The sequence below is a fragment of the Blennius ocellaris genome, assembly GCF_963422515.1.
Source record: "Blennius ocellaris genome assembly, chromosome: 22".
NCBI lineage: Eukaryota > Metazoa > Chordata > Actinopteri > Blenniiformes > Blenniidae > Blennius > Blennius ocellaris.
The window spans coordinates 13562643-13621028 of record NC_137671.1 but is presented as its reverse complement, the minus strand read 5'-3'; the positions used below and the strand labels follow the sequence as shown (position 1 = coordinate 13621028).

Here is a 58386-nt window from a genome sequence, read left to right as displayed (position 1 = left end):
CCCTTTCCAGCTCGTAGGGCCTCGGGGTGTGTTTACCAGCCTGCCAGGTGAGCTGGGAGAGGGGTTCAAACATCGTCCTCCTATGACAGTCACACCTCGCATTTTTCTTTTTTTACGGGGGAAGTTTTACTGCCCGAGTCCGGAGTTTATTGCTTTTCCCATCGTACCAATCAACCGATGTATCACTCAGTGACGTCAGAAAATATTTTAACACAGAGGTCATTGCCAGACCTGTCTGCCGCAGTAGAACAAGAGCCCAGAACTATTAAAAAAAAGTAATTGTTGGAGGCTATATATGAAGACGAAAGCAGAAATCCAACAGCAGGTGTGCACATTTCTGCTCATTCCTTTAAAGCCAGCTGTGTTTGTAACATCTGCCAGTATTAGATCTATAAAATATTTAAAGGCCTTTCCACCACTTCCAGATGGGAAAGGTGAGGTGTAGATGTTCCCGGCAGGCAGGATGCACGTTACCTTCATTAGGCATGAGAAATTCGATATGTTAAAAAGAAGGACGACGACTGTGAACCACTGAATGACGTGCGATCGGGGCGATGACGGATTGACGCGAAGCAGTAAGGCGACAACGGAACAGAACAGCTGGAGTCGGTCAGCTGATTGTGCTTTCACTCACCGTTTCAGCGAGAAGATGTGAGGCTTAAGGTTTCTATAAAGGACTTTATTGTCTCGGCGCCGGCAGCAGGAGCTCGGCACGGGGAATTAAATGAGTGCGACACCGCAGGAAGGGAAGGAAATTGTCCCAGATAGGGAATCAGCGCCGGCGAATGTACAAAAACATGTTTAATGTGGGAAAAGAAAAACTGCGACGCGTTTTAAGAGGTGGCCGCTAATTCCTTTACCTTCTCGCTCGTATCAGGTTTTCACCTACAATAACAGTTATATTAGACCTTTTTAGTAGCAGGGGGGAAGTGGAGTGTTTTCCGTTTCTGACGACAACGACTGACTTTCCTTTTCATAAGTGGGTCAAGTACAACTGACTTTTACAGCTGGATCTGACTGCAAACGCCTCCCGGAACTCAGCTGGACATCTGGAACAAGTTTGCATAATAACTACGAATGCCCGCGCATAATCAAGAAACCCACCGTCTTTAAATAGCGTCTGATCTCACAATCAAGTCCAATGATCTTAGAAGAAACCGGTAGTTCCCGCACACATGGTACGCATCAGAGAGGAGCAGTGGGGGCGTTACAGTCAACGTGCAGAGGTGCAAAGGTAGAATTTGTCACTTTTGCTTGAGATCATGAATCGCTAGAAATTCCGGCCTGAGGAGGGGAGCTGATTATACAAAACGTTGAAAACAGAACTGCTTGAAGTCAACATACTTTCACGTTTCAAATGAAGTTGGGCCTCTTTGTCCCACCCATCGAGAATTAACGGATTTAAGCATTACTAAAGGGATTATTGCTGTTGAAGGAGAAAAGCATAGCCGGCGCCAGTGGGGGGGGGGGGGGGGGGGGGGGGGGGGGATGCAGCAGCGCCCCTGAGGATAACCAAGGCACTCCCATAGCACACCCAAGAAATGTGTAGCCGGAACCTCGAAGATTCCTGGTTCACAAAACAATTAGTGTGTCAGTCACTCAACAGGTGCTCTGCGACTTAAATGACAATATAATTAATAATTAATAACAATTATAATGTCTGCAACTTTTGTTTTTCTTAATACACTGATGTCACATCACATTAAATATTTATTAACATAATTTTTCAAATTTCCCTCAGGATTAATAAAGTATCTATCTATCTATCTATCTATCTATCTATCTATCTATCTATCTATCTATCTATCTATCTATCTCTCTCTCTATCTATCTATCTATCTATCTATCTATCTATCTATCTATCTTCAATTCAGTTCAACTTTATTTGTATAGCACATGTCTCTATATATCTATATCTATCTGTCTCTATCCTTGCTTCTCTCCCTCCCTCCTCGTCATTCTGCTTCTCACTCTTCTTCATCTCCCTCCTCTCTCTCTCTTGAATCTCCACTCCTCCCTCTCCTGCCTCTTCTTCCTCTCTTCCTCTCTTGAATCTCCTTCTCTCTCGCCTGCATCTTCCTCCTGCAATGAAATGAAGTGATATTTTGGTGGTTTGCATTCAACAATTACATATTCCCTTCAAGAACAAGCCATATTACATAAATCCTAGCGGTTAAGTCAAGTCCTCCAGCGCTTTCTGGACATTCACTAACACTCTGGAAAAAAAAAAAAGAAAAAGAAAGAAGAAAAAAAAAAGCATGAACAGATAATGAGAAGCAGACATTCAGTGTCTGGAGTTGTTACGGTAAAGCAGACGCACAAATTGGTCGAATTAAGGGTTTATTATCAGTTTGCCGCGCCACATCGTGGGCCGTCAACTCAGCTTGTGTGTTACGTTCCTGTAAAACTACAAACATTACTGCTCAGCGTGATCGTGAAGTTATTGCTGAAGTGTGTGAAAACGACATGGATGAGGAACAGATATTATGTTCATCATCTCCTCACGTTGTTTTTAATTGAGTTGAAATGAATAAATTGAGCCTTCGACTGAGCAGCCTGGCCACATTCCTCACAAATCTGAATTCTCAAAGGTTTGTTTAAACGCGGCGGACAAAAAGAATGTGAGCTTTGATAATATAATAATAACATCTATTGGTTTTGGCTCCGACCGGCAGCCAAAACCAAACAAAAGACTTCAGCCATTGAGCCAGATTGGAGGCTTTTAGCTGTTTATTTTGAAGCCCCCTGGGGGGGGGGGGATCTTTACCGAAAGAAAAGAAAAATACTTCAGCCATTATCATGGGCTATTTGGTGGTTTCTGTCTGACAGAGATGGTGGGATCGAGTTACGCTGGAAAATATCTCCTTCTGGAGCTTTGTGGTATTGAACAAAACCCGGCAACCCCTGCATACCTCCAGGACCGCCAGGCGTCTTCTGCGGACGTGTACAGTAGTTCAGATGATGACACTTTGACGGGTCACAAGCTGCAGATGAAGACTGCCGTGCAAATTTAATTCTCTGTGCTTTCTCTCTTAAAATGCCTGAAAAACCCTTATTTCGAAATGGTATTTTTGCATGTAAAGTTCCTTATCAATTTACTGCTTCACTTTTCATCCATAAATCTTAAATATTATTTTTTTTTTTTTTCAACGTGTGTTTTCAGTCAGCAGACAGTAATCGTAGCGGGATTTTTTTTTTTAAAGAAAAAAAGGGGGGGATCTCATACAAATATGTTGGAACCATAGTTTATTCAAATTTGTTTTGTTTTCTCACAGCAAATCCAAGAAACAAGTCAAAGGCCTAAAAATTTTTTGAAAAGAAAAACAGGAATCCACCATAAAATGAGAAAACACATGGTAAAACCAACAAACAAACCAAAAAAAAATCTACTAACATACTGGAGATACACCAGAGGATCAGTAATGGTGCTCGGATGTAACGTGGAAGAGGAAAAATGTTTATGTCATGGTCGACAATGAAAAGCACCTTAGCTGCATGAAAGCTGTAGTTTATTATTCAAGAAGTGCACAACCGGGTGCGAGCAAGCCACGACGGCGTCGTATACAAATCGGTGCGAGTGCATGACAGCAGACGGCTACGATCTAACGCATAGAAACAACAGACTCGTGATTTCAAGAAAACGTTATTGTCACTTCAAGCGTCATAACAATGTCAGAGGTTTAAAAAAAAAAAAATGTTAATTGTCGCATTAAAGAGCGGAGATGTTCTTCTTTTTTTTTTTTCCCCCTTCTTCGTTTATTCAAAGGTATCAGCCACTGAGGCCACGCCCACTTTGACAATGCCAGAAAGCAAGTTGGACAACGTTTCCCCTACAAAACCTACAGTTCTGAAGGTACGACTGCTTTGTTCCATCTGGTAGTAATTTCTTCACATGACGCGGCGAAATGTGAGAATGGAGTCTTTACTTGCTGGTCCTTTGCACAGCAATGGATAGAATTGCCCCCTTGATATATATATATATATATATATATATATATATATATATATATATATATATATATATATATATATATACACATTACACATGCAAGGCTGCAGGACGTACAGGATGGACACAAAATGGACAACAAAAAAACAAAAACAACAGGAATACGACTTTGGAGGACTTTAGCGAATGCCGCCTCCACTGTGTCTGTACTCGGTGTGTTTCAAAGACAATAGTAGGAATGTGTAAAGTGTGTGTCTTCAGGAAAATTTGGCATTTTTAACATACACCTTTTGTAGATTCATACTTTTTAATATTGGGAGGGCTTGTCTTACGGATGATAAGCTTCATAAATCTAATGCACAATCTGCAAAATATGCCTGGATACGTGAACATTTTAACCGATCGATATAAAAGACATTGTTCAACACTACAAAATGTACGACATGAAGACATTTGGATCCGGGAGGCTTCGCGCTGGGCCAATGGGGGGGGTGAAGGGTCACAGGTTGGGAGGCGGCCCTTTACTCGAACATGATGTCTGAGGCCTGGCGCAGGCAGTTGGAGGACTCGGGGGGCATGCTGCGCTGCGTGATGTTGTTGGCGTCCAGACGCAGGTGCTTCACGTGCGAGTAGTTCACGGGTCCCACGTACTTGCAGAAGCTGGCCAGGTCAAACTCTACAATTTAAAACAACAAAAAACAACAGAAGGTTGGTAAACACTCAAATAGTCACCACTAGTGGCGCTATAGAGCAATATTTGGTGAGGTAGTGGTTCGGTTATTATTTAAATCAGCTGGAGAAGATGATGGAATGCGGTAAAGAATCTGAAACTTTCTAAATCCTCGTGACCTCTCTTATATTTGACATAAATTCATTTCTAATGACTCAATGGACCGAAAGCCGACAAACTACTTGATGTGAACCAGAAAGAAAAACTTTAGTAGGAGGTGTAGCTTCGGAATTAAACAGTTTTTCGTCTCATTTATTCAATTTCGTCGTATTTGAAGCGTTACTTGACTCTGGTTCTCTCTAAAACAGTCGATCTTTTACGTTTTGAGCTGCACAAACTTCCTTCTTTAATGAAAGCAACCAAGACTTTTCCTTTCCGTCACCTCAGTGACGGGAAAGACGATCGTACTTCCATGCTAACATGAATTAAAAGAGACATCGACTGAGACAAACTTCGAGGCGAGAGTCGTAGATGCTGAAAAGCGAAGTTGCCACCCACTGTTGATCTCGTTGGCCTGAAGGTAGAGCTGCTCCAGCTCCTCGTTGATCTCGGGGATGGACTGCAGCTTGTTGAAGGACAGGTCCAGCTCCAGCAGGGACGACACGTTGAACACCCCAGCGGGGATCCCCGAGTCCACCAGCTTGTTGTGGGAGATCCTCAGATACTTGAGGGCCGGCAGCTTGCTCAGGTATCCCGCCGCCACGCCGTCGATGTCGTTGTAGTCCGCGTAGAGGATCTCCACCGAGCTGGGCACGCCGGCCGGCAGCTTCTTCAGCTTGTTGTGGCTCACGTCCAGGGACAGCAGCTTCTTCGGCCCCTTGAAAGCCCCGCTGACGGCGTCGGACGTCAGCTCGTTGTGCTGGACGTTGACGGAGGTCAGGTTCTCCTTGTCGGACAAGAGTCCGGAGGGAAACTTGGACAGCTTGTTGTACGTGATCTTCAGCTCCTCCAGCGCCTTGGAGGGGGGGATGATGGGCTCCGTCAGGTTGTTGTGGCTGAAGAACAGCTTCTCCAGGGCGCCGAGCTTGTCGATGGTGCCCTTCGCCACCTTGCCGTTGGTGATCTGGTTGTTGTCGAGCACCAGCCAGCGGAGCGTGTCGGTGACGTTGTCGAACACCCCCGCCTTGATCTCGTCGATCTGGTTGTTCTGGAGGTACAGGTACTTGATGCCCGTCGGCACCATGGGGACAAACTTCAGCTTGCGGCTGTCGCAGTACATGGCGCTGGGGAAGCTGATGGGGCAATAGCACTCGCGGTCGCAGTTGGACCCCGACGGTCCCAGCATGGAGGAGGGTTGGTCTTCGTAGTCGTAGTACTGGCACAGGGCCAGGCTGACCATGACAGCCAAGAGGGGCACACGGAGAGGAAACATGGCTTCTGCAGATCAGACAGACAAAGAAAATAACTTTCACAAAACTCATAAGCCTCAAAAAGACAAAAAAAATAAAAAATCCTTGGACATCTGGAGATACTATTTGCACTTTAACAGTTTTAATTTATGTTTAAATCGGTCACACTTGGAGCAATCAATCATTCAAATGGGGGAAAATATCAGAAGTATCCACACGCCTGAAGTGATAGTGAAAACAGATGTCACACTCCCCCCCCCCCCCCCCCCCCCCCAACACATACAGTGACCTACTGCCACACCCACCCCATAACGCATTATGCAATCGGTCAAAAGTTCATGTCAAAACAGCTGGCGACCAGAAAGTGATCGGCAGATTTTCTCAGCTATTTACATTCAATCCCATCAAAGTAGCTGCGGTTCAATAATACAACAGCACAGAAAAACAAACAAACAAACCAAAAAAAATACAGACAATAGGAGCAATTAAAATGCTGAAGTTCCAATCTTTAAACGCACGTCTTTAGTGGTGAAGCATTAAATTCCTTTGCAAGTTCTGGCTCAAGTTAAAGATCATGGCTTTGCAAATCAAAAGTTCACAGACAATACAAAACAAAACAATAACAATAATAATAATAAAGACTGATTCATTCCAGACCCATGAAATATGCAGACAGGCTTTGGCTCCTCGAGTAACTTTGATTATTTTTTACCAAAAATCTGTGAAACACTCAAAAAAAACCCAAAAAACGTGCTGTGGATCCAAACAAACCCGTAAAAGCTCACTGCTGACACACTCAGCTGACAGTCTCTCTCTTTTTTTTCTTTTTTTGTTTTTGTTTCACGCTCTAGTCTCCCTGCAGCATCAGTCCATGCACGCGAATCCGGCACTGACAGGCGGTAATCTCGGCAACCGGAAAAAGCAGAAAAATAAAAGAGGGGATTGTCAGACAGGAAATCACATCTCCGTGCCTCCAAATCCCGAGCTTACCTGTGCTTCTCTGCCTTGGTGTGTGTGTATGTGTGTGTGTGTGTGTGTGTGTATGTATGTGTGGGTGTGTGTGTGGGGTTTGGAGGGCCAGTAGGTAAGAAGAGTGTGGCGTTCAAAAGCTGGAGGTCTCTGGAGAAAAACACAGGGAAAGAAAGAGAGAGGGGGAGGAGAGAGAGAGGAGGATGGAGAGACAGACAAGGGGGGAAAGGGGAGGAGAGGAGAGGAGAGGGGGGGGGGTCAGCCTGGAGGCTTCTTTAACAAACTTGACTCTGGGTGAATAAAGTAGGAAATGTCATGACATATGCTGGTATTTAGGAGACGGCATGTAGTATTTAATACAGAAACAACAGGTGCAACAGAAACATTCAATACTGTATTAACAAAAAAAAAAAACACGTTTTTGTTGATCGTCCTCACCTTTTCCAAACTCTTCTTCTGTATCTTTCAAACATTCATATTGTTAGTGTTTGCAAGGAAGAAAAAAAGAACTCTGGATTTAAATGGGTGGGGAAAAAAAAAAGATTTTAAGAGTTGGAGAATCTATGGATGGAAAAAATGTGAACACCAGTTGTGAGGAAGAATAAATTCTGCTGCACCTCTTGAGCTGTGAATCAGGCTTCTGGAAAATCTGACAAACCCCCCCCCCCCCCCCCCCTCCAAAAAAAAAAAAAAAAGCAGTCTGAGCAGACTTGTATAACACTTGACACAAACATTTCTTCTGTGTTTTTGACTATAAAAATACAGAGAGCTGCAGGTTTAAAGCAGATCCAATCGATCCCATATGTCGGCGCTGTAAATTATGATGCTTTTCAGACATTCTTCTTCCCCACACACTCGACTATATTCCTATGAACACAAGCCTCCTCCCAGAAGGAGCCCTAACGTGCCCCTTATTCATCTAATCGGTGCAACTGAAGGAGGGCTGCGAGTGGAACACAAAGAAAAAGCAGTGCAGGGGCCATGATGGACCCTCTTGTCCCGCCTGGAAAATTCTCATGAAGTCCAAAACGACTTTTCTGATTTGGTTTCTACTTCACCGGTTTCTACAATCGTGTTACAACTTTTTGTTTACCGAGTTTCACTTCGCCTGAGTTTCTGCAGAGGTTGAGATTTGGGCGGGATTTTATTGCGGCAGGTGGGCTTGACATTGTGTTTTGGGCTGAAAACGATGATTGGGATCTGGCAACCCAGTAGAATATACGTTCAACGTTTGAACCGGGATCTCGTCCAGAAGAATATCGAGGCTCCTGAAGACGTACTGTGTGTTTAAATATGTCACTTAGTTCGGCCGTATTGTCAGCTCACACTCTGCAGTGGTTATTTTCCCCGTGTGATGTCACGAGGGGAAAAAAATCTCTTCAAACACAGGCTATAAGAACACATTATCCAACAATTATAAAGTGAATTTGGCACAACATGGAGCCTTTAAACAATTAGATCTTTGACAAGCATGATGCTATACATTTGATATTTGGAAAACCTCCAGTGGATGAAAAGAGACTCTCTAAGCATTCTTGATATTTTGCAGAGTGAAACTTGAAGTGATCCAAGAAAAAAGAAAAAAGTTAAAAAATGTATGAACTCTTCATGTCGAACCACCAGAAATCAAACAAAGGGCAGTGCGGTGTGAGAATGTGAGGAAGGGAACAAACTGTCAGTCCAACAAACAAAGCGTCTGAAAACCTTCTTTCCCTTCTTCACTGGGATCTCTGACTTACTTTGCAAGGACTTAAAAGTCAGTATTCATGGTTATCCATGGTAACCAACCTTCTCTCCCTTTTGAAGAACGTGCATTTGTGGGATGAACAGCATGTTGCCAGGTCCGCTCTAGCTGAAAACAGCCAAAATAAAGAACGTGGTCCAGCTCAGCTGTGGGAGAATGAGACTGTTTTATAGTCGTTCTGCAAGCTGCTGATCTTTCCACTGATTTGTTAAATTACCAATTTTAGCATTTTATCTTCAGACCTAAATCACCCAAGCCGAGGACAGCAAACAAAGATTCACGGTTTGAAGATCTGGCAACGCGCTCATTCCACAAACGTGGCACAATTTAAAGAGGAATATAGAATGCAGAAAATATCTATCAGTCATCTATTGATGGGATGAAGGCAACTGAAGAATAGTTTATTTGCCAAAAAAACAAAGATAGCAACAAAGCAAGAAGACCCAAGCCTGAATTCTATTCTCCTACATTTCCATCTGTCCAGGGTGAAATTATCTGGGATAAAGGTGAAAGCTGTGGCAGGTCCGTTACAATAAACGAGGAACACATGGTGTCATTTATCCCAAACGCAGCGCAGGTGGCTGCTGAAGGTTCCTTTAAAAGGCCTCTTCTCTTTTCAGCAGGTTGTACCACCCCCCACCCCGAAACCCCCGGCGGACCGCAGCTCACTTCGGCGGGCCCCACAATACGGCGTTTTCACGGCACACGTTTTGACCCCATCAAAGCAGGAAACCCACAGTTGGAAGTCTGAATATTGTCGATGGCTCGACTCCAAAACTTGTAGGACACCAAAATCTGGCTCATCGAAACACATCGAGGCTTTAAGTCGTTAAGTTATTGTTTTAATTCGATTTAACGGTTAAAATCTCCATTTAAAACGACATAATGCAGCCGACAAATTACACCTCCACTCACTGTGCAGGAGAGGCCCTGAAATTCTTAAAAAAAAAACCCATAGAATTTGATCTTTGAAGGTCTTTCTATTTGGAGCTTTTTTCTAATTATTTTAAAAGTTTTTTGGTCATGAAGAAACTCGCGACGGAATCAGAGTTGATTTTATGGGCTGAACTGGTGACATAGAGCCATAAAAACCTTTAAATTAAAAAATCTTAATTTACATGAACCCGCATGGTTCAGAGCTGCCATGAGCATGCCAAACCTGTAGGGGGCAGTGTGACGAGAAGCAACGCTTTGCCAATCGGGAGTCCTGGAAAATACACGTCAGTTTGTTTGGACCGATAAAGAAGCGAAGAGAACAAAAGGAAATCGTGAAAACAACCACTGCTTTCACAGGATCCATGATCTGAGAGTTTTTCTAAACCTCCACAGTTTCAGCAAACTGCACGTTATAATACATACTATTACAGCTGATGCTGTCTTTCTCTTTCCTACGCGACTGAATTCATTTTGAAACACGAGGTCCAGTGACCGGGAAACGTCTCTTGGACCTTTTTCTACCATGTTGAATCCCCTTCCTGTCATTCCTCGGTGGGATTTGCGGGGTTGTCAACATAATACGACACAGATTTTATTGTTTATTTTGGCTCTGCCCGAACTCAGTAAGGCCCTTCACAACGTCCCACGACTGTGAATACAAAATAATGTTTCTGCTTTCAGGCAAAAATGTAGTTAGTTTTGTGTTTTGTTTTGTTTTTGTTAGTCTATTATACCCTGATTAATGCCTTTATGCATTTTTAAACACAATAATAGTTCTACGTGTGTATTTAAAAGAGAAATGAGGGGATTGTGCACTTTTAAAAAACCAAACAAATAATTAGAAACAGTTGAGACGTGAGTGACGTTTGTGCCACTTCATCAGAAAGCAGCTCACAATATTTATTCCGTGGAGGTTGCTGTGTTGTTACCTCTCTTACCATCACTACTTTGTGTAAAACAGACTCTCTTTAACTGTTCCAGACTGCTTTTTTTCCCCCTCCGTCGTTCAGTGGCAGCAGAAAAACAGACATTTTGTCATCTTGCTTAGTCACTGACTTTTTTTAAAATGTATTTTCTTCAACGTGTTGATGTCTGCTTCTGCTCTCATAACCTTTCCATTGGACCAGATGGCAGACGGCGCTGGCTCGCTGCGCTCTTTTCCTAATACTCCGTTTGTCCTTAACTGTAACTAACATAATCCCCCCAAAGTAACAATGCCAAGTCATGAATTCCACACAAACAAACACTGGTGAATAATTATAACAGCGTTTCGCTGACGCTTTCAGTTTGAGTGATGACCGACATGCATTTTTCAACAAATGGACTATTTTACACTTACATTAGAGTGCAGCATTTAAAAATCTGTGGCATTTTTAAGTATTATTCAAATGAGGGGGGGGGGGGGGGGGGCTTCAGTCACAATGACACAGAAATCCTTTAATTAAAACGATATTTATGGCGTTTTGCCGAGGAATTCGCAAGAAAACCACACATTTGTGGAAAAGAAGAAATAAAAAAGTCAAGCTCAAGAAATCCAGTTGACATACAAGGATGTAGTTAGTCTGCCGGGACACGTGAGGGCGCTGTTCCTTGTTTGTGTGATGAAACCACAGACGTGTGCAGAGAACAAGACGCTCCACTCGTGAACAGAATGGAAAGAACCTGACGTTCGTGTGGACTGACGACGCATGGGACGCTATAAGGGGTGAGTCTCAGCTATAAAACCACTGATATGGAGGATAAAACAGGAGTATGGACCGAGTCAAACCGCTACGAATCCGCCATGTTTGTTTACAGACGCATATGGAAGGAACTATTTGCAGCGGGGAGGTGCGCATGCGCAGTAACAGCACGCAGACTTGTACACGTCAAGCACCCTCAGGTTTTATTCCAGTTTTATTTTGATGATTTGTTTCTCTCAAGGGAGTTGTGTTCTGTTCTTTTACTGGAGGTTTTACACCTCTTTAATGATAAAGAGTGTTTGTTTGCTTCTACTTTGGCTTTTCGGTGCATCTGTCTATAAATCCTGGCTCATTTCTGTTAAAAAACAACAACCAAAATTTCATAAAACTGTAGTAAGTTATAGAGTAACATTACAAATGCAATGATATGACTTTAAATCCAATTCTGTCAGATTAAGACGCTCCACAAAATTACTTTCAATCGCTCTAAGAGTTTTGAAAACCCCCCCCCCCAAAAAACAGCGTAGATTTTGCAGAAAAGCAGAAAAGTTGTAATTCATCAAGATGGATGTGCCACTTTCCTCCTTTTCTCACCAGGAATTATTCACTGAGACTAACGACCGGAGCGTTCCTGTTCTCATTTCCTTGTAGCCGAGCCAAAACACACTCCTATTTTTCCTCTTCCGACAATTTGACAAAAAACGATCTCGATATTAGAGGCGCACTTTAAAATTCCCCGAGTCGACGTTTCCGAATCATACTTTTTTATGACAGTAAATTTCAGCTTGTTCCTTGCAAACGGTGAGTAACGTGCTCCACCTCCAAGCTGCAACTCTCCCGGAAAGTTTGTATATTTGATTGTTGTGTAGTGTTCAACTGTGGACCTGGCGTCGCGCGGCCCTCCTTTCTTTTCACCGTCACTTCCCTCGCAAGCGTCTTTATCGACTTTTATCATCCGACTGGTGACCTTTGTGTGATCCGAAATTCTGAAATCGCGCAACGTGCACGTTAAACGAGAGATTCGAACAAGCGTATTAGCGAACGGGGATATTTTTAGGACGCCTTGGCAGCAGACACACAAGAAAGCCTCTAATAAAAATGTCAGACGGCGCCCAGACACCACCTTCTGTTCCGACCATGTGGCCGCGCCGTAAGCATGCGGCGCTTAACGCAACAGAGGGACTCATCCCCCCCCCCGGCCAGTCGCTCACCTCGTGTCTTATGGGCTCACATGGACTGCAATGAGTGCTCCTGCAAGATAAACCTGCGAGGGTGGGGGGGGGGGGGGGGGGGGGGGTGGAGCGGCATTGTGGGAAAGCCCTGTGCAGAAATCAGCCGCTTGTATATGAAAATTTGACTGATTAAAAGTGCTTTTAAATGCATTTAGAGCTGATTGCGAGTGTTTACGTGCAAAGAACATTTGATTCATGTGGTTTGCATTTGCAGAATGAAGGGGAGAAGAAAAAAAAATCTGCTTTTGCAGCATCTTGCTGAAAGATCTCAGGTTACACTGGTTTGCATATGCAAGACAGATATAGACTCAAGTGTGTGTGTGTGTGTGTGCAAATGCAATCTGAAATAAGCAGATGCACACACACACGCACCGACTCCTTCCGCACACGTAAATGCACACAAAAGCTGGCGACGAGCCCAGAGCAACACGTCCAAAGTGCTTTTGCTGTGGGAGACAGACGCCTGTTGAGGAGATCAGGTTGCACCGTCCCGTTGCGTTGCGTTGCACGCAGTACCGCCCACCGCCACGCGGGGGCAACAGATCGAAGTGCATTCACGCTGCAGGGCTGAACTCCCGCGGAGCTGCTGGGATGAGAGCCAGAGGCTCCAAACACTGATGCTTTTCACTCTGTCCTGCTCCAAAGTAAATAAGTGTGTGTGTGTGTGTGCGCGCTACATATTCAGTCATGTATTAATACTTTTTTTTCTAACACCTTTTTTTAATGTGTGTGTTTTCTGCTTGCTTTATTTGTAAACTTGATGCCTCATGAAGTTGTCTTTCACATGAATTATTTAAATTAAACGTCATATTGGAATAGATTTTAAGGTTTGTCTAGATTCATGCTTTGCATTAGTGTAGTATTTGCACTCGTATGAAGTTTGCATGTTCCATCTGTGCACCCCCCCCAGGTACTCTGATTTCTTCCTGCACGCTGTGGAGAACTGGCAAACCCGTCATGCCTTTGCACTTTAGCCAGCTGAAGTCACTTCCAGCCTCCGGCTCTAAAGAAAACGCCCGAACTGATGGAGTTTGAACTGGATAGAAACTAAAATAAAAGAAGAAAATGGTGGTACTATATGTATATAAACTGTCTCATTAGGCCAACAAAAGTAAATATATGATAATAGTCTGAGTTTTAGTTAGATATCTTGTACATTAGATCGAATCACGCCCTATAATATAAAATAATAGACAAAAATAGCTCAATTTCTTTCCTTAAACTTCAATAGTCACATTTAAGTTACTAAAACGGCAAGAGAGCTGTAAATCTCTGGTGGCTCACGGTCCAGAAATGGTCCATATGCAAACATTTCTTCTTACCTCAGGCCGCAAAAACCCATCAATGTGAATCACGAGCTGCTTTGGCAGCAGCACCTGAATGACTCTACCGTCGGTTTGGAATAAAGCTTTAGTTCTCGACCGTCATTTAGCACGATGAATTGTTCTGACTACCAAGAGATCCACAGCAGTTTGGTGCTATCAGACCTGCCGGCAGTGCGTCGGTGCGATTCCCTCGGGGGAGCTCCAGTTTCCCTTCCGCAAAAACCGACGACACGGCGGAGCGGCGACTCCGAGCTGAATGCGTTGTCTGTGTGTTTGTATGTATATAGATGCATGCAGGTCCTGTGAAGACGCACGAGGGTGCAGACGTCGCTTCACGGCAGGACGGAAGGACAGCGTTCAGAACAAATTGTTCCTTGAAAGATCTTTTGAAGGTCCATTTACCTTCGTGCTTTGGTGACTTTTTAAGCGGAGCAGCGTCAAACATTCTCATTTAATAAACCTTCTTCCGGGCCTTTGGTCATAAGGTGGTTCTCCCCCCTAAGGTGGCTCCAAAACCATTCAGTGATTCTAGATAAGTTCAAAGGTTTTGGCCCTTTGAAGTAATTCAAAGCAAGGTACGGCAGCATAGATGCCATTTATATAGAAGCAAATCGCTCCGGAAGTGTGTGGCTCTGAAAAGTTCCACTGTCTTCTTAAGTAGAATCCAGATACTCTTTGAACCATTTTGTTCTTCATATTTTCCGCTTCAAGTTGCTTCGCCAAACGTTTGTCTTGTTAAAGTGTGAAACAGAAGCAGCGTGCGCTCTCACAAACCTTCCCCAGCTGAGTGCAGAGGGCAGCTGTTTAAAGATGGATTCTGTCTGTAGGTTAGAAGAAATGTGGAATTTAACAAACTCTGAAGGGTTAATTTCCTCTGATTTTTTTTTTTTTTTTTAAAGTAAAGCCTAAAGTATAAGCCCCGCCCACGCATCTCTGTTTGCAGCTCCCTTGAGATTAGGTCACGTTGCAACACTTGCTGTCTTTTTTTCTCTCCGTTTCTTCGACGGTAGAGAACAAATCGATCCTCGTTCATCTCCTGACCAGCGGCGGCATCTGTCACGTGACTTTCCGCCGCCGGGACGGAGGAAAACTGTGGCGGTGGAAGTGAAAATGGTGGGAGGTTGGAGCACGACTTTCATTTGCGCTTATTTCTGGAGGTTTCTCACCTGTCTCCCTTGATATTCTCGTACCCGTACCTCCTTCTTGGCCTTGCTCGCCGGGAAGCAGCTTCACTTGCGGCGCCATCCTCCGAAACCCGGAGCTCCACTTCGGTATTATAATAATAATAATAATAATATTAATAAAGCAATCTGCGGCCATGAAAAACTGCTACCGTTTCCGTTATTAGTAGTTTTATTTTGTTTCAGGACACCGTAGCTGGAGCCCTTGCTCCGGAGGGGGGGAGGGTAAAGAGAGAGAAAAAAAAAAAAGAAAATAAAGAAACACCCTTGTTGCAGATATATTAAAGTCTGAGCTATGGTAAGTGCTTGTGCTTTTAAGCAAAGATATTTGTCTTTTTTTTTCCCTTTTTTTTTATACAGCATTTATATACAGCGTCTATACATACAACATTTACGCCAACTCGGGTGTCGCGGGCATGCCGGTCTACATACACCCTCCATTTTAACTTTTTTTTTAACTTTTTTTTTTTTTTTTTTTCTTTCCCCCCAAAAAAAAAAGAAAAAAAAAAAAAAGCAGGTATAACAGAGAGACATACATACAAGCAAAATCCAGAAAGCATCAGGGTCAAGTTGAAGAAAAGAAAAAAAAAAGAATAATAGCATGCATATAAATCTTTGGAAAATGGCTTCTGTTTTAAAAAAAACAACAACAAAAAAACTAAACACGTGGTTTATTCTACATTTTTCGACTCTATGTTCACCTTGTTGTGATGGAAAATGCACAGCGGGTGGAGGAGGGGTGGGGGTGGGTGGGGGGGGGGGGGTGGAATGTGGACGAAGAGAAAGGGGTGAAAACACGCAGGACCAAAGCGACGGCGAAAAGCGAAAAGAAATCACAACGTGATCGAAGTCAAGGTTTGCTTTTTTTTTCTCTTTTATATCTCTACTTGAATCGAAGACACAATACAAATAGAAACTCTCTGGAGGGGTGCAGCTGGGTAATGTCGCACCCCCCCACCCCACTCCTTGGTACACAGGAAATATCTCGTACATTCTCTAAGTACACCGGTGGTTCGAAGGTAAGACACAAGTTAACCCTTCGGCTGCCTGCTCTACAGGCCAGCGCTCATAGAATTTTACACAGTGGCTGAAAAAAATGTATTTTTTTTTGGGGGGGGGGGTTGTGGTTCAGGTTCATTTCTGAATTTTGATCTGCACAAGTTCTACACATTCATCACTTCTTACTGTTTTTCGCTGGAAGCCGTGTGTGACGTTTAAATGTTGTGTGTTAAGGTCCATGTCCGGTAGAGTTTTATGAAAGCGTGTGTGGATTAACAACGTTGTCATATGCAGAAAAGGGGGGGGGGGGGCGGCAGTCATTTTCTTTTATGGGGTTTTTTTGGGGTGGGGTCGGGGAAAGGGAGGGATGGAGAGAGAGAGAGAGGAAAACACACACACACACTTGCATCAAAACGTTCACGCGCTCATTTACAAACGCTCGGCGGCGCCTCTACTTCTTCCGGTAGTTTCCCAGCTGGATGGCGGAGCGGTTGAAGACGCAGCGGAAGGTGACGGGCTGGACTTCCCAGTAGGACACCGGGTTGCTGAACAGGCTGATGCCGGAGTACGAGGCCTTCTTGGTGTTGAAGCCGGGGGGGCAGAAGTCCTCGGTGCCCACGACGGCGATCTTGTTGGCGTGGAGGTAGACCACCTGGAGGGAAGTGGGGGGGGGGGGGGGGGGGGGAATGTAGACCGATGAACGTCACCATGAGTCACGTCAAAAAAAACCAAGAGTTTCCTGGATGATAATGAGAAGATCAATGCTGCACAGAAACGGGGAAAAACGATCATAAAAAAGTTCAAAATCTTAAAAAAATATATATATATGAAATAAAAGAAGGGAGGAAATGCAGGTCTGGAGCCACACATGGCTCTTCAGCCCCACTGTAGTGGCTCCCTGAAGCTTTCACAAACTAAATGATACAAAATGATTTGCATACCACATTGATTTTTTTTTTTCAGTTATGGTCTAATCTTCAGGCTAAGAAAAAAAACACGAAAAGTTGATAAAAAAATATATATAAATAATAAATTATAGTTTAATTTAGTAAAAATGGTTGAAATTGTATGTGGAGGATTTTTTTGTCTCAGGAAAACAAAACAAAAATAGAAAAGGGAAAATGATGGAAAGATGAAAAAAGAAGGATAAAAGAAACAAAAATGCTGTTACTGTATAGCGAAACTGACCACAGGAAACGCACCGCAGCTATAAATGGCTAAAGCGGCTAAAATAGCCAAGATGCATAAAGTAGCTTAAATGGGTAAAATCCATGAAATAAAAGATGAAAAAAAATCACTATAAACAGCTAAAAATGTAATAAAATATTAATGCAACCTCAATCTTGGTTTATAAAAAATTGTCTTTGGTGGAAAATTGTGAAAACTGTTTTGGCCACAAAGGCTGCAGACCCCTGATGTCAGTTGCCTTGTTCGTTTACTGCCCAGTTTGATTCCCGGCTTGCTTGTAAAGGTAACGGATGACTCAGGTTTTCCCTACGATTCGTCCACTTTGGCCCCTTTATTTAATGAACAAAGCACATTTTGTTCTGCAGAAATTGCCCCAAAATGAAAGAGGTTTTGTTGAGATAAGTCAGTTGTTTATTAGACGTGAACAGGCCGTACCCTGCAGACAGAGATGGGGAAACTGCAGTACCGACAGCCCACTCGGCAAACGAGCTCTTAAACGAGTCCATGTGGTTCTTGTTATGTGAGCCTCGGTTGACTTGTAATCGGACTGCGAAAAACTAAACAAACCAATCGCCGCAGAGTAAACATTCGCAGCGTGTTTGAGGCCGAACGGACCGCGAGAGAACGAGGTCGAAACGGTTGCAAAAAACAAAACAAAAACCCAAACACTCATCCTTTGATCTTGGCCTTTGACACAAAGCAGTCGTACAGTGTTGACAGTGTGTCATACGGCTACCTGGATGTACTTGTGCTCGGACAGGCCGGGGGGGACGGCGGTCAGGGCGTTGTTGTCCAGGTGGAGCTCCCGCAGGTGAGGCACGTTGGCGAGGGTCCCGTTCTCCACCGAGCTGATCTCGTTGTAGCTCAGGCCGAGTCTGCGGGGACACGATCGGCCGGTTGGAGAAACTGAAAGGCTTCACAAAGCTTGAACTGTCGCTTCTACTTCCTACTTCAGCGCCACGCCCCCTGGGCCCCGGCGGCCAATCAGGGCAGAGTTTGAAAACTAAGAGGTCAGTTTATTCCATGCAGATCATTTAGTTCTTAATAAAATTGACAGCTTTTAAAAGTAATCAAAGGTTACAAAGGAAATGCAACAAGCCGACTGAATAATCTCATTTCCAAAGCACAATGTTATTTGATGGTTTATTCGGGTCGCATTTGGGCAACTTGTGTTGATTTGTTGCGAAATTGTTCTATTAAAGGATGAGTCAGAAGTGAAAGGTGGAGTTGAAATGTTAATATTTGAACAAATAAATCAAACTTCATTGAAAGCCGACTAAACCTAGAATTGGAATCTAGATTTCCTTTGTACTAAATCCTGACGTTGTTTTGAGCAAAACTGCAAAATCTTCTTGAACTGTAGTTGTTATTTTGCATTAAAAAAAAAAATTTTTTTTTCTATTCATCTCAAACGAGATGTCACATCTCCAGGGGTTATCCTGTAAATTAATAAAGGAATAATAAATAAGTAATAAAACAATAAATAAATAAATAAAACAATAATAAATAAATAATAAAACATAAATAACAAAATAAATAAATAGTAAAACAATAACACAATTAAATAAATAGCAAAAATAAATAAACAACTAAATAAATAAGATTGAAATGTCCATGATAAAATAAAATATTAGAAAAAATATTAGAAAATGCAAAAAAAAAAAATCATATCCTCTTGGATTTCTATTTGTTGTGGTTTTCCGGAAGCACGTATAAATATGGTGAGAGTCACTCCATTAAGTTAAACTAGCTGTAAACCACTGTTTGGGTTTAACGATGCAGAAAAGTAAACAGGAAGTAACATTGCAAGATGTTGAATTCAACACGAGGAAAACAAAGACGGGGTTTTACGTCTACTTCAGACATTTCTCTTCTTGTTTCGTTCCACTATAACGTAATAAAAAAAAAAAGTTTGGTATCAGACGTGACCTGGTAGGTTTTCATGAGCGCTTTAGACTTAAACTCAGATTTAATTACTGAGAGGCGAATAATTAGATTTTGTGTTTGTATTTCTAAATATGGATCTTAATTTTATCGTCTGAAGGTACAAGTTAAGTTCTGAGTTTTCTGAACTCGGGCTTTACACAATGAGAGGATTGAAAGGAGGTGAGCAAAGCGGTGGTTTTTACTTAGCCAGGGACTTCAGGCCTTTGAGGCCTCCAGCTGTGACTTTGGAGATCTTGTTCCCGTCCAGGTGGAGCTCAGACAGCGAGCCGGGCAGGCCTGCCGAGGCACGAGAGCCGGATTATCGTCAGACTCCTCTAAATACCACCGTCGGTTCGACGGGATACGAGGGGGCAGCTTTTTACACAGCGAACCCTTCGGAATGTGCGTCAACCCTTCGCCCCGCCCGGACTCGGGTTAAAACCAAATGTCGGCGGTACCTTTGGGGATTTCCGTGATCTCGGTGTCGGCGATGCGGATGTACGAGACGCGTTTCAGGTCGCTGAAGGCGCTGGCCTCGATTCCCGCGCTCTTCAGAGGGTTGGAGCCGAGCTCTGGAAAACGAGGGAGAGAATGGAGGAACAATTGGAGACGAACAAAGAAGGGAGCAGGGGCGAGGGAGAGGAGCAGTAATGGATCATGTTGATGGAGTGAATTCCTGTCCTGGTGTTTTTTTTGCGGGAAGAAAGCGCTGACTCGGGAATAAACTCTTGAGCAAGAGAATAGCTTGTGTTCGCGGAGGAGTTGTTTACTTCACACCCGATTTTCCCCGTTAGTCCCAGAAGGGATCAGAACTCCCTCGTTGAAGCATTTTCAGTGTCGGAATCCACTTTTGGAGCTTCAGTTGTTAAATGACAGAACGTCGTCTTCGTGGTTGGAATTGAGTGAGAGAATGTCTTCGCTTCAGAACAAAGGAAAAAAAACATGTGCTGGAGGCATGTTTGACACACAACTAACTAATAATATGATATAATGTAACGTAGTTAGTAAGATAGTTAAGTTAAGTTAGTAAGATGATACTTACATGCTCCTATATCCAATTGTTAAACAAATTCCTACAGTTAAACCGATTCTAAATAAGTTCAAAGGTTTTGGCCCTTTGAAGTAACCCAAAGCAAGGTACGGCAGCATAGATGCCAAGTCATCAAACTTATAATGGATAAATTAATAAAGCATCAGATTACAAGCTAATTACAGGCTTTGCATAATCTATCGCTGTACTTTAGATGAACACTTTTCTTTAATGGGTTTTGTAAAGGTTCTTGCACACTACGGGCCTATTTTTGGCACATTTTAGCCCAGTTAAATGTACTTCCTTAAAGTTATTTAATTATATCCCAAATTCCGTTTTCAAGTGTAACATATATGTACGACTACCACGTCCTCGAATTCAATATTTCCACAAACTGTCACGTTTCACTTTGGCGACACCCTTTGTGTGTTGTAGTGGTGGCCGTACCCATGACGATCATGTTGGACATGTCCTGGAAGGAGGCCTTCTTGATCTTGGTGATCTCGTTCTCGTGGATGCGCAGCTCCTGCAGGCTCTTGGGCATGTTGGCGGGCATTTCTTTCAGCATGTTCTTGGACAGGTAGAGGCGCTGCAGCTTGGTCAGAGGCGAGAGGGCCTTGGCGTGGATGACGGTGATTTTGTTGTTGACGAGAATCAGAGCCTGAAAAGAGAAATGAGGAAGGTGAGTCTTGTATTGTGGCCGCGTGGGGCGGCGGCGAAGGGAAGACGGGTTTTTTTGTCGCCACTTTTCTCTCTTATCAGTCGGTTCTTGTTTTGATCGCGTTCAATATTCCTCCAGCGTGGGATTTAAACTTCATCTCAAATGTTACATTTTGGGTTTTTCTCTTTTGTTTTTTCCCTTTTTTCCCTCTTTTTTGTCTTTTTTTTCCTTTTTTCCATTTTTGTCTTTTTTCTTTCCTTTTCCTTTTTTTCTTTTTTCCCTTTTCCCTCTTTTTTCTCTATTTGTCCTTTTCCTTTTCTTTTCCTTTTTCAAATTTTTGTCTTTTTTTGTCTTTTTTCATTTTTCCCTTTTTTCTTTCTTTTTCTTCTCTTTTTTCTTTCTTTTTTTCTTTTTCTCTTTTTTTCTTTTTTCCCTCTTTTTTCCTTTTCTTTTAAAATTTTTTTTCCTTTTGCCTTTTCTTTTTTCCTTCTCTTTTTTCTTCTTTTTTCACCCCTCTTTTTCTCTATTTTTTTTCTTTTTCCTTCGTTACACCATTGTGATTTTCACCTCTTTAACTACGACATTCATTTCTTGAACAAATCCTTCTGGACAAGAAAACAACAATAACAACAACAACAAAACAGAAACGAGAGCTCTCGCAGCTGTTCGACTGTTCGGCGCTCCGACGCGGCGCCTTCGCCGTCCAGATGGAAGGTCAAGTTCAAGTCCACTGCGAGCTCTTGGACAGGAATCTCACTCCCGCTGTTCCCCTCGGGAGGCAGACGTGAGTCAGTGTGAGGCATGTGGACCGTCCCCTCGGAGAGGCCGGCCTCATTACTCCGCCCGGCAGACACAAGTATTTATTGCGAGGGAGAAAAGCGACGGCGAGTTTGGAGGCGTGAGGCTTTTGAGGCTGAAAGGCCTCGGGGGTGAATACTTTTCCATGCACCTGGCAAGTCGTTGGGGGGGGGGGTTCTAGGTGGCAATGATTGATGAAGAAGAGCATTACATGTATAAGGATGAGGGAGAATTGCTCGTGAGTCACGGGGAACGGACTGTGACTGGAAATATACAAACACAGAAAAATTACATAACATTTGCACGGACTGTATAAATCATAGCTTGAGAAATGAAGCTTTATTGCACGACTTGTTTCCCCAAGGGGAGTTTAATGTTGCAGAGGGGCTGCAGTCGGTTACATAAGACCAACTATTGCATAATAAAGGGGAATAAAAAAAAAAGGAGCACACAACCCGGCACTAAGTACTTCAGAAAAAACTTGTTTTGTGTTTTTCTGGGTGTGTCGTTTCCTCCTCAGTGTCTGTCCTCTCGCCATGTCCCCTGCCTCTATTGTTCCTCCGTCAGTTCGAAGCTCCTCGTCAGCATTTGTGTTAAAGTCAACAGTTCAAAGCTTCTTACGTGCAGCCCTTTGAGGTTCTTGAAGTCGTTTTCCTTGATCTCGGTGATCTTGTTGTTCTGCAGGTCCAGCAGCGTGGTGTCATCGGGGATGTCCTCGGGAACGGACTTCAGGCCTGAAACGAGAAACTCATTGTTATCAACTGGATTCGCCTGGAAGTTTTCGCATCGTAGTTGTTTAATATTCCAAGTTGAGTAACTTTAATGTCCTTTTTCTAATATAAGAACTCTACTGCGGCTGTTACTTCAATTATATTAATCAGAGAATGTGTTTTCACTTTTGCTAGACAAAGGTGTGTACCTTCCTCCTATAGAGGCCTGAGAATAAACCAGAGTTAAATGACATGTTGAATCCAAGTGATCTTGTTTTTGTCAGCGGATATCTGAAGCCGTCACTGTGGAGCTGCAAAGAAATCCATTAGAGTTCTGGCAAAAGACGTACAGCACTGTTGTACAGGTATAAAGAATAATAATAAGCTTAATGAGAATTATTTTTGGCGAACATTCACAAATACGTCCGCTTTTGTGTGTGTGTGTGCTTCGACGCACGTCTGATGGAATCGGACCATGAAAGTACATTTTTCTTTTTCTCTTTTTTCCCTCTTTTTTGTCATTTTTCCTTTTTTCTTTCCTTTAAAAAAAAATAAAATCCTTTTTTTTCCTCTTTTTCCCTTTTTAAAATTTTTTTTTTTCCCTTTTTTCTTTCTTTTTCCCCCTTTTTGTCCTTTCCCCCCCTTTTTTCCTTTCCTTTTTAATTTTTTTCTTTTTTTCTCTTTTTCTTTTTCTGTTTTTCTTTCCTTTTTATAATTTTTTCCCTTTTTTAATTTTTTTTCCCTTTTCTTTTTCCTTTTTCACCCCTCTTTTTCTCTATTTTTTTCCCTTCATTACACCTTTGTGATTTTCACCTCTTTAACTCCGACATTCATTTCTTGAACAAATCCTTCTGGACAAGAAAACGCCAACAGCAAAAAAAACCCCCAAAAACAAGAGCTCTCGACGCGCCGACGCGGCACCTTCGCCGTCCAGACGGAAGGTCAAGTTAGATCAAGACCTGGAAAGTACATTTCCTCTTTGGACCCAGGAGGCGACTGCATACCTGGACCGTGAGGTATCTTTTGGACGCCAACGCGTCACGATCGCACGCGACACAGAAAATGGAATCTGCAGACAGAAGAGTCTGGAAGCACCCGGGAGATCCAGCTTCGCTGAAAACTGCAGCGACACCCGTAATGACGGGTTCTCCGTCTGAGACGGGGAGGCGTAGAGTAAACTGTTTAACCCACGGCGCTCACACTCCGGATGGTTTCAGTCGTCAAAGCGGTGACGACTTCTGTTCACACAAACATCGCCGCCGGGAAAAAAGACTTGATTTGTGCTAAAAAATAAGGGAAGCTGACAAGCGAGAGCAAAATAATTGAATGTCAGCGTCTGATTTTTAGGTACCTGGCAGGTCGTGAATAGAAGAAATGAGACTATTAGTCATGTTCTCATCGGGGATTGGGAAATCAACTGCAATCGTCTACAATTTTTCCAAAGGGATAATGACAAGCGTTTATGTAATATCCGTTCGACAAGCTCATCATCGAACGGCGAGTATTGGATTGGGGCCAGTCTGGACGGTGTGGGGAGGGTCGGTCAGAGGGTGTGGGACCATACGGACTTGGTTGCAGCTCTTTCACAAGATGCAGTTTCAACGGTGTTTTTTTTTAGGAACATGGTGTCCTCGACTGCAAACGGGCTCCTCGCTTTCACTAATCGGCTGAGATGTTCTGGCGGAGTTGGCAGCCGCAGAGCACAACTTTTAATATCTTGGCTCAGAGTCACGTTTGGGGGAAAAAAAGCATGCTTTTGAATAATGAGCGGACACCTCTGTCCTGTGTGTGTGTGTGTGTGTGTGTGTGTGTGTGTGTGCGCCAGCAGGTCTGGACAGCAGATGGGGGCTCGGGGGGGAACAACGGTCCTGATCCAGGAGTGAAGAATCCAGGCATCAGACTGGGTCTTTGGGGAGCCATGATGTAATGGAACATTTTTTTTTTATGAATATTTCTCTCTACAGCTGCCCGTTCCTCCAAACTCGTCCGAACCACCTGCCCACGTTCCCAAATCCGAACGTGAATCTATATATTCCTTATTTCCTGTACGCCGTCGCCTCGGCGCCGCCCTCCACCTCCCCGTCTCCTCCCTCTGTCTCCGTCAAGCTCACGCCCCTCCCTTCACAAACAAAGGCTAGAGCCAGAGAATCTATCAAACTCAACGGAGCGGGGAAGCACTTTTATATAATAGGCCGGGGACTTTTCTGCCGCCATGTTTGCGAGATGACTCAAGCCGTTGTATATGCTATACATCAGATTAGAAAAACATAGCAGATAAGCTCCAAACAACAAAGACGGCAATTGAGTAAATTGTTATGACTGAGCGGAGGTAAAAGAAAAAAAGAAAAGCTGACTAAGTAATTGTTGTCTTTCAGCCTCACTTTATGTTGGGGGGGGGGGGGGGGGGGGGGGGGGTACAAGCTTGGGATGATTGATGGATATTTGCAGGACTTTCCTGAGACCGGCCCTGAAAACAACGATTGGCCGGGAGGTAGAAAATAATACCGTTGTTACAGGAAGCGGAACGAGACTCACCGGCATCTGTGAGCGTTTAGCGTAGCAACACTCGTGTCATGTTCTTTGGACGGCTTTGCAAAATAAAATTAAGAAAAAAAAGAAAGTGCAACCTAATACACCCTTCCACTGACCCTGTGGGTTTGGGTGGAGGGAAGAGAGTCGGTGACTCTTTATTTCCTGCTCCCCAAAACGAGCAGTGTCACTCCGTTGTAGTTTTACTGTACATTTATTGCACAGCCGCCCGTCTGACCTCAAGATCTGCTCCTTCAACGCTGAGCTCAGCGGTATGGAATCCGGGCCACAGCGCCAAATGGAGGATGGGATGAAGAAAATGGATGGGGGATGAGAGGAGTGTCACACTCTCTTTAGGTTATGTGGATTATATGTCTGGAGGTCATTTTTTTTTAGGAATTAGGTTACAAGAAAAAAAATGTAAACCCATTTCAATTTTCCAAACGCTTCCATTCAATATATGTTTTTTTTTGGGGGGGGGTTATGAGACTGGAAGGAAATTTGCAAAGTCATCTTGAATGTGTTAGGTGTTAACCAGTCCACACATTTTCCACAAGTGGAGGCAATTTCGTTCTGTGGTGACGCCACAAGAAGAAAAACACACCGCCGATCTGCCTCCGGAGGCTCAGCCACGTGAAGACAACAGACAAACAAAAACAACAATGAAAAAATAAGTAGCATCGTGCAACCAGCAAATACTCAAAGTGTTGGAACTCTCTGTTCTTCAGTCCGTATTATGCAACAATGGCCAACATGAAAACAATAATCTTGAAGTAAGGTAGAGGGATCATCACGACTTGAGGCTGCATTGGTGAATGATCAAGTTTCTCTACAGTAGGGACACCCTACAGGCAAGTTCCAGATTAAATGTGCACCTGATTAAGTTGTGATCAATTTATGAAAAAAATACATAAATAAATAGATAAAGAATTGTAGGATCTCATTATGCACTATACTTTGTTTTCCTGTTTGCCAAATTTCTTGGCTACCACCTTTCTTCTGAACTGGTAAACAACCGTAGGACAGTACTTCCGACTGGGCGATGACATTTTACACAATTATTTCAATAGAAAATAGGGTGGTCATGTTGTACAAGTCATTTGTTCTAATGCACAGGCAACATGTTAACACCACTATCATAAATACCCAAGTTTCATTAAATCTATGTTCTACATTGATACGAACAATATCCAGTACACGGCTGAATGCAGCGTCACGGTTCTTACCGAGGTCCGAGCACTGGATCACACGGAGGTGGCACTGGCATCTGAAGGGGCACTTGGGCCCGGCGGGCATGGGCTGACTGCCAAGGTCAGGGATCACTTCGGGAAGATCTCCGGATCCGGGGTCGTCCATCATGAAGTCCAGGAAGCCCGACTGACGGAAGGGCAAAGCCCAGCAAGCCGTGACCAGGAGCAGAGAGAGACAGGCTGACCTCATGGTGCCGTGAGCAGGGAGCCTGGAATGACACGTCGCAGAGGTTTGGGTGGATACGCTCTGAAAACGGCCAATTTACAAACTACTGAATAGTGTTTAAGTGTCTCTTATCTTGTAATGTGATGTTATAGAGAGAGAGAGAGAGAGAGAGTGGGGAATTCTTCAGTGATGTTAAAGGAAGAGGAGGCTGAAGTCCAGAGGTCAAAAGGTGAAGGGTGGAGGGCAGCAGCCACAACTTTAAACACTTCAGTGTAACAATTTAACGCTATTGGGCCAACAAGCTGTTTTACTGTTTCACCCAGGCGGAGAAACGTGGTTTCGCTGCGGCCTGATGTAAAGGCAAAGGAGAAATTTGACACAATCTAAGCATTCCTGTTTCAAGATACAACACTTGGCCGAGAATTTGCTTTTGGCAGTGCAATGTCTTACTTTAACAGTTCTTAACAATCCTTTTTCACGTTATAAATGCATTAATTAAACTATATAGTCAGTTCAACCTCAGTTCTACCCGTCGACATCGTCGCCATAATGTGTTTATACATCTTAAAAATGTTTACAATTCAGGTTTTTGGATAAAGGATATATTTTGCAAATAGATTCAACCAAATTTACATGAACGCTATTGAGTTCATACAATGCCGAGAAGGCTTGGATTGGCTTTTGCAGTACCTTTCATGACTGTGAATTTCTTGGGAGCACCTGCGCCAAACCGACGACGACACACAACCAATGTGGGGCGTTCCCGCGTTCCTGTGTTCCCGTGTTCCTGTGTGGGGTTTGCATTGGTGCTTCCTCTCACAGTCCCAAAAACACGCATTCAAAGTTAAGCGACGCCTTCAAACCTGCCCGTGGGTGTCGACACGAGCATGTGTGAGCCTGTGTCTCTGTCCACGGTCATACCGCTGTGGATGGTAACCGTTTTTATCCTCGGTGCATCTCCGAATGCAGAGAATCCAACTTCCTCACTATTGTCTATTTCTAAACGCGACCACACTCTCTTGCCCTCAATGTGGTCACACTTACAAACCTCCTGACCTTTTACACAATGGCACACGCAGGCACAGTCTTGAAAAGCCGAGGCAAGGTCTCCTCGTTGCAGCTTCTATTGCCGCTTCCCCACAATAATTAAAGGGCCGATTTGAGCCGCAGCTGCTAACAAATGATTTTGGGAGCAGTTTGGCTGCGCAGCCGACCTTGACCTGAACATCGTGACCAGGATGATGAAACTAAACCCAAAACCACCCGTTTCAAAGGGGCCGGGAGCAACTTTGGGGCTGGTTTATATGGCCTGTGAGCGTTGGGAAGATGCTTTATGCGTCTGTTGCTCTGCGCGAGTGTGAATTAGCATGTTCCCGTACTCGTGCGGAACAAGAGCGATGTGTTCCACATGCCAGGACACACTGCATCTCGTTGGCACCGACGCATCGCGACACCGCGTGAACTCTCCCGACTTTGCGTTGGGGAACATTAAATAATTTCCTCTGACTGCGCCGACTGTGGGAGCCCACCGGGTTAAAGTCTTGTAAAGATTTTTAATAGTGCGTCTGTGAGAACGAGCGAGAGAAAGTATGAGCCGGATCCTCTGGCGTGATGTAAGCCCCCCCCCGGTAAGGTTACGTCGGGTCGTGTGGATCGTGGCTCGGAGTGACTCCATACACAAATGGTAATTATAGTCCTTGTCCGCGAAACGGTTGCAGCTTTGACACACTGCACAGCCTCCGTCCGGCGGTTACAGTGCCTGCATACAGTATGACCAAGACTGGGATCACTCCCATTCAGAGAGAAGAGAGTGTGTTGAATGAGGCGACTCTCCTTTTAAAAGTACTTTCTAAACTCTTGTGCTGCGAAGCAGAGAATCACCCGAAAGGCCGACGCGGTGAGTCTGGAGTTGTGTTTAACGTCGAGGCGCAGTTTTCCATACATTTGGCATGCGCTTGCAGCGGGAGGCATTGAAACAAAGTGCTCCGGTCTGAACATACGAGCACATCCAGGGGAACATGTTGTTCCAGTCGTCGTCAGGCTGACTAATCTTGGCCGCGTTGGGATCTCGTATCTCGGCAAAGCTGAGAGTTCACGCCAACAAAAACCTTGTCTTGTAAGACTTGGCAGCAGCCTTCCGCCGTCTTTTTGGATTTAAGGGATGCAAGGCACTCCTGGGTCGATAGCTTCAGATGCCTTTGGATGTTCCCCCCTTTTTATAGATGCCAGACTGACTGGGCCTGCCTTGTTGCACGACACGTTAACTGCCAATACTCTGAATAACATGAGAAAGTCCGTTTACAGAACGATTGAAAGCCTCACATCTGGTACAATCTTGCTTGTTGAGACATTGTGTATTTGAGTACAAAGCCAGTATGCCAGCTCTGTTTGAAGGAACAGCAACACACACAAATTAACACTGGGCTTTACTGCCAACTCCTGAACCGTATCTCCTCGCTTTGACCCCGTGGCCAAGAGCACATAAACAGATATACATGGGCCGGTTCTGTGGTGCCGCATTTCTGAAAGACCTCCGTGTGTCCTCCCATCAATCTGTCTGCCTTTCTCCATAAACATCTCAGCAGCTTCTAATGGAAGCCAGAAGAAGAAGAAGAATGGCTTCTTATGAAACGAACAGTGGTGGAGTAATGAGTCAGTCTTGTCTGTCGGCCTTTACAGTCCCAGCATACATCGAAAGCGTTAACAGAGGCTGGGATGAACCTATATGGACAGAGACAAGAGGCAGCTTGTCGAGCCCCAGGCACCACGTCTTTCATTACCAATCTGCTCTGATGTTTCCATGGGCCCCTGCAGGATGGACCCTATACTGAGACGGTGCCCCTGCTTTAAACTCCACACACACACTCGCACGTTTCGTTGCCATGCCTTCCTGAGACATTGCATGGGCTCACATTCATTTCCTGCAGACGGGCTTTAACCTAATCCATCACTACTACTTCTAACTCTGTTATGTTAACCGCGGCGTTATTATCACATCCATTGAACATAGGACACACATATGTTCCTTTTAATCCAGACATCAAAACGGCGTGCTGGAACTCGCCGTGACCTGAAGCCCTCAGCAGTATCACGGCCTCACATGTGCTCAGCATGATACAACTTAGTGTCGTGAGCAAAAATCCTCTTTTCCCTCATTATTTTAGTGTGATTCTTAACGACTGCACTAAACCAAAGAAGCATGACGTCAACGTACACGATGGCTCTGTCAACTTGATGCGTTACTCATAGAAACAGTTGGAATTATAGTTTTCTATGGTATAACGTCTGGAGCCTGACTTACTTTTCTGTTAATCGAAATTACGATTTATAAAATGGTGTGACGAGCGACTGGTTCGATGGGGTTTGCGACTGACAAATGGTCAGTGATGTCCCACGTTCTGTTGTAGCGGGCGTCATGATGGTTTCCTGGGTGGAAATGGGACCGTCTTTATTCCCAAGAGGTGAACTGACCACTGAACGAGGAAAACTGGTGGACAATAACCTTCCTGTCAGTGGCCTTTAAGTCAGAGACTCAAAGTGCAAAACCCTAAAAGCAATTGCTCAAACGATCACACCGAGTTCTGCTGCAGTTTTTGTTTCTCTGAGGAATGTTGGACTTCATGGGTTTGGACTTTTCATATTGATAAGCCGATCATCAAATATCTGAAGAAGTCTTGTCTGAATTTGAGGCAGCTGCAAAAACTTTGGACTCTATGTTAGACAGATCTATAAAATCCCAGTCAATGATGAGTTACAGATAGAGTGCTAGATATTACTAAGTACCATTCTCATATCCCGAAAACCCGTGATTCATCATGTCATGTGTGTCTGACCAAGAGAAAAGGGGGTGGAGATCGACATTTCCTGTGGCGGCGGCATTCGTGTCAACTCTCCTGTCTCCCTCCTTTGTCTCATCTCCCTCCCTCCGTGAGTCTGGCCCTACCATTACTAATGATTCCCAGACAGGAAGCAAAGCTTGCATAAGGAGGTAAAGTCATTTTCCCTCCGTTTGCTTTGTCACTTTCTCCTCCTTGTTGCCTCCTTTTGTTGGCGTGTTACAGTAGATCCCTGCTCTTTCTGCAGAATTGAGCGTTGATGTAAGTTTCACAATTCCTGCTAATCAAACCAGGATGGACAAAAAAAAAAAGTGCAGCAGACACTGGCTACCACCCTCCACTCCTGTCCGCTACACCCCCCCCCCCCCTCCTTCCCCTCCACCCCCCCTCCCTTTAACTCTCCACAGGCCTGCATCTGCCTTTGCAGAGCGTCTGTCGGCAATGAATCACTGGAAGGTATTTACAAGGCCACGGGACATTTAAAACACGTGTGGCCCTTTTAACCCATCAGAAAGTGAGTGATCGCCCCCTTCCAACTCCTACCTGCTTTCAAAAACAGACACAAAAGCATAACCGACGACCACGCTGGAGTTATAGGCGAAACAGTAGTCGGTGCTCGTCACGTCCAGCGAGTTCCTGATATGCAGCAGGGGGATTTTTGTCAGCGAGGAAAATGTGCCAAAGAGAATGCCAGTAAACAATTTTGAAGAGCCAGAAAGTTTTTGCAATATGAGTAAAGCCAAATCATTCTGGATGTTTTTTTTGGGGCCCAAAAGGAAATTCCTCTTTCGTCTTAACCACTATGATAAATGTGCTTGTCTTTATGCAGCGAAACTATGAGAAAGTGTCAGACCAATAACGATCACTGACAGATCATTGCAGGGTCTTTAAAGCACGCCTGGTTTTTGATTTTCTGTTGTTGTTTTTTGTTACAGTCACTGCATGAGAAAGCCAGTAGGTGGTTAAACCACATTTCAGCTGGTCCATGAGAAGAGCTGTCGGCCTGCCATCAACCTCAGTCCCATTATCAACAGTCTGTGCTGCAGAGAACGTGGACGAGCTGCCCAACCTTCTTCTCCCCCTTTCTTCTCTTTCCATCTCCTCCTCCCTGTTTGGGCTCTGTTCCCTCCCTTCCCCAGCTCTTCTCTTTTAGCCTACAATATTTTCTTTTCCCTGTCTGACCCTTAAAAAACTTTGGCTCGAAAGACCAACATGTGGAACTTTCTGGAATTCCTGTAAAAAAAAAAAAAAAAAAACAGGTGAGGGGGGGGGGACTTCATGGCTGATGTCCATTTAATTCCATTGTTCTTTGGCTCTTGTCGACCCAGGGAATTGAAATCCAGATGGAAAAATAAATAAATAGAACTTGCAGCCCCTGAGAGCAGATCTGGGCCTTGTCTCCTCGGTTCACTCACTTCTGGTTCAAATGTTAAACATCTGCTTGCTGCAACTGAAAATCTTAACTCCTGAAACAGCTTTTGTAGCTCCGAGTGTATCTCAGCACCACGTATGCTCTTTTCTCAGTGCCATTTTTGATTCTGTGTTGTTTCTTGGTTTCATTCAGTGCAGCTGAGCCTTGTTAGGTTCTACATTTTTTTTTTTCTCCCCTGCTGGCATAAAGGATGTAATGAGTTAGCTAGGATCTGTGTGGTGGCTTGCCGGGAAGCCGTCAGACTTGTCTTTGATAGAGGAGGCTGTGCCATTATAGGATTAATAGCACTGTGTGTTGCCAGGTAGAGCACCTTTCTTTTTCTTTTTCATCTCTTCAAAGCCTCTCACGTCAAGTTGCCCCCCCTAGCAATTTGGGTTCTGTTCTGCTTCTGTGGAAACGCAGCAGCGTTATACGCCACGCCGGGCAGGAAGGGAGGAGGAGGGGGGGGGGGGGGGGGGGGGTGTATTCGTTGAAAAGAACCAGAACCGGAGCAGACAGATAAGAGATGGGGGTTAAAATGGTCTGGCTGCTATCTGAAATGAGGGTTGCTGGAACAGAACGTGTGAGAAGCACCAAAAAACAAACCAAAGTTTCCCAATCAGGATTGACAAGTTGTAATTGGATGAATCAACACAAAGAAATTCAATGTTTGTTTAAAAAAAAAAAAAAAAAAAACTTTTCTTCCCCCCCATTAGTTTGCCCAAAAGCAACATGGAGAAAGAGAGAGAGGAGGAGAGAGAGAATGAAACAAGGCTAAACAAAGGCAGAAGGAGAGAGAGGGTGTGTGTGTGTGTGTGTGTGTGTGTGGGGGGGGGGGGGATAATGCCACAACTTTCTTTTGTTTTTTTTTTTCTTTTCTCACAATCAAACCATTGTCAGCCATGGATAAACTTTAACACATGGGGAGAAATCAGAGATTGAAGACACAGATTAACAAAGTAGTGTCAAAACACTTCAGTCGGACAAGAAAAGTGAAGCAGCAAGCTGACCATTCGGGGCGGTGGGGGGGGGGGGGGGGGGGGTCAAAAGGAATAGATTTTTTTGGCAGAGGAGTGAGGCACCAGCATCAACACTGCCACCACACCCCCTTCTCTTCCCTTTTCACTGGACTGCATGCAGATCAGACTGGGAATGATTAAGGTCTCTCGTCACGGAAGCCAAATGTTCTGTGGGAACAAGACCTGGCAACATGTGTGGAATATAAATATATATATATATATTTATTTCTATGTACAGCACATGATTGCAGAGGAGCAGTGGAATAAAACACATCCAAATCCGACATGACACACATTGCACCGGTAAATACTGTGACTTTGATCTGTGTCATAAAGAGGAACAGTGAAAATGAACTAAAGCTCTTGCGAGAACACTTTCCGAAGTTTTTTTGGTCTTTTTTTTTTCCTTTGCTTAATCCAGCTACATTGCTCTCAAACGAGACATCAAGGTTCCTACTTTTTCCCCCCACAAGAAAAAAAGTTGACGGATCAAACTTACCTGTTTCTCGGTAGGAGCAAGGCGAAGAGAGGAGAAGTGGCTGAGATGAGCTTGACTCCCAAAATCCAGCCGAGTGGGGGGATGAGACTGTGGAGAGGGCCTATGGGGTAATTGGACTCGGAGCGCGTGCAGCCAAGATCAAGCAGGTGTGTTCTGTCACAACAAGGGGAGGAGAGAGAGAGGGCGAGAGAGAGAGAGAGAGAGAGAGAAGGGGTGAGAGAGGAAGAGTGTAATAGGGGGAGAGAAGGGGGAGAGACAGATGGAGGGAGGGTCCAGCTCCTCTCAGGACCGAAACAATTGGTGGAGAACTTCCCTCGTTTCTCGCTGCCTGCTTCCAAAAAACAGCTGGAAAAGGAGACGGGAGAAAGGAGGAGGAAGGGGGGGATGGTACAGAAAGAGAGAGAGAGAGAGAGAGAGAGAGAGAGGGAGGCAGGAAGACAAGAAGAATGAAGGAAGAGAAAGAGGCAGAGAGTTTAAGGCAATAAGCAGTGATTGGACTGGCAGCCACCCTCTCTGTGACATCTGGTAATGATAGGTCCTGTGTGGAGCTCCGCACACAAACTCTCTCCTGGCCTCTTTCACGCTCCCTCGTTCATTTCCCATTCAGCACCAACAAAAACACAAACACTCTATGGACACTTTTTTTTCATTTGTTCCTATACCCTTTCCCGAGATTGACGCCTCGGCCCTTCGTTTGTTTCGGCTTCCTCCATGAGGCTGGACCCATTGGGCTTGGAGACAGAGACAGGGGGGGGGGGCACTGCCAGCGGCAATGTGGGAGGTGGAAAACTTGGATTATGTATTAAAAGTTTGCTAAAATACCTCCATAGGGCAGATCCAGTGGAGCCGCTTGCTGAATGTTTGGTAGCCCGAGTGGGGAAAACTGGTTGAAATGTAATGTTCCACTATTTCTAACTGGGAGCAAAACTTGTCCAGTCTAAAAATGAAAGTCTTTTAATTTAAAATTAGTTGATCAGTTTATTTCAGCAAGTGTTAGAAGGGTATAAACTCTCTATTGCGCATCTAACTGAAGTAATTGTGCCTTTTTTTTAATGCTTGTAGCGATACTGTGATGTTTAGGGGCTCGGTGTAGTTTCAGATCTACTAAAGTTCATTGGTCAGTTGAAGGAATGATCAGTAGATTTTGATAAACAGATTTTTATAAACTCAATACGACAAGAAGAATCAACAAAGCAGTAAATTGTCCAGCTGCTAGTGACTAAAGCACAGTGACAGTAGCCTGTTGAAACTGGAGTGACTCCATTCAATTCCTCTTAATTCACCGTTTGGAATCGTTAACCGGCATCTTATTGTGAAATTGCTTTATGACTGTTATTCACAACACTGGCCCGCAATGTTGCACTCAACCAACTTGGCTGTAGTTCATGGAAAAGGAAATAATAATAATTAAAAAAAAAAAAGTTAACCAGTGATTTAAAAGAAAAAAAAAGCACTTTCTAATGAAAATTCAGAGGTTTCTGTTTTAGGAGAAAATATTCCATGATCAGTAACTTTTTTCGCCATTAACTATTGGTATTACGGTTTCCGGCTTATAATTAAAAAAAAAAAAGGATATACTGGCCTGACTTCCTCATTTAAAGTAAAAGACAGTGCTTTACAAGACTTAAATTCTCAAGAACAGCTGCGAGCCTATTTTAATGTGAAATTACTCCAGAAGTGCGTCATTAACAAAAACATTCCACTTGACTGAACCTACAGGTGTTTTTAATTAAATCTTAATTGATCCCGCAAACGCTTCACTTGACTCGTGAAATAGTCACATCTGACGAGCTTCGTCCAAATGATTGGAAAAGTTCTGCATAAAAGGCGAGTTTATGTGTAAAAATGTTGCAACACTTTAGGAAATACGTTTTATTCTATTAAGTAGAGCAAAACGATGAGATAAGTCGTCTTCTGGTTGGACTAAAGTGGGACTGGGAGGATTGAATCGCAGGAAACACAAACTTGGCTCAACTTTGTTGCAGGAAAATGACCAGGTCAGTAATAAATACACCAACTGCATCTTTACACCCTGTTCTGCCCTTCATTTCTCTTCTTCTGATTGGTTCATTAGCCAAATATTAAGATGTGAACATATACATCCATGAGGTTAATTTAGGAGTAAAATGTCCATTTCCATGCAAGTGCTTCAAAAACCTTACAGATTATATATATATTATATATAGAACATTTAATCACGTTAATGATTTTAACCCCTGGAATTACACTTTGATTGAAAAAGTTATTTTCCATATAAAAAAAATCCATTAAAAAATATAATTTTGTATTATTTTTTAGGTCAACTGATCACAAATTTCAGTATTTAAAAAAAAATATGAATGGAAATTAATTATTAGTAGTTGTGGAGCATCAGATTTAAAGATTTGCTACCTTCTTAAGTCATTTGAGGAAAGAAATTTTAAGAATGTATGTAATAGCCAGTGAAAAATCATGCATTTTGTGGTGTCAGAATTTCACCAGTAGAATGTATAATATTCAATATTCACAACTGAAATCAGCCATTCTTCTGCAGTCCTGAAAATAGCTAAGTAATGTAGTTTAATTTTAGTCTGCAGGGGGAACCAAGAGTTAATTCAAAGGATTGAGTAAAAAAAGCATTTTATTTGTTTGGTCAGTGCGTTTATTTCTTCATCTTGCTTTTATTGCTTATTGTTTCGTTGTTGTGATGAGAGATTTTCCACTTTCAGCACTTAATATTAAGTTGCGCCCTCAGTTTCATTGTTAGTACTCAGGTCAATATAAACCTAAGCAGCTTATGTAATGAAAATTAAGAATATATAAATTTTTTGGCCTTGTCAATGATTAAATATGTTGAATTTGGTTGTTTTTGTTGTTTTACATTGAAAATAACACACAAATATCAACAGAACAGCTTTAAATCTATTCTTTTGCTTGCGATTTAGAATGGAATAAAATAAATGTAAATTTGAACTACCTGCTTCATAAACAATAGGGTCTGACATCTTTCACTTTTTTTTTTTTTTTTTTTTTTTTGCACAGGCAGGCCAGAGCAGGTGTTAAATTTCTGAATTCTTATTATTTCAGTCCTCCCATCCTTTCAGATTAAGACATGATCCAGGCTGAAACGTACCATTAGGGTGGAAGGAGGGTCTAATGGTGGAGGTATTTTGTTTTATTTAACCTCGAGTGAACCAGACTTCATCTTATCATCTGTCACGCTGGCAAAGTTTCTTGATGACTTCAGGAAAAAAAAAAAAAACCCAAGTCCTGCTGCTGCTGAAAGGTCACACCAAGTTTAATTCCTCCATTGCAGCGGGGAGGCCTTGTGCTCAGTTGGCTCTATTTGCCTTCTTGTTTTAATTTACTGTGGGTCGTAAAAATAAACAGCTTTGTGCTTTTGAACAGAAAAGATGAAACACAAGTGAAGTCTTAATATCTAATCTCTTCTACGGCGCCATTAATTCTTCTTCTGGACCTGCAGAATGAAATCTGTCTCCTTCCAGCCACAACTTGTTTGTTTTTTTTTCTTTTCTTTTTTTTTTTTTTTTTTATAGTTTTGTCATTTGCACTTTAAATTCAGACCCTGCCTTGATTCCCCCCCCTTTTTTTTTTAACTTGACACATGAGATTGTTGTCGTCTTCTCTTTGAGATGAAGGATTATGTGTTTTTTTGTTTGTTTGTTTTTTTGCACAAAATACCCTTTCACTTGCTTGAGATGTGACGATTGAGTATGGGAAGGAGGGGGTCAAAGGTCAGGCTGATGTGCAGTGTTGGATTAAAGCTGAGATGGTACTTGCAGTTTTTCCTCTGCTTTTCTATTTTTGGAAGAAGACGATTGAAAGCATATAATTGTAGTTTGTGGATATGTCCCCCCCCCCCCACAAGTACCTCGACTTGACAAAGTTTATGGTCCACCTAAAAAAATCCAACAAAATATGCAAATTTTAAAAGGATTAAAAGCAAAATGGCTTGAAGAAATGAAAAAGTTTTGGGGATTGTTGCGTGTTCTGCCAAGAAAATGTTTTTTTTGTAGAAAAGGTCAAAAACCTGATCCTCTGTTCTGTTGTTGTTGTTGTTGTTTTCTTCCTCCGTCTCAAAGAGGATCGTCATAAAGCCAACAGGCGGCGGCGGCGTGTCGGGGGGGTCGTCTTCACTCAGGTAGGACTCGTCTTCAACACGACCTTGTGAACCGGAGTCGCGTGTGTTTGCAGAGAGGGGTTTGGACTTTGTGTGAACGAGGTATTCGAAAAACTTGAGTGGGTTAGTTTTCCTGTAGCGACGTGTTCAGTGGGACTCGCTGAGCCCCGCCGTCACTCAACACGCAAACCCACACATCCAAACAATCCCCCGTCGGCGGCTGAATATACGCTCCGTTTCCCCTCTATGGATCCTCCATATCGCTCTTAATATTTGGCGTTGTGCCCGTCATTCTTGCATTATTCTCCCCCGCCGCTAAAAAAAAAAAGAACAACAAACCTTCCTAAACGTCACTTTTTCTGACGCTTCCCAACAGAACTTTTTCACAGAAATTCCTTTGAGGACATTTTTACAACAATAATCACGATTATTTCCATGACAAAACATTGATATTGGTGTTTAAAAAAAAAAAAGGCTTATAATCCTTGCGTCTGGGCAGGTTTGACAGATGGAAGCACGACAGTGGGTGTGGTTTCAGTGAGAAACCGTCGCCCCGGGCGATGAGTCGACGCGACTTGTTTAAACACCTTTTTCAAGAACGGGTGTCTCTTTCACAATAAGAGCGATTTGACTAGAGTTTGAATATGAGGAGGAGGGGGGACCTAAACGAGCTGTTTCTGGCCCGTTGTCGACATGAGGCATGTTTTAGGAGCGAAGGCAGTTTTTTTTTAAATATTTAACCTGGGTCCCAGAGTGGCGACATTTTAAAACCCCGGCTCAAAGATCATCATCATAGACCTATAGAACTAGAGTTATATAGAGGTTTATGAGCTGGAATCTACTTCTAAATTTCTGTGTGCTTTGTCTTCTGTGTTTTTGGTGCGTTTGGTGAGTCACAGCGCCCCTGAAGGCCTGGCAGGTGTACTACATTCCCTGAAGCCTCGTGTTGAGCCGCGTTCATAGCGGTTGTTTTTTTTTTTTTGTCATGTTGATGTACTGTTGTTCTTCCTGCTATTTTGGGAAAGTCCACTCTAGATACTCTTTGATGACGGCCTCAGCTTTGCGTTCTGCTCCGTGTGAATGTTCTTAACCAGGGGTGTCAAACTGATTTTAGTTGAGGGGCCACATCAACCTAATCTGACCTCTGGAAGGCCGAACAAGTCAAACGTAACATGTTACACTGCAGATACGGACAAATGCAAAGTCTTTCCTTCTTTTGAATTTTTTGTAACTGCAAGAATTTGCCAGTCTATTCGGAAATGTACATATTAAAGGAAATCAGCTATTATTATATTTGCAACAAAAAAAACCAACCCCTCAGTCACCTGTACCTGGATATCGTATTTTTATTCAGGATTAAAATGATTTGGAAATTTTTTGGAGTTTACATGTCTCAAGTATCATTTCACACAAGTTGGACTCGTTGTTTTATTGTGAAAGGTGTTGTGTTATGTGACCTCCACAGATTGCATTAATGTCGGGAGTCAAATTCTGACCAAGGGCGGTTTTCAATGTCATTTTTGCCAATCTAGCGTTTTTAGATCAGCTTCTGTCAGTTTTCATATTTATACTTAAAAAAAAAAAAAAAAAAAAAAAAAATCCCATGGCGCTGGATTAGATCCTCTGGCGGCCCGGTTCTGGCCCCCGGGCCGCATGTTTGACACCCCTGTTCTAAACGGCATTCCTGTCGGTCGCTCCTCCGCTAGATGTGCGCACCACATATTCAGGACGTCGCGATCGCTTTCAAATGAGACGCTGAAATTGCCTCTCAGTACCCGTTTCATGCATTATACTCGTCCGGCGGTGTGAGTTTGTTTTTGTTTTTGTGTGTCGCACGCCTGTCACTTCCATTGACGAGTCAACGGAAGCCCTTGTTTTTTGAGTCGTTCCACCGGGACCAGAACACACATCCCCTCCTGGATTCCCTAAGTTGTTCACCAGCAGTGAGGTGGTGGGGATCTGTCGTTCTCATTGCTGAATGGAGCATCTCAGCTGTGATGGACAAAACAGACCCTACACACACACACACACACACACACACACACACACACACACGGGGGCATTGTAGAGGCACAACCGGGGGCAGTGACGGGCCGACAGTTGGGTTCCAAGCCAGCGCTACTGTGGGAAATGACCTTATTTGGACCAATCAAAGCCAAACTGTCTGCTGATGCTTATTCACATGATAATGGCTGCAGAGGATTCCCATCAGCTTGGTTCTTTTAAGATACCACACACACACACACACACACACACTCCGGATACTCGGTTGCCAGCTCTGATGGGTGTTTTGAGATAAATGCCATGCAGTAACAGTAACGGCACTGTTAGCTGCCTGCTGAACTTTTCAACCAAGTACTTAAGCTTCTGTTTGCAGGCAGTCGTCGTACGTTTGTGCCAAATCTTGCAGGTGAATTCATAACGTGACGGAATACATACAGCTTCGCGTTATGTCTCCATTTCACTGAACTTTAAAGCTTATTTTATTGCCGTAGCAACACATATTTTGGACTCGAGCATGGACTGCATCCACTTATGGGTTTAAAAAAAACACAGCGTGTTCAAGTGGTGGTTTGGTTTACGTGACGGTAAAATAAGCGAACACCAATATTGTGTGTTTTCCTATTGAGGGACATGATAGTTTTTTACGGATCGAGTTGCTTCCAAACAATATTTTAAAAGTTAATGAGCAACGTCTGCTCTGAGCTGCCTATACGTGATAAAGTCATTCACATAAATAAATGTTTATTTACTATGGCCGCCATAAGTGAGCCTTTTTGTTTTTTCTTTTTTAAACAAATTTCATTCTTAGCTTTCAGTATGCTAACTAGCCTCCAGGCAGTCACTTAAAAATGAGTCGGTGAAGAGCCGCGAATACAACTTCTACTTCTGTGGGAACGCCATTAGAAATTCAGCACTTCTCTGCGTACTGTTGCAGCTCAAAGGACCGGCGCTGCCCACAATCTCACTCTATTACCAAAACTATAATTTCAGTGTGGCTGGAGTTCAGCAGAATTTGAGCCCAATAAAAAAAAAAAAAAAAAAAATGCACCCATTTATTGGAAGGTGTTAAATAGAGGACGACCACAAATTAACAGTAAAAGCCACACTTTTCTGCTCCAACACTCGGGAGCCAGCTATTGTACAAAGAACACAGTTTATGATGCTTTTTTTTTTACAGCCAGAGTGGGGAATTACCAAGACTTGCAATTAAAAAAAGACAAAAAAGAAATTATGTCCAACTGACCTATTGTTTTTTTTCTTATTGAAGAACGTCATTGACTTTAATTCCAGCCAATGTGGCTTCAGTTAATTCGAACATAAATAAACCTTTCATGGCGGAGATGCGGAGCCTCGCCTCCACATCGAGACGTTGTTTTTCACTCGACGTGTCGCCGCTGGTGCTCGTTTTCGCTGGACGTCCCAGATCCTTCATTAATCCCTCCTGCACGGGCCTGGATATGTTTTCTGGGCATTTCTTTCTTTCTTTCTTTCTTTCCTTCCATTTCAATCTGTTTCTGATTTAGCGGGGCCGAGGTGGACAGCCAAGCGGCGCTCTCGCCTGCCAGCGAAGCGAGTGTGACCCTTCCAGCGCCGTTCGGGGTTTCGAGCGGAGACGCGAGCCGCCAGGCTTTTCGACGTATCGACATTTTCCCTTCAAATTAGACGTCATGGAAACAAAGCAGGAGTGCAGCTTTAACATTTCGGGGGCATTTACAGTTGCAGATGATCCTCATAACTGTGTGTGTGTGTGTGTGTGCGTGTGCCAAATAGTACATTCTGGTGTGTTTGCCTGCAGTTCCATCTGTGTTCTACTGGACTGGAAAATCTATAGGCAACCAAGCTTATAAGTCCTTGGAAAAAAAATTGAAGTCCGTTAGAGGTGGGACCAAACTAAAAGAAAATGTTAAGCAGGTCAGGAATAAACGTACAAACATCACCAAGGTAATTTTTTTTTATAATTCAACATTAGTGCTCCTTTTATTCACAGCGCTAAAATACAAACTCGTTCCCACGACATTTGTTCTAAACGCCACTGGTGACGCGGGACGGTTTCCCTGCAGGAGCGATGTTGTTCCTTTGGCCTCGTCTGGATGGAGAATGTCCACGACTTAATGGTACAATATTGAGAATAATCTTCCTTTTCTTTTTTTTTTATACAAGAGAAATAATGCATAGACAACGTTACGTAAACATTACTGAGGGGGTGGTTCAAGATGAGGCTTATAAGACGACGGATATTTAAGATTACAGTCATCAAACATAATTTACAAGGGTTGGATCCCAATTTTGTCGTCTTTTATAACTTTGTCTGGATAAAACCAACTTGTACTTGTTTTACACGAAGACACTCGTCTTTCAGAGACGCTGCTCAATAATCTTTATTTTACAAAAGCGTCATTGTTCAGAAATGTATTCATGACTCACTATGAACAATTCTGACATTCTAAATAATATTTTAAATCACTGCGGTGTTTGTTTACACTGTAAAGTGCTGTAGTTTATAATGAGTGACAGATGTTGGCGTCCTCACTCACTGATGGGCGGAGGCAATATTTAATAAAGCAGTCCAGCTGATGAGTCTGATCAGGTGTTGCTGTGACGCGCCAGTCAGTTGTTTCTATAGAAATAAATATCTCCAGTATTTCGCCAGCACAGCACAAACCCTTCCGTTGCATAACAGAATGAATAAGCAGAAAAAGAGTGGAGCGTGGACCACAAACAGGCCGTCAACGTGACCAGAGCAACGTGTTGCCGACTGTTTTTTATTACCGACTTGGACTGCGATTCTACTGAACGCAGCCGGCGGCCGATGGGGAAGGCCGTCGTTTGCAGGCGTGGCCGAGCGACTTTTAAACAAAGAGTCACGAGGAGCGTGGAGACGTGTGGCGCCGTCTGAAGATATTAGAAGCTTTGTAATGCCGAGTTCAGAGCTCGTTTTCAACAGACGACGACAAACAATTTAAAGAGTGGCTGGACATTAGTAGCAGAAGGGCTTTTTGACTGTTTGTTCAGTATTTTAAAATGGATTCACCTGTTGTTTAATGGTCATCATGTCACGTCTCGATTCTAAAGCGGAGGAGCTGCGTATAGTGAGATTTACATCATAATTAACAAAAACCATGCTGAATATGCTGGTTTACCTCAATAACATACAAAAAAAACCACATTAATTGCTGCTAAATAGATATCTAAAATTAAAATGTAGTAATCTTGTTGACATTAGAAATGTTAGTTGGCGAACTTATTTGCATTCATGTCACAAATGATGAAATTTGTTTACTTGTATATTTTCCTAAAAGTGGCACTTTTGTCAGATTTGAGTTCAGCGCATGAAAAATGGGAGCAAAAAAACAAAAGTGCTGTGTTTATAATTTTGTTCAGTGTATGTGCTTTTAATTATTATTATTATTATTATTATTTTTATTATAAATCCTGGTTCACCATCACTTCATCTCGAAACCAAACAAACATTGGGACTATTCTCTTTGCCTTATTACAATAAAAATGAAAATAAATGTGAAATTCAAACTAACATTTATGTAGAAATGACAGAAAAATTAAAAAATAATGAAAAATTCACTGAGCACTTAAAAACATTTGAATTGATTGACATGCATTTTATTATCCCCCGCCGTGGCTGATAGGCCCCGAAGGGGGATCTTGAAACAGTCTCCGTACGTCCGTACGTCCGTCCGTTCGAACGTTTCTACCTATATCTCGGCAACCCCTGGGCCCACAGTGACCAAACTTCACATGTGGATGCATCTCAGAGGGGGAGGGGATACTATGGTGACCTTGACCTAATTTGCATATTAAGTAGGTCACAGGGTCACGAAGTGCTTAAATACACATTTTGGGCTCTGGAGGCCTAGGTTTTTGAGCTAGGGCTCTGAAATTTTATACACACATGATACACACTCCAGGGATAACCTCCAGTACACCAAGTGACCTGACCTTGACCTTGAAGATTGGTAGGGTCTGAAGTTTGCTCGTCATGGTTGCACAATACATGTATTTTCATATAAACATTTCTCCTCATTTCTCAGCAGTTCCTGGGCCCACAGTCACCAAACTTCACACATGGACACTCCACCTGGGGAGAAGGGGCACCATGGTGACCATGACCTAATTTGCATATCAGGTCACAGGGTCACTAAGTGCATAAAAAACACCTTTTGGGCTCTGGAGACGTATTTTGACATAGCTTATGAAGAAGACCTTTCAGATTCTACATAATTATCTACTAGGACCCATGGAACACCCTCTAGTGTACCAAGTGTGCTGCCTTAGAGCTGGCTTTGTGAGAAAATAGAAAGCCCTCCGGCGGGGGATTAGCCGAGCAACGGCCTTCTTGTTAAAATATAAATAAATCAAAAATCAACCAGTTAAATCTTTTGTTTAACTAAAATGTAATTGTCTCAATGCTCGACATGCATGTTTACCTGCTATTGGACAAACCTGCTTGTTACTAGAACTCTGTGTTTAACTTGCAGATAGTAAATTATTCTTCTCCTTTGACTCTCTTGAGTCATAATGGACAAAGTGTTTTGTTTTTGTTTGTTTTTTTTACCACAGATATCTCCTATCTCCGTGTCTTTTTCACTTTCCTCTCTGAAGCTGGAGTTTCCGTGCCGATCCGGCCGCGCTTTGCATGCAAATAAATGCAAGCTGTATTGATTCTAACTCACTAAATTCGAGCAGATGCACTGGAAAATTCTTCCCGAACATCTCGAACTGTCCCGGGGTTGTGGTTGCTGAAGAGAAAACAAAACCCCCCAAAAAAGAGTTTGAGATGAGCAGGATGTGTTTGTAAGTTTGTCTCTTAAGTCTTTTGAAATGTCACCTGACCCCCGTCTCCTGCCTCCGGTTTCGGACTGTCGACACCCGGTGTGTCAGGAGTTCATCCAGCTCTCCTCCAACCAATAGGAAGTGTTTTTGTCTCCCTTCATCACACAAAACTTTTCCTTTGTTTACACTGGAGGGCTGTTCTGTCTCCCCGTTCCATCCTCATTTATCATTTGGCGTGCCAGATTGGGGGGGAAACTTCCCTTTTTTTAGCACCTGTGTGTGTGTGTGTGTGTGTGTGTGTGTGTGTGTGTGTGTGTGTGTGTGTGTGTGTGTGTGTGTGTGTGTGTGTGTGTGTGTGTGTGTGTGTGTGTGTGGGTGTGGGTGGTAGGAACTGTATGCGTCTGGTGGTGGGAAAAAAAAAGAACCAAAACACTTTTTACCTTTTGTCAGTCTTTGTGCAAGGTTGACTCTATTTCCACATGTTTGGCTGGAGGGGTGAAGGTTTGTCATCATAATAATCACGTCCCGTCTCACTGCAGCCCGTTTTATCCTCGTCGGTGAAGTGCGAGGGCGGCGGCCACGTGGGCGGCGGCGGCGGCGGCTCTTGGTGTTCCGGGTGGTTGCATGTCAGGTGGTAGGAACAGTTGGTACAGGAACACAAGGGAGCGCTCGATGTAGGAAAAGGCGGAGTGTGGATGGAATGCGTCTCCTTTTATTTATCTATTTATTCATTTCATTTATTGGGTTGGGGGAGGAGTGCGTGTGGAGCCGGCGAGGCGTCGGCCCACAGGCGTTTGCTTCCCAGACTCCTGATAATTCGTCCGCGGTCGATGGAGCTCTGCATGGAAACGGATGAGGTGCGGTCGAGCTTTTTTCTCCTGCGCTCTCATGGAGCTTTCCAACATCCACATGTTCACATCCAAGTGTGCACGGCTTTGAATCCGTCTCTTCTTGTCTCTGATGGGAAGGAACCCATTTTACACCTTAAAGATCAAATCAAATTTACCAGGGGAAAAAACAACAAAAAAATCCTCTTTGTTTATTGAGCGCATGTTAAAAGGTCCACATTAGAATTACCATAAAAAAAATGTGACAATCACTGATATAAGAAAATACAACAAAGGGGAAGTCCTAAAAACCTTCAAGGGGCTTGACAAGAGCACTTCCCTCGATGAACGTTCAATTAGATATTATATGCATAAAGGTATAGTCACTCAGATGCTCACACACACACATTTATTGTTTTATGAAGACATTATGAGGATTAATTGCTAACAACGGGGTCAAACAATTCTGAACTTTGACTACAAAATCAGATTTTTTGAGATGAGTGATGACAATCAAGCTTGAATTGACTCAACTTTTGTCAAAATGGATAAGAAATGAGCATTTTATGAGTTAAAATCCAATATCCTTCATTGATCTCTGCAACTCCACATTTATGATGAGCTGTGGGGTTTTCCAGCTCCATTATATAATAGGTTTATTTTATATATATATAATTGAATCGACTGTAACCGGAACGTCCAGTTCAACTTCCGATTAATCAAATGGGAATAACAATCTTTAAGTTTCAGCCTTTTTCCCCCATTCATTTGTGTGAAAATGTGACTTAACTGTGAATTAGCGCTGGAGGAAACATGCAAACACCACACAAGTGGTCACATTGAAAAAAGATTACTTGTTCAGCTGCGTTTTCTTTCTTCGACATTCCCTCTTTCTTTTAGTTTGATGCTGGAAGAGAAAAGTGAGCAGATGTTCCACTTGGCGTTTCACATTTTTACACAAAATGCTGTTGAAATGTCTGATTTACGTAACGTTCGGCGGACTGTTGTACAGCCCCTGTGTTTTGGCCTGAATTCGCGATTTCATAATACTCGGCACAAACAGCTCGCCAGTTCATAAGAATATTTCACACCAAAACCTGAATTCTAATAAGATTACAACAAATTCAACCCATCCAGTCATGGCATTTGAGCAAGTTTAGAAGTATTATTGACAGTAAAGTGGCGAAATGGACGAGCTGGAAAGACTTGCTCATCCAGTTTACTGTCACAGATCTGACACATCTGTTTTGCTTCCTCTTTTTCTTTTCTTTTTAACTCCTGATGATGAATTAAGTGCATCTTGTTGAGGAAAGCAGAAGTCGCGGTGACCTTGACGACAATCTTGCAGCTGGTGAACAATGTCAAGCACAACCTATTAAGCCCTGAGGGATTTCCTTTTTATTCATCTTGGGTTGATCATTTGGTAGGTCAAGCACAAATTAATGAAATGTACAGGCAATGTTCTGCAGCGCATGTGTGAAATACCCAGAGGTGCAGCAATATGACCTTTCTGACTGTAAATCGCTTGCAGGTTTGTCATGTGACGTCCTGTCGGGGGAACTGGTTGACCAAGTCCTCCTACCTGCAGGACATCGTCCACTGGGATTGGCTCCTTGCCAGAGTGAATTTTTTTTTTTTTTAGATACGGTTCTATTTAAATCATCAGGTAGCCACAGTCCTTAAACCACACGTTAACCCTTAATAACACATAAAGCAGAGAGGATGTCCTACAATTTGGAAATCACAGTGTCGGGTTGATCCCACAACAGTAAGTGTTGCCATTGTCAAAACCCTGCAACACACACACTCACACACACACGCTCACACACACTCTTCAGATCATGTTATGTGTTTAGAATTGCCTTTTGAGGCAGGTTTTAATGCGTCTCTCCTCTTAACGAGTCGACTGGCTTTGTCCGCCTTTACTTTCTGCTCTCTGACATTCAAAACAGACGTCAGTAAAAACGGGAGCGATCGCTTAGGTAACGTCTGCCGCTCGGGATGGAAAACCCTGTTAGAGCCGTTATCCCGAGGAGACGAGCGAAAAAATCCGTTTTTTATTTATTTGAAGTGCCTGCTTTGCCTCCCCGGCTTAAAAAAAAAAAAAAAAGAAATCCACTATTTTTAGTCTTTTTTTTGTGTGAACAATGCCTTGTTGTTGGTGACCCGTTTCGCCTCAAGTGAACCCGTCTAGACGCCGATCGAGGGCGTTGCCATGGCAACGGCCACCACAGGATGCTGGGGTGAGACTGGGAAGTGCTTCCTGAGGCCGAGCCGGTTTATAGACGGTGTCTGTCTGCCTGTCCTGAGCCCCCGGGGCGGACCAGACCACCTGAGTCGCCCGTGGCGTCCAGGAAGGAACAATGAGCACAAATGTGGCTCGTCGACACGCCACAGGTAACGACGCCGGCGTTATAATTAGTTGATTAAAACCGAAATTCCTCCCCTTCAGACTTGCCGCCGAAGCCGAGTCCATTAATGGACCCAATAAAATACATTACAAGCACCGAGTGGAACGCATTGAAGCTGCTTTGTGGGTTTTAACCGGCGGTGAACACCTGAAGGCTGAAGGGCTTTTTAACTTTCATTGGTCTGTTGAAGTTGTTGAGAAGAATTAAGTGTTGATTCACAGAGCGAATGATCAAACTGACACTGGATGATGGTCTGGATGAAAACATATAGACCCTCATTAAACTCCAGAAAAGAACTACTAATAAATAAAGCTTCCTATCGAGAGAACACTAATAAACTATTCTTGTACATCAAAAATCATAGATATTGTATATTTAACATTAGAAATACTATTTCGAGGGAAGAATATAAGCGATAAAAAATTAAGAGAAAATAACTAGAATTTAAGCGGATTGTGGAATTATAATTGTAATTTTAATTTAATTAATTGTATAATTAAATTTTAATCATAAGTGTGGATTTATTGAACGGATTTAGCTGTGCTTAAAAAAACATTAAAAATGAAAATTTATATTACAATGAAACATGTTTCTGTTCTGTTTAGCAGTGTTTGCAATCTCTGGGATAAGAACGTTAAAAAGACAATAAACTATGAGGGACATATGTTTAATATGGACAGCTGATAAAAGAGTTGTGTTAAATCCATCATAATTGTGTAACGGGTGCAAATAGAATAGTTTGTTTCTGCTGATTATGTCCTGAAACAAGGAATGAACACATCAAGGGTTTTATCATCTGCATAAGACATTTAGAAAACATGTGGAACGAATGTAAATAAAACTCAAAGCACATCCAACCAGATGCATAAATGAACATTATGAGTTAAAAATCTGGTAATTCGCTCTATTCCAGGGAGGTTTTTTCTTCTTTTTGGCAGATAATCTGTGTGCTGCCAATAAGAATCCAAACTGTAGATGAGTTGGATTATTGTCGACTCCTCTGTGCATCAACCTGTAAACATGTGACTCCAGTCGACTCTGCAGCAAAACTTGCAAACGCCGGATTCCTCTCCTGTGACGCAACGATTTCTTTTTTCATTTTTTTCAAATAACAACTTGGAAATCGGACAACATTACAAATCTCTGCCGTTTCCACTCGCATGCTGGGGAACAATTACAAAAAAAACAAAACAAACAAGTACTGAGGGAATATGCAGGATGTAATGGAAAGATAAGGCAGTGGAGGAGTCAGATGAGACCATCAAAGTCGCTCCTCGCCCTGAACCGTGGAGCAGACCCCCCCCCCCCCCCCCCCCCCCCCGGGCTGGCTCCATGCTCTCGCCGTAATTGCTATTTGCAGGATCCTCTGTGCAAACTCTCAAACAGATATTGGCTTAATGGTAAACAACCATCACGTTTAATGCCAGGAGGCTGGGAGCTTTATTTCTGCCGTGCAGCGCCCCACGTCTGAAATGCCAGCAAATACATGCAGGACTATTGTGCATTTATCCCCCCCCCCCCCCCCCCCCCCCGGGTGCAAACGTGCTGGAAACGTATATACAAGCCATTATGTCTCATTACATCCCACAGTCTTGCAAATCATCTTTAATTCGGGGTGTTTTGACTGTAAAACGAGTCGATGCATCGCTAAAGAATATTGTTCAATAAAGTAGAGCTGGGACGTTCTAATTTTTATTTGCATTATGGAGGTTTTCTAATTTGAAATATGAAATTTCGAGAGCCTCCCACACCAATCCTTGTTTTCTCTAAATAGTCACCCAATGAATGCGCTGCGGTTTATCTTCATGTGGCTCCGACTGCATTTTGGGGCTGAAACCAGAAGTTTTAGTTTTTTTTTTCTTCCTGAATCGTGTGCTCTGCAGTTTCTCCAGAGGATGGACGTTCACAGGCCCCCTTGTGGAGCCCCTGAATAGTGTGTGTGTGTGTGTGTGTGTGTGTGTGTGTGTGTGTGTGTGTGTGTGTGTGTGTGTGTGTGTGTGTGTGTGTGTGTGTGTGTGTGTGTGTGTGTGTGTGTGTGTGTGTGTGTGTGTGTGTGTGTGTGTGTATGGTGGTCTAGCCTGTGCGTCTAGTTTAGGTGTGTGTTCATTGTATATGTAGAGCTGTACATTTTGATGATCCACAGCCGTCCATTGACGAAGAGAAAAGTCTGCAGGTCTTTGCGCCTGTGTGTGTGTGTGTATATATATGTGTGTGTGTGTGTGTGTATATGTGTGTGTGTGTGTGTGTGTGTGTGTTGTCAGTTTAAGATCAGGCCAGACGCTCATGATGGGCCTTATGTGTGTGTCTTGAGGTCCCTCTGGCTCCCATGGTTTCTCTCTCTTCCCCTCCTCCCTTCACATTCTCCCCTCCCTCCCTCCCTCTCTCTCCTTCCCAGCTTCACCCCCTTGTCTTTACCAACTCAAGCGCCCCCTCCCTCTCACTGTTGAGACTGCACTTCGCAGCCATTTTAACCCTGTGAGATCCAGTTGGAATCGTCACACATGGACTCTTGAGACTTTGATATTAATCTCTTATTAATCTTTTATTCGGGCTGCAATTGCTGGAGGAAGTTTAGGCTTTTCTTTAGGGATGAATGCAGAGGAATTCCGTCTTCTTCTTCTACTGTACATTAACAAAAAGTGAGTGCGTGTGCGTGTGAACTAAAGCAAACTGAAGTTGAGGACGACGTTCAGTTTTGGTGCATTAAAAGGTCCGACACGTCCACGTCCTCTGATTATCTCCTCCCTTAAACAGTTGCAGTTTGGGGATTTATAGGCCAGAGGAATCAAATGACGATGCACCGTCCAGCTTCAGACGCATCCTCGGACCGAGGCCTGCGAGTTTTATTAATGCAAGGGATGGAATGACGCCCGAGTGGCACCGCGATCCGGTCCGTCTGGCTGGACGCATGAAGGGTGTGGTTTAATATCCTGCTCCCGTCTGTTCTCTATTTTGTGTCTGTTCTTTTTTTCCTCCGCGGTTTTCATCCTGGCAGCGTCTTAATCAAAGCGTGGTGTGTCGAGAGGCCGACGACAACGAGCCCCGGGCCGGGTCTGGGAAACGGCATTCTTAGGGATTCGGTTCTGAACGAACGATGTCAAATCGCCAGAGAGACTCTTTTGGTGAGAAGAAGCTCATTGGTGTCAGAAGCAGGGACGGTTTGCTTGACGGTCTTGACTCGTCTGACGTGTGCGTCGGGGGCAACGGGCCTGTACGACTAATCCCGCGCGTCTCCTGCCGGGATAAGCTCAGACATCAGCCGGCGTCCGGCACAGGACACGCCGAGGTCCGCAAATAACGTTCAGCCATCTGCCGCGGTGCTTGGACGAGCGCACGGGTTCGGACTCCGTCAGGGGAGTCGTCCAGGTCGTCGGGTACCGCGGCAGGTTCACCAGGATGACTGGGGACTAACACGTAAGCGTGCGCGCAGGTATGAACTGATCCCCCGAGTGTGATTGGGATAAATAAAGGTAGAAAGGAGGAGGATTTGTTGCAGATGATGCAGGTAGATGTGATAAGTGGGGGGAGGGGGGGAGGGGGGGGTCAGGGTCCTGCTGGACCGTAGGGAGGTGCTGGAGAGCTCCCGGCCCCAGCAGCAGCTCTTCCCTTCTGGACACGTGCTGAGCCAGTGGAGCCTGGATCCATCTTTCAAGCCTCCCCCCCTCTCCCTCTCTCTCTCTCCCTCTCTCCCTCTCTCTCCTCCCTCTCTTGCCCCCTCCTCCTTCGCTCCTTTCCCAGGCCCTTATGGGTGCAGTGCCACGTTGCGGAGTGAATTTATTAAAGCAAAGGAAAAGAGGGGAAAAATGCTCTGCACCTCCACGTCGGCTAATGCCTTTTTTTTTTCTTCTTCTTCACTTAGACTGGAAAAAAAACAACCTCTTTTATATCTATTATTTTCTTTCCAGGCTTGCAGTCGAGTCCAAAGCTTCACCATGATTCCAGTGGTCGCCCCTAAACATGTGAAGTTTGTTCTTATGTTCTGTCTAACATGTTGATATGTTTACATATCTGTGTCCAGTAAATATACCCCCCCCCCCCCCCCCCCCCCACACACACACACACACACACAGAAGATGAGACGTATGCATTCAACGTGCCACAGTTTTTTGTTTTATTTTATTTGACAAGTGCAAATGAGCCAAATTTAAATACTTTCTGCACACAGCGACCCTCCTGAAAACTATTTCTCCAATACATTATCGCCATCTACTGGCTGTTTTTCCTATTAGCGTTTTCTTTTATAAAATGCTGTTGAACACACACACGTTCATCATACTGAACGTGTCTTAGTACATACTGAAGAGTCTTAGTTAAATTATTGTTCGCCCCAAACTGTCACCGTTCACTTCCATCCTGTGATTTTCCGCTCCAGACGAAGGTAATATCGTATTCAAGTAAAGTGAAAACTGTTGCTTTACAGTTAATCTGCCTGATTATTTCCCCTTTTCACTAAAGTTCCTCCATACGGGGATTACTGCTCCACCAGGATCAGGGAGGGTTTTAACTTGCTTTGAAGATTGGGCGAATATTTCTGGGATTAACATACTTTGGTGTTCTTTTTGGGTTGTTTTTTTTGCTGAAACCCCGGGACCACAGAGACCAAGTCTCTCTTCAGATTTCAGTTTGGTAAATATAGGCAGGAAATATCTGAATAACATCCTTTTGTGTCTGGAATGGGAAACGGTTCTCCTGAGGTCTAACAAAGGATGGAAGAGAGGGATTGTTTATTATTCTGTGAATTCAACATGTTTTTTTTTTGTTTTGGAAAATTTTATATCTCTGTATGTCTGAGTTTACCTGATAATCCTTGATTCAGCTTTTTATTGGATGAACTCAAAGATCAATATTCTTCTCATGAGCCTTTGTTAAAACAACATATCGTCTGAAACATTTAAGATGATATTGGGAGGCTTATTTATTATACTCGCTTTATCTGGGCGGCGATGGCTCAGTTGGTTGACTGTGTCCGTGGGTGAAACACTGGACATCTACACAAAACAACTGGATGCTTTTTGAAATCCAGGTTCTTTTTCTGGTTTTTATTTTACATTCAAAAGGAAACTCTTGTGTTTTGATGAGGGAATTGAATCCTCAGTCTAATAGTTGGTTATATACTGTCAAGTTATAACATTTTAGCCATTTAAAGCCACAAACACATGAAAAAGATCAGATGCTTATTTATTTTATAAAATTTTTTACTGAAGCTACACTAGAGGGCAGTAATGGACCCAAACGCTGGTGTTAAGAGTTATGCTACCAAGGTGCCGGATCAAAACCCAGAATCAAACCTTATTGCAACGTGGTGACGGTGTTAAACACTGCATCCTGTTATTTACTTAAAACAAGAGAAAAACTAACCCATCATATGTCTTCTTCCATCAGAGCGTCCCACACGTTTATTCATCCCACAATGAAAAGATTCAGTTGCAACAAAACACATTTTCTGTACAGACTCACAACAAGAGTTATTCGTTTAACTGTGGAATTAAGAGAATTATTCCCCCTGAAACATGCTGGAAATGAACAATCTCAGATGTTTTCATATTAAATATTGTTCTAGCGTTCTATCCTGTGAAATGATATTAAATCCTCACTTAAATATAAACGGTAACAAACTACCTATACATCCCTCTTCACATTCATATCAATATTTAAAGCCAAATAAATTAGTTTACTTGTTGAGGGTTGAGTTCTTGGAGACGTGGTCTGAATATAAATAATAAATGTACCTATATAATACGAGACATCCTGCAGCGTATTGAAGCCAGGAAGCTGCTGTGCTTCATGAGAATTGCTCTTAGAATGGTCAATAAATAACATTTTGCTAAACTGTTCATTCCTTCGTTCAAATCCAAACACACTTGGAGGTTCTCACACAATAAACATTCTTCAGTTTCACCATCTGTTTCTGGCAGTTGTCGCAATATTCACCACCGTGAATGGATTTATTCAGTACAATAAATACACACGTTTTCACATTGTGGCTTTGAGTGAGTCGGACGAGGTTCTCCCGTCGTGGTTCGTCAGTCGGAGTGGACCAGCTGGAATCCCTGTAAGCACCAAAAAGCCCGCGCGTCCATCTTCCCCACGTCGATCAGGTTGTGCTCCAGGTGCACTTCCACAAACCCCCTGAGACTCCGGCTCTTATTCCCCCAGCAGAACGCGTCGTGAGGCACCGACCGTATCTTGTTGTCGGTGAGCGCGACGGCGCGCAGCCCCCGGGGCAACTGCCGGGGCACCTGCTGCAAGGCGTTGTGGCACAGGTCCAGCCGGTGCAAGGACGGGAGTTCCCTGAACGCCCCCGGCGCCACCCCGAAAATCCTATTCCCCGCCAGTCCCAGGAGCTCCAGCTTCTTCAGCCTGCTGAAATCCACCTTCTTTACGGAGGAGATGACGTTGCCCTCCAGGTTGAGGGAGGTGAGCGACGGCGGCAGGCGTCTCGGTACGTGCTCCAGCCGGTTCCCCTCCAGGCTGAGGCTCTCCAGGCGCGTCGCGTTGAGACAAGTCCCGAGTCCGGCGTTTGTCAGTCTGTTTGCGCTCAGATCCAACACCTCCAGCGCCGGTGTGTGACGGAAGGCGTCCTCGCCGACCCGCTCGATGAGGTTCCCTTTCAGGTAGAGCTCCCTGATCGGTGGCGGTAACCCCAGCGGTACGGCGGTCAGCTGGTTGTGATCCAAGCTCAGGCTGTACAGGTTCCTCAGTGGGGACAGCGCCGCGTCGGGGAACGAATCGGGCCCGTGGCCGAGGTTGTTGTTGCCGAGCCTCAAGACAAAGAGGCCGGGGCAACGCGACCAAGCGGCCGCGGATATCGCCGTCAGGTAGTTGTTGTCCAAACGAAGCTCCTCCAGAGAGACCGGGAGGTCGGCGGGGACGCTTTTCAGACGATTCCCGTCCAGGTAGAGGCGCCTCAGAGCCGGGATCGCACTGAAAGCGCCTTTTATGGCGCCGTCCGTGAGCCAGTTGTCGCTCAACACAAGCACTTCCAGAGAATTGTATTTGGCGAACAAATCCGGCTGGAATCCTTTTATGTAGTTATTCATCAGGAGGATTTGCCGAGTGCCGTAAGAAATCCCGTGAGGAACTTTTCCCACGCTTTTGTTGGAGCACTGGACCACGCTGCAAGACAAGAGACGAGATTATTGTAAATACTTTCAGTTCTTTCATTTGCATGTGTTTTATATGCTGTCTTATCTCACCCATCGTAGCAGACACAGGCGGGGGGACAGTAGTCGTCCCTGAAAGGGAGAGACATCAGCAAGTTGAAGTCCTTCATGTTTGACAGGATTGTTTGGGTTTTGTTTCCCGTGTCCTCTTTGTCTTTGGGCGTCTTCGTCGCCCTGTTTCTGTTTACTCTATCCGTCGGCCTCGTCGGAGGCGTCTTTGCCGTCGTCTGGTAAATATTGGCGACGGTCTTGGACGCATGGGGCCGACGAATAGACGCCTTGCTTTGTTTAACTGGAACTCTGGCGTCGTGTTCCGTCGGTTGGATGTTCTTGGGCCGAGTCGTGTTTAGTCTACGTGCCAGTTCAGCAGATACACTTTCATTTGATTTAGAAAAAGGATTCAATTCCTCCGTTATTAAATCTGTGACTGTAAATGTAGCCCCTCTCGGTTTTGGCGTCGTCGCTTGTGGCGTGGAGACATTTCCTGCCGTGTTTTGCCGATTGCCAGGATTTATTTTTCTCGTCGTCTGTCCTGTCGGTGCTTCAAACTCCCCCGGGGCTAATTTCAAGCTTGTATTCTTGATATCTTCTAAAGCAAAGTCCGACTTTACTTTGACTCTGCGGTTCAGCGTAAAGCTCGGGGTGTGACTGGACGACGTGGGACCGGGCGTGTTGACCGAGGGAGGGGAAACGTAGACGCTGACCCGGGGGTAAAGAGTGGGAAGGTGAGAGGTGGGGGGAGGAGCTTGCGTCGGTGTGGAAGGAGGTGAAAGGGAGCCATTATGAGGAGGAGGCAGAGGAGGACCTTGAGGCTGTGTGATAATTTGAAATATGGCAGGAGTTGATGACATGATGATGTGACCTCCCCTCTGTCTCGGTTCCTCGCGGTTTACGTTTGCTGCTTTTCTCCGCTTTTTCCGTTCCGGACGTTTTTTGGCGCCTCCTTTCCTCCCATGAATCCCTGCTGCTCGTCTTCCCGTTATTTCTTCTTGCTCAGACTGACCCGCTTCTCCTCCTCTTTCCTCCTCCTCGATCTTTTCATTCTTGACAGCTTTCCCCAGCGGGTTTGGCGCGGTTCCTTCACTCCCCTCTTCCTGCTCTGCGTTCTGCCTCTCGGTGGATTCAGCACTGATGTTTTCTACCCCATTTTCTCCCACCTTTACTGCTACAAATGCAGATTTCAGATGTTTGGGGGTTTGGTCCTTGTGCAGTTCAGCGTTCAGTGTGAAGGTCAGTCCTGTGGATAACGCAGACAGTTCGCCAGTAAACCACACAGCCTTTAATAATCGTCATTGGGAGCGTTTGGCGTCTTTGCAGGATCAGTAAAACTAAAAGGTCGGGTACTTACTGGGGTTCAATGCGTAGGAACGTCCTGACATGAGTAGTACAAGTAGGACTGTAAGCAGTTCCATTTTATCTGAAGGAAATAAAGAGGTTATTAGAAAAAGTGAATTTATATGTAAAGTAAACAGTGTTGACACTTTAATGATTTTCTATTACAATGACTGTAAATATCGTGAAAATTGCTACAGAAAATATGGATTGACATCGTTTGCATAAAACGATGGCTTTACCAAATAGTAATTTTAAAGTAAATAATTCAAGCTGATTGTACTTATTGTCATAACTCATCTTGTAAATGTAAAATAGCACTTTCTACATTTTTCAAATTTTTTTTATTGCAATATTTTTTCGTAACTGACTGGATTTATTCTGTGAAATTCTCTCGTGTAACAAACAATAAAAAATTTTATCACAAAATATTGTTTAATAATTTGCATTACAAGTTCACAAAAATATTTTCTTTAATTAAACAAGCCGTTATTAGGTTCACAAGAAAATGTTATCGGCTCTACAATTATCAATGATTCAGATAAAATAAATAAATAAATGCACTTAACTAAACATTTCTTTACTTTTAGAGACTATGGTGAATATTCATGTATTTGGTCCCTTTCTAATATCAGTTTGTCAACAGGCTTCAGAATGCGATTAGTTTTTTGAAAAAAAACAAAAACAAATACTTTTTGTATAATAAACAACAGTTTTATTATTCTTATTCTTATTCTTATTATTATTTACATAGAGAAAAGTCACAAAACAAAGTTTTGTGGGTCTTAAATTAATATAAAAATGAAAAGGGAAATAGAAAATGGGGTGAAGAGACAAAAGTGGCTGTGATTGTCGAGAACCACTCACCTTCCCTGAGCGTGGGCTCTCCGTCTTAACGCCAGTTGCTCTGTTGACCTTTTTCCTCGCCTCTTCTTGAACGGGATCACGGTCAAAACTCTCCGAGTCGAACAATCCCCCCCCCTCCCCTCCCCTCCCCACACCCCCCAAAAAAATAATCCAGGTCCTAACCTTTGAACCAGACTGCAGCCACAACAAGCAGAGCTGCTTTAATAATCCAAATTCAGTGGCTTTCCTTCTGCGTGGAGGGTTTTCACACACACTCTGTGGGTAATGGCTCCCGGAATACCTTTATCTGGGAGAGAAATCTCACACATACACTCGACGCCAGAGGAATCCCAGAGATCAATTGTGGGAAAGCCGGGGGACTTTCTGAACAGGGGGTCAGAGGTGACGGGTGGCCTTTATAGTGACGGCTGTTTGCCCCACCAAAGGGAGCCATTAGCATCCAGGTGGTTATACTGGACGCTGTCATCCCAGTTAGACGACAGTGTTTTCCTCCCAGATAGACGATTCCCAGATAGACGATTCCCATTTAGATGCATTTAGTTTAAAATCGCATAAAAAGCATGTTAAGTGAATCATTTGTAACATTTCAGGGACCTGTGATGAATAGTAATGTATTTTTACTCATAAAGACAGTTTAAAATCGCAGTGGTAGAAGTACAAAAAAAAAAAAAAAGCCGGGTCCTGATTGACTAAAAACATTTAGATGACTTATTGTTAAAAATACATTACCGTTCACTGAAATGTTACAAATATTTCACTTATTTGTCAATGTTTTTAGTCCACAGTCCTTTATTTTTCTCTTACCCCTGTGTCTTTATGTGTAAAAATACACTTTTATTCATCCTAGGTCATTGAAATGTTACAAATAATTCATTTACTACAATAAGTCGTCTATCTGGGATGAAACCTGAGTGGATCCTGAGCACTGCGTGACCCTTCAGCTCAGGAACGTTCGATTTGTGGCGACATTATCAACAATACACTTTACCTGGCCTTTTCCTGTCTTTGGTATTGGAGCACTTTGTGTGTCATGTCTGAAGAAACCACTTAAATAATCAGAAAACGTGAAGGTTTTACTGCAAGGTCACACATTTAGGCGTAAAGGTGGATACTAAAATGTGAGCCAGGGATGTTTTCTACCTTTGAATGTTAACAGATTAAAAAAAAAAAGACATAACAAACCTGATATAGCTGCTCATCTCACTAGGAAGAAAACTTCTGTCGGGTCATTAACATATTAACGGGTTGTCATTAACACTTTAAACCATTTGTCTCTTCATGCTGCCTGCTAGTTTTCTGTGGCGCTCATTCATTCACAGTACCGATGGCATTGATTGAAGGTTTTAATGTTGCGATGGATCAATGACTTGTGACTGGACAGATTGGCTCCATCGCCCAAACTCACTCCCGCCCCTTAAAACTCCATCTATTCCTCGTTTCTGTGAAGCTTCCACAAATACTTGTCTCGGTATAAGCGAACTAGCTGGCCCCCCCTCTGGCAGCTGGTCCAACCTGGTCCTCTGGGGTCACTTTCCTGCAGGTTGTTGATGAGTCTCTGCTCCCACAGCCCGAGATGATTGGCTTTGCTACCATGAAGCGCCGCAGAAAGCCTGATGTCGGCAACGAAATGTCAAAAACATTCAGGACTGCAGACCTGCCAAGGTTGAATTTAACGTGAGATGAAAGGACAGTTTTTTTGTTTGTTTTTTTCCCCTAAAGAAAATCTGGACTGCAATTCCTCCAGTGGCCACAGGG

At 43.6% G+C, this 58386-nt stretch overlaps 3 protein-coding genes across 6 annotated transcripts; all 3 read right to left on the bottom strand.

The window, feature by feature from the left end:
* Positions 1-3229: 3229 nt before the first annotated feature.
* On the bottom strand, positions 3230-7571 carry lum (lumican). Of its 4 annotated transcripts, XM_080518190.1 has the most exons (4): positions 7436-7571; positions 7019-7147; positions 5178-6056; positions 4485-4625 (listed from the first exon to the last, which is right to left on the bottom strand). In XM_080518190.1, exons 1-4 carry the CDS (start codon positions 7468-7470, stop codon positions 4619-4621), a joined length of 1050 nt encoding a protein of 349 aa, XP_080374316.1. In that variant the 5' UTR covers positions 7471-7571; the 3' UTR covers positions 4485-4618. The 4 variants fall into 4 exon arrangements, with proteins under 4 accessions (XP_080374318.1, XP_080374319.1, XP_080374317.1 ...); XM_080518192.1 differs by lacking the exon at positions 7436-7571 and having other exon boundaries at positions 3230-4625; positions 7019-7153; XM_080518193.1 differs by lacking the exons at positions 7019-7147; positions 7436-7571 and adding an exon at positions 6800-6974 and having other exon boundaries at positions 3230-4625.
* A 7680-nt stretch (positions 7572-15251) lies between these two features.
* Positions 15252-33253, bottom strand: dcn (decorin). Its single transcript, XM_080518125.1, has 8 exons — positions 33120-33253; positions 26165-26397; positions 22321-22433; positions 20688-20901; positions 19669-19782; positions 19414-19507; positions 18021-18159; positions 15252-16748 (listed from the first exon to the last, which is right to left on the bottom strand). Exons 2-8 carry the CDS (start codon positions 26376-26378, stop codon positions 16548-16550), a joined length of 1089 nt encoding a protein of 362 aa, XP_080374251.1. The 5' UTR covers positions 26379-26397; positions 33120-33253; the 3' UTR covers positions 15252-16547.
* A 20039-nt stretch (positions 33254-53292) lies between these two features.
* On the bottom strand, positions 53293-55811 carry LOC308146706 (keratocan; the record flags this gene model as incomplete). The annotated part of the gene is made up of 5 exons (XM_080518609.1): positions 53293-54385; positions 54466-54504; positions 55039-55177; positions 55436-55669; positions 55781-55811. The coding sequence occupies 5 exons, from the start codon at positions 55809-55811 to the stop codon at positions 53293-53295; spliced, it is 1536 nt and encodes a 511-aa protein (XP_080374735.1).
* Positions 55812-58386: the final 2575 nt, after the last annotated feature.

Coding starts and splice junctions, on each gene's coding strand:
- dcn (XM_080518125.1), bottom strand. CDS start 26,378: ATGAGGTCAGCCTGTCTCTCTCTGCTCCTGGTCACGGCTTGCTGGGCT. Junction 19,508..19,668: donor GATCACGGAAATCCCCAAAG/GTACCGCCGACA, acceptor GTGCCTCGGCAG/GCCTGCCCGGCTCGCTGTCT. Junction 18,160..19,413: donor GGCCTGAAGTCCCTGGCTAA/GTAAAAACCACC, acceptor GTGTCCCCGCAG/ACTCGGCCTGAGCTACAACG.
- lum (XM_080518190.1), bottom strand. CDS start 7,470: ATGTTTGAAAGATACAGAAGAAGAGTTTGGAAAAG. Junction 7,148..7,435: donor AGAAGAAGAGTTTGGAAAAG/GTGAGGACGATC, acceptor GTTTTTCTCCAG/AGACCTCCAGCTTTTGAACG. Junction 6,057..7,018: donor ACCAAGGCAGAGAAGCACAG/GTAAGCTCGGGA, acceptor TCTGATCTGCAG/AAGCCATGTTTCCTCTCCGT.